General features: G+C 38.0%; 1 protein-coding gene across 3 annotated transcripts; it reads left to right on the forward strand.

The window, feature by feature from the left end:
• The first annotated feature begins 21,139 nt into the window (after positions 1 to 21,139).
• On the forward strand, positions 21,140 to 57,080 carry Ccdc80 (coiled-coil domain containing 80). 3 transcript variants are annotated; one of them, XM_071615346.1, is made up of 9 exons: positions 21,140 to 21,188; positions 21,383 to 22,095; positions 22,514 to 24,417; positions 32,005 to 32,161; positions 43,046 to 43,182; positions 44,712 to 44,860; positions 50,439 to 50,542; positions 55,363 to 55,443; positions 56,584 to 57,080. In XM_071615346.1, the coding sequence occupies exons 3-9, from the start codon at positions 22,525 to 22,527 to the stop codon at positions 56,928 to 56,930; spliced, it is 2,868 nt and encodes a 955-aa protein (XP_071471447.1). In that variant the 5' UTR covers positions 21,140 to 21,188; positions 21,383 to 22,095; positions 22,514 to 22,524; the 3' UTR covers positions 56,931 to 57,080. The 3 variants fall into 3 exon arrangements, with proteins under 3 accessions (XP_071471447.1, XP_071471448.1, XP_027791931.2); XM_071615347.1 differs by having other exon boundaries at positions 21,146 to 21,188; positions 21,383 to 21,504; XM_027936130.2 differs by having other exon boundaries at positions 21,146 to 22,095.
• The last annotated feature ends 4,677 nt before the right edge of the window (positions 57,081 to 61,757 follow it).

Genomic DNA, 61,757 nt, shown 5'->3' on the forward strand with positions numbered 1-61,757 from the left:
TATCTCTAAGAATTTCATCCCTGGGATGCAAGGCTGGTTCAATATACGGAAATCAATAAATGTTATTCACCACATCAATAGACTTAAAAATAAGAACCTTATGATCATCTCGATAGATGCGGAAAAAGCATTCGACAAAGTACAGCATCCCTTTATGTTCAAAACTCTAGAAAAACTAGGGGTAACAGGAACATACCTCAATATTGTAAAAGCAATCTATGCTAAGCCTCAGGCTAGCATCATTCTGAATGGAGAAAAACTGAAGGCATTCCCTCTAAAATCTGGAACAAGACAGGGATGCCCTCTCTCTCCACTTCTGTTCAACATAGTTCTCGAAACACTGGCCAGAGCAATTAGACAGACGAAAGAAATTAAAGGCATAAAAATAGGAAAAGAAGAACTTAAATTATCACTATTTGCAGATGATTCTATACCTAGCAGACCCAAAAGGGTCTACAAAGAAACTATTAGAGCTAATAAATGAATTCAGCAAAGTGGCAGGATATAAAATCAACATGCATAAATCAAAGGCATTCCTGTATATCAGCGACAAATCCTCTGAAATGGAAATGAGGACAACCACTCCGTTCAAAATATCTTCAAAAAAAAATAAAATACTTGGGAATCAACCTAACAAAAGAGGTGAAAGACTTATACAATGAAAACTACAGAACCCTAAAGAGAGAAATAGAAGAAGATCTTAGAAGATGGAAAAATATACCCTGTTCATGGATAGGCAGAACTAACATCATCAAAATGGCGATATTACCAAAAGTTCTCTATAGGTTTAATGCAATGCCAATCAAAATCCCAACGGCATTTCTTGTAGAAATAGAGAAAGCAATCATGAAATTCATATGGAAAAATAAACGACCCAGAATAGCAAAAACAATGCTAAGCAGGAAGTGTGAATCAGGCGGTATAGCGATACCAGACTTCAAACTATACTACAGAGCAATAGTAACAAAAACAGCATGGTACTGGTACCAAAACAGGCGGGTGGACCAATGGTACAGAATAGAGGACACAGAAACCAATCCACAAAACTACAACTATCTTATATTTGATAAAGGGGCTAAAAGCATGCAATGGAGGAAGGATAGCATCTTCAACAAATGGTGCTGGGAAAACTGGAAATCCATATGCAACAAAATGAAACTGAATTCCTTTCTCTCGCCATGCACAAAAGTTAATTCAAAATGGATCAAGGAGCTTGATATCAAATCAGAGACACGCCGTCTGATAGAAGAAAAAGTTGGCTACGATCTACATTCGGTGGGGTCGGGCTCCAAATTCCTCAATAGGACACCCATAGCACAAAAGTTAATAACTAGAATCAACAAATGGGTCTTACTCAAACTAAAAAGTTGTTTTCTCAGCTAAAGAAACAATAAGAGAGGTAAATAGAGAGCCTACATCCTGGGAACAAATCTTTACTCCTCACACTTCAGATAGAGCCCTAATATCCAGAGTATACAAAGAACTCAAAAAATTAGACAATAAGAGAACAACCAACCCAATCAACAAATGGGCCAAGGACCTGAACAGACGCTTCTCAGAGGAGGACATACAATCAATCAACAAGTACATGAAAAAATGCTCACCATCTCTAGCAGTCAGAGAAATGCAAATCAAAACCACCCTAAGATACCATCTCACTCCAGTTAGATTGGCAGCCATTATGAAGTCAAACAACAAGAAGTGCTGGCGAGGATGTGGGGAAAAGGGTACACTTGTACATTACTGGTGGGACTGCAAATTGGTGCAGCCAATTTGGAAAGCAGTATGGAGATTTCTTGGAAAGCTGGGAATGGAGCCACCATTTGACCCAGCTATTCCCCTTCTTGGTCTATTCCCTAAAGACCTAAAAAGAGCATGCTACAGGGACACTGCTACATCGATGTTCATAGCAACACAATTCACAATAGCAAGACTGTGGAACCAACCTAGATGCCCTTCAATAGATGAATGGATAAAAAAAATGTGGCATTTATACACAATGGAGTATTACTCTGCATTAAAAAGTGACAAAATCATAGAATTTACAGGGAAATGGATGGCATTAGAGCAGATTATGCTAAGTGAAGCTAGACAATCCCTAAAAAACAAATGCCAAATGTCTTCTTTGATATAAGGAGAGTAAGAACAGAGTAGGGTCGAAGAGCATGAGAAGAAGATTAACATTAAACAGGGATGAGAGGTGGGAGGGAAAGGGAGAGAGAAGGGAAATTGCATGGAAATGGAAGGAGACCCTCAGAGTTATACAAAAGTACATACAAGAGGAAGTGAGGGGAAAGGGAAAAATAATACAAGGGGGACAAATGAATGTCAGTAGAGGGGGCAGAGAGAGAAGAGGGGAGGGGAAGGGAGGGGAGGGGGGATAGTAGAGGATAGGAAAGGCAGCAGAATACAACAGACACTAGTATGGCAATATGTAAATCAATGGATGTGTAACTGATGTGATTCTGCAATCTGTATATGGGGTAAAAAGGGGAGCTCATAACCCACTTGAATCAAAGTGTGAAATATGATATATCAAGAACTATGTAATGTTTTGAACAGCCAACAATAAAAAATTAAAAAAATAAAATAAAAAATAAAGAAAGAAAAAAAACATCTTGACTACAGTCACAGTAAATACCAAAGATTCAAATTAGATAGTTGGTCATAAAGGTGGATTAAGGTAAACTTCTAAACATAATTCGTGTCTACTGCACTTATAATTCATGTGGAAACATGCTGCCTTTCAAATGAAATAGCTTTAGACTTGGTCCCCAAATGCCAGTTGAGATGAAGAAGTTAAAGAAATATATTGCCAGCATGACAAAAAGCAAAAAAAAAAAAAAAAACACATTTAATAAATAATAATAGTAGTTAATACAATGAACACTAAACTCTCACCTTTGCATCTTGTATTAACCAAACACAAAATTTCAAGCCCATTGATTTGACCACCAACCACAATGAGAAATCACTACAGAAACAGAGGCCTGAAAGTATGAAGTGAAAATTTCTACTTTTGACATAGGTAAGAACAATGTCAAAGCAGAAGAAAAATATCTTTTCCCAAGTTCACATAAAGACAAAGCAGAAGATTCGAAGAATTCAATGACAATTTTTCAGTTGAAATTTCAAAGAAATTAAAACAAAGAATGCTTAGAAATAAACGAAGGCATGTCTTCATTTTTAAAATAAAGGTGATAATAATATCTACCTCATCAGGCATCAGGTTTTCATCTCAATGAAGTCCTGGCTAATGAGGTTGCTCAGCACATTTGTTTCCTCTCTTCAAAAAGAATCCTTAAAATGTAATTGTGAATATTCTTTCAGAGCACTGAGAACAAAATAAATTGAGAGGAAATTTAATTATCATTTACTCTTAGATCAAAACAGTTCTTTCTTTTCGAGAAAAACAAACGACAGTGGAAGTAGAGATATCTTTGGAAAATCATCCCCTTCCTTCTAAGAGCGTACCCCATCAACCCGCACAACACAATACCATGGGACTTGGCAATAGTAACTAACATACCATCCACTATTCTGTAACCCTGGTGTCTGTGATGACCAGAAACAAAAACTTAAGCTGAGGGGCTGGGGATATGGCTCAGTTGGTAGAGTGCTTGCCTTGCATGCACAAGGCCCTGTGTTCAATCCCCAGCACCACAAAAAAAAAAAAAAAAAAGAAAGAAAAAAAACTTGAGTTAAGGTAACTCTTGAAATTTTCTTTTTGCTTTTTATAGCAATTGGGAGTAAAAATGACAATAAAAAGGAAGACAATTGAAAAGTGACTCAGGGGAGGCTGATGGTATAACCATGGAAACCAGGGTTTCCATTCCAGCTACACACTTAAGTAGTGTATGCTGTGAAGACTACGTTTCCTTGACTGTGCAATGAAGATCCTACTTGCTGCAAGATCAAAATAGTGCACATAGTATACTCAGCCACTGCCTGACTTGGTATTCACCCATTCCTTCACCTAACATATGTTTAATGAGTTTTTACATTACGTATAGCAGAAAAAAAAACAAAACCCTTTCACGGAGTTTAACACTATGGCACAATAATGAGGCAAGTAATAGTTTCATAAACAAAAGTTAATTCTTTGTCTTCTCCTTATTTGTAATAAAGAGAACACATGTTCTTTCTACTTCCACTTATGAGAATTAAGTGAAGTAATAAATATGGATCCACTCTGGAAATCCAAAGCTCTCTACAAATATTTATTTATGGATTTGTAACAGAAACAGGCACATGCTATTTCCAAGGCCCCAGGGAAAGTAGAAAGATTAACTAGATGGACACTGTCTGTCCTGTTTGAGGAAGGGAGGGACAACTGGACAATGTGGACTCTTCTAGGCAGAAAATACTATGGGTGTTTGAAGGTAAGGATGGGGAAAGGGATTGGATGTTTGAAGGAAAGAGATTTGATTCCATTGAGAGGGTTCAGGGAGCACTTTATAGAGCAAATGTATTAGAACTGTGTCAAAACAATCAGGGGCATTTTGACTTGAGATCATGGAACAGAATAAGCAAAAGCACCGATGCTGGCAAACAAGGGGCAGCAAAAAACAGTAGGTAGCACATTTCGGTTAGATCGAAAAAGGCATTAACGGCAGTTGTCAGCAATAAGAGTTTGGACAAGTGGTTTGGAATCAGACCATAGAGGACCTTGAGGCTGGGCTAAAGCGTGGGAGTTGTTTTTGACAGCTGTGAGTCTTGGAAGGAAATTGAGCAACACAATAACACAACTGGAACTGTGAGTCAGGAGGAGAAATCTACAACTGTGTCTGGGGTAGACTATTATGGCTAGTGATAGAATTTTGCTGAAGTCTTTGGGCCCTGTGAAATCTAAGGTTTGGAAGCTGTTAAAGTTGGAGTGACCTAGGAAACTTGAAATATTTTCATACTTGGTGGCACTGAGTCATGTAAAAAACAAATTCCCTCATATGAATAATATGGAACTCATACAATGGAACCAAAGAGCATAGTTTCTTGGTGGAAATTATGCACTCCTTGTACTACATTTGCCTCAGCACAGGTCACATTATCTATAATCTCATACTATGGAAATAAGGAAGAGAGACAGCAAGAAGTAAAAAACAATATCTCTAAAAACTAAGCTGCTATGACTCATAATCCTAAAAGGTACATACCAGACCCTCAGCCTGCTTCACACCCACTCTGGGCTGGACCTTTAGCATGCAGAAATGGCTGATCAGAGAAGCTGCCCTGGAGCTCCCAGGGGCTGTGTGCATAGAACAAACTGACCCTGACCCTTTCCCCACCCATGAGCCTCATAGAGCCAAAACAGCTGTGGGGGACAGTGGCAGCCACTCAACCAACCTACAAGCAGCTGACAGCTGACAGGCTTCATTTGTGACTCAACACAGATTGTGGAGAAAGCCAAGTTGTTCTGCCCAGCTGTGTTCAGAACTTCTAGACTAAAAGAGAATAACAGATGTCCATTAAAAAAAAAAAAAACTACAAACCTCAAATATAATTTTACTACACAAATACATGCCAGTGAATATTTGGAGAATAAGAACACTTTTTGCCAGCCCTCACAGGGCGTCTGGATGACAAACACAGAGAGGAGGAACTACATATTTCTAATCTCCATCACATTTCCATGATGTACTCCAGAGAGTGTGAGACACTGTCTTGGTATGTCCCACAGGGCACTCTTAGGGCTGGTGAGGTATTTTAGAGCCAGAGGTAAACATGGGAATAGGTTACCTATTCCCAAGGCAAGGATAATTAAGTAGGAGCAAGATAGGTAGCTAAAGACTTTTTCCTATTACCTCACATAAAGTCAGATATTAAATAAAAACATCTGGCATAAATTTACCAACATGGAGGGAAATGGTACTAAGCCACCCAGATAAGCTTTAAAAAAGTTCAAAATTAAAACTTCTAAATTCTCTTCATCCAAATAAGCAACCAACTCCTTGGGTTGGGCCCTCGGAGATTAAGAGATTTTGTAATCATGAGAGGCAGCCAGAGGTGAAGCCCTTTTCTCCCATCGATGAGCAAGTAAGTTAAAAATTTCCCACAGAGGGAATGCTACTTTGGGACCTGTCTTTTCAAAAGCTTCGCCTTGCTACCTTGGCCCAAAGGTCACTATGTTTGTGACCAAGATCTGAGTTCCTGATCTCAATAAAGGGCAGGAAAAGTGCCAGGAAAGTCTTGAAGGACTTGTCTTTGGCTCAAGTCTCACATATGGTTCTACGTTACCTGAATCTGCCTCCAAAACCTTCCGAAGCTCAATTATGAGAAAACATAACCTCTTCCTCAGTACCAGGAATTTCTTCCATCAACTCCTTCCTGGAGTATTATTCTGTGTCTGGAAGAAAACCAAATTGTCTTCCAATAAATTGGAGATTGAACACGTCTTATCCATGTGTAGGGCCCTTTTTGTGGTGGTGGGTCGGGGCTAATTCACTCTGTCTTAAAATGAGCCCTCAAGTAGAATGAGACTTACTTTAAGAAACTTAGATGATACAGCTGAGGATTGCAGAAGTAATTGAATTCATGCTCTTAGACTGATGTACTGGGTCCCAAAATGCTGGAAAGAGATCAAGAAGCCAGGGTAGAATTCAAGGAGCAGAGGTCACAAGCAGAGCTGCAACAGACCTAGATCAGAAGTAAATACCTGAGTCTAGGTGTGTTGAATCTCCTAAAAATATCATCCATAATTGCAGTCAATGACCAACACCCATGGGATACTTCCTGGTTCACTTAAACTGTTTTTGCCTAGTTTGTTAATGGTTACCTTCAATTTCTAAGAAGCTTCTGATGCAAGAGGCTCAGGCTTTACCCCTTATGGTTAGTGTACACTTGCTTTTTTCTGCTGTGGGTTTGGGTAAGGTGGAAAAGTTTAAGTAATTAACTCTTAATTGCCTCTTTCTGGTGTATTTGTTTTCAGATTGTTTTAAGGAGCTTCCTTTGAAAGTCCAAAACATTCCTGTTAATCAACAAAAATTTAATTCTGAGAGAATATTACTAAGATAAATCCATCTCAACAGGTATTAAATGTCATAGAAAACTAGGTTAAATTTTGCTTGAAACCTTATCTTGAAATCTGAGGGGAAAACATGAAATATTTATTTTATTTTACAGTCAACAAATTGAGTTGTAATTGCAAAAATACCCTAAAATCTTAGAAGGATGAAATAGTTATTCTTCATCTGAAGGAAAGTAAAAGTTTCCCAATAAAATTACTTGATAACCTGATCTAGTTCATTGCTTCTGAGTTGGACTACTGTAGCACAATCCAATGAAAATCACATTTTAGGCATGTTCAGTGCCTAAAAATTTTACTTTTATGTATAAGTAGAAAGAACCAATCAAACATAAATAATGTGCATTAAAAAGATCAATAGAGCAGAGGAAAGAGAATGCAGGGAGAAAGGAAAGGAAGAGGGGGAAACATGAACTGACATCAAATTCTATGCATGTACTAATTTGTTGAGATGAACCCAACTAGTATATATAACACCCTAATAAAAAGAAAAGGTGAGGGGATAAAAAAAATAGCAAGATGTTAAATTTAACAATATATCATTGTATACATTTCTATGTATAATCATTTTACAGAATCTTGATAATTCAGATATACTAGCTCATCGTAGATAGGTATACATGTCATATTTTTAATGACCATATATTTTGATACAACATTAAATTAAAAATGAAACAAAGCCACAATATGTTAAAAATAAAATAAATTATTTTACTCTTAAAAATAAAAATTCAAACTACAATCTTCTTCCTGCCTTTAAAAAAAAAAGCTTTATGTATAGCTAGGTTAATTTTGTTCAAGCATATTAAAAACAAATTCTTTCCATTGTATTCCAAATTTGGACTCAGGCAAACTTTGTTATATTCAAATTGTTAAAACCCTGAATGGAATTTCTACTTCTCAGTTTCCTAATCGTGCTCTTGAGCTCCTCTTTAATAGGAGGCAGAAGTTCTGGTGTCTCTATTTCCCCTTTATACTTGGGGACCATCACTGCTCAATGTGCTCCGTGAGGTGTGTGTAGCATGCTTCACAATTCCAGTAAACCTATGCAGCCCACACTCAAATCACCCAGTGGGTTTCTTCCACCTTCCATGGCATCCTGTTCATCACATTTACCTTGTGGTTAGAATTCAAAAACTTCTTTGAAGAAGGAAATCATGGAGTACCAATCTCCCTTCAGTTATTACACTGCAGACAACTCATTGCACCTTTCAACTTGTTGCAAATCCACACCATTATCAGGTTCACATTATTACATCCAGGTTCAATATTTTTCAGCTACTTATAGGCCAAGTTAAGTCTTGAGTTCTCTCCAGAGTGCTATGTTCATTTGAAGAAGCAAGGCATTTTCTTATCTAATTCTCCAGATCTTATTATTTTTTCCAATTTTTTATTGATGTGTTATAGTTGTACATAATGTGGGGATTCACTGTTTCATATTCATAAATGCACATGATACAATTTAATTTGGCCAACATCATTCCCCAATGTTTCCCCTTTCTCTCCCCTCATATCTCCCACTGGTCCCTTTCCTCTGTTCTACTGATCTCCCTTCAATTTTTATGACACAATCCCACCTCACTTTTTTTCCTTTTTCCTTTTTAGCTTATACATATGAGAGAAAATACATGACTTTTCTGAGTTTGGCTTATTTCTCTTAATGTAATGTTCTCAAGTTTTATCCATTTTTCTGCAAATGACATAATTTATTCTTCTTTATGGCTAAATAAAACTTCATCTTGTACATATACCACATTTTCTTATCCATTCATAACATTGATGGACACTTAGGCTGGTTCCATAACTTGACTATTGTGAATTGTGCTTTATAAACATGGGGGGTATGCTCATATTGTTACAGCATAATGACTTTATTTTTTTACATTAAACACCACAGAGTTGTATACATGGGTCATGTGGTTCCATGCCTAGACTTTTAAAGAACACCCATAATGATCTCCACAGTGGTTGTACTAATTTATAGTAACATTAACAGTGTAAATGTTTTTCTTTTTCTACATATCCTCTCCAGCATTTATTATTATTTGTATAATAATACAAATAATAGCCAGCCATTCTAACTGGAGTCAGATGAGATCTCAATATAGTTTTGATTTGCATTTATATGATTACTAACATTTTTCATATATCTGTTGGCTATTTGTATTTCCTTTTTTGAGAAGTATCTCTTTCATTCATTTGCCCATTAATTAACTAGATTATTTATTTTTTTGTTGCTAACTTTTTGAATTTTTATATGTTCTGTAAGTTAATCCTTGTCAGAAATGTAGCTATCAAATATTTTTTTGAATTCTGTAGGTTCTCTCTTTACATTCTTAATTGTTTCCTTTACTGTGAAGATCTTTCAATTTGTTGATGTCATCTCATTTATTAACTCTTGGCATTATTTCCTAAATGTTAGGGGTTCTATTGAGAAAGTTGTTACCTCTGCCTATATGTTGTAATGTATACCTATATTTCTTGTAGAACTTGCAGAGTTTCTGGTATAATTTATAGGTCTTTGATTGATTTTGAGTGGATTTCTGAGCAGGCTGAAAGATAGGGATCTAGTCTCACTCTTCTACGTAAGGCTAACCAATTTCCCAGCACCATTTGTTAAAAAGACTGTCTTTTCTCCAATATATATTTTTGACATTTTTGTCAAAGATCAGATGACTGTGCCCATGTGCATTGTCTCTGTGTCTCTTATTCTGTCTGTTAAACTGGTCCTTTTTTTTTTTTTTTTTTTTTTTCATGGCAGGACCACAAAGAATTTGTTGCTATACCTCTGTATTATAGTTTCAAGTTAGATATTGTGATGCCTCCAGTATTTGCATTTTTGGCATAGAATTGCTTTGGCTATTTGTGGTTTTTTATTCTTCCAAATGAACTTTAGGACTGTTTGTTCCTGTTCTGTGAAGAATGTCTTTGGTATTTTAATGGTGGTTGTGTTGAATCTGTATATTGCTTTTGGTAATATGGCCATTTTAGCAAAATTAATTCTGCTATCCATGAACATGGGCTATCTTTTCATCTTCTGTGGCTTTTACAATTTCTTTCTTCAATGTTTTATAGTTTTCATTGTAGAGGTCTTTCCCCTCCTTGGCTAGCTTTATTCCTACATATTTTATTGTGGCTATTGGAAATGTAATTGTTTCCCTGATTTCTTTCTCAGAAGATTCTTTATTGGTTTTTCAAAATGACATTCATTTTTGTATGTTGCTTTTGTAACCTGATACTTTGCTGAATTTGTTTATTAGCTCTAACATTGTTCTGGTAAAGCCTTTTGGATCTTCTAAGTATAGGATCATATCATCTGAAAACAGTGATAATTTTATGTCTTTCTTTCCTATTTTTATGCTTTTTATTTTCTTCTCTTAGCTAATAGCTCTGGTTGGAATTTTTATACTGTATTAAATAGGAGTGGTGAGAGTGGACATCCTTGTTTTGTACTAGACTTTAAGGAAAATGCTTTCAGGTTTTCCCCTTCCACTATGAACTTGGCTTTAGGTTTGATGTACATTGCCTTTATTATCTTCATGTTGTCTTTTTCTATCCCTAGTTTCTTTGGTGCTTATTGTGAATAGGCGCTGAATTTTGTCAAAGGCTTTCTCTGCATCTTGAGATAACTAGGCAATTTTTGTCCTTAATGTTATTTATATGGATAATTACACTTGTTGATTTGCATATTTTAAGCAATCTTTGCATCCCTTAGATAAAATCAACTTGTTCATAATTTATAAGCCTCTTAATATTCTGTTATATGATTTGCTAATATATTATTAAGAAATTTTGTATATAAGTTCATCAGGGATATGGGTCTTTAGTTTTCTTTCCTTTATGTGCTCTTCTCTGGTTTGGTTATGAGTGTGATATTGGCTTCATAGAATTAACTTGAAAGTTTTAAATCACTTTCTATTTCATGGAATAATTTGAAGAGCTTTGACATTAGTTTTCTTTAAACATCTGGTAGAATTCAGCTGATCCTGGACTTTTCTTCATTGGAAGCTTTTTATTACTGCTTCTATCTCATTGTTAGTTAGTGGTCTGCTTAGATTTTTTATGTCCTCTTGATTCAAAGTTGGCAAGTCATATGGGTCTAGAAGTCTATCAATTTCTTTTAGGTTTTCCAATTTATTGGAGTATAGGTTTTCAAAATAGTTTGTAATGATCCTCTGAATTTTTGTGATGATTTCTTCTTTTTAGTCTTTAATTTTATTAATTTGGGTCCTCTCTCTTTTCTTTTGGCTAGTTTGGCTAATGGTTTATCAATCTTGCTTATCGTCTCAAAGAACCAACTCTTTGTTTCATTGATCCTTTGAATTCTTTTTTTTTATTCTCTATTTCATTGATTTTGGTTCTGATATTAATTATTTCCTTTCTTCTACTAGTTTTGGAATTGGTTTGTTCTTGTTTTTCAAAGACGTCAAGATACATCATGAGGTTGTTTATTCGGAATCTTTCTGATGTTATTCTTATGTAGATATTCATAGCTATAAACTTTCCCCTTAGAACTGTCTTCATAGGGTCCCAGCAGTTCTGGTAAGTTGTATCACTCTCATTTTGGTTCTAAGAATTTTTAAGTTTCTTCCCTGATTTCTTTTATTATGTATTCATCATTCATAAATGTGTTGTTCAATCTCACTATGTTTATGTGGTTTCTGTAGGGTATTTTGGTGTTGGCTTCTAATTTTATTCTATTATGGTCAGATAAGATGCAAGGGATTATATCAATTTTGGTTTTTGTATTTGCTATGAGCTGCCTTGTGACCGAAAATACAGTCTGTTTTGGAGAAGGTTCTATAAGCGACTAAGAAGAAAGTAAATTCATCTATCGTTGAATGATATATTTTATAGATGTCTGTTAAGTCCATTTGGTTTATTATCTTCTTTTAGATCTGAGGAGTCTACTGAGTTTATTCCTGGATGGACTATCTATTGGTGAGAGAAATGTTTGAAATCATCCAGTATTATTGTGCTGGGGTCTATCTGAGTCTTTAACTTGAGTAGTGTCTGTTTTATGTAATTAGGTGCTCCAAAATTTGGGGCATAAATATTGGCTATCATTATATATACTTGAGTTTTTCCCTTTAACAGTATGATGTGACTACTTTTTATCTATTCTGATTAATTTTGACTTGAAGTCTGTTTTGTTGGGTATGAGAGTAGTAACTCCTGTTTGTTTTGGGGCTTCCTTTGCATGGTATATCAATTTCCATTCTTTCACTTTCAGCCTATGATTATCTTTGCCTATAAGGTAACCCTTTTGCAAACAACATATAGTTAGGTCTTGCTTTCTAATCCATTAGGCCAGCCTATGTCTTCTAATCGGGGAGCTAAGACAATTTACATTTAATGTTATTATATAGAAATGTTTATTAATTTCTCCCATTTTGATTGATTCCTAATGTTTCATTTGGTCCTGTTTCTCATTTGCTTAGCTACTCTTCAGATAAGATTTGTCCATTTGTGAACTCTGGTATTTGTTTTTTATTTCTTCTCTGTGGTGTATTTTTTAAAGTATTTTCTGTAGTGCCAGCTTAGAAGTCATGAATTCTTTTAGTTTCTGTTTATCTTGGAAGTTTTTTATTTCTTCTTCAATTCTAAAGGATAGCTTTGTTTGATAAAGCAATCTTGGATGACAGTTATTTTCTTTCAAGGGAACACATCATTCCAAGCCCTCCTGGATTTTACAGTTTGTGCTAAGAAATCTGAAATAATTCTGATTGACTTGCCTCTAGATGTGACCCAATGTTTTTCTCTTGAGGCTTTAAAACATTCTGTCAATGTTCTGTATGTTAGGCATTGTAACTGTAATGTGTCATGGAGAAGTTCTTTTTTGATCTAGTCTGCTTGGGGTTCTGTATACCTTCTTTATCTGAACATCTCAAGATTAGAAAATTTGTTTTTACTTTCCTGAGAGACTATCCATGCTACTAACCTTTATCTCACAATCCTTTTGGATTCCAATAATTCTTAAATTTGGTCTTTTAATTTTTTTCCAGAGTTTTTGTAGATTCTGGTTATGGGTAATTTTTTAAACTTAATACTGAGTGTTCAAGGCCAGCCACTTTACCTTCTACTTCTGATAGTCTGCATTCAGCATGGCCTATTCTTTTAGAGAATTTCTACAGAAAATGTCATTCTATTTATTGTGTCTTTCATTCCCAACATTTCAGTTTGGTTCTTTTTCAATATTTCTATCTCTTTATTGAGTTTCTCATTCATGTCTGTACTGACTTCCTTATTCATTCAGTCATTTTTCTGTGTTCTCTTAATTTATCATTTTAATAATTTTCTTTTGAAATTTTTTATCTAATATTTCATCTACTTCAATATCTTCAGAGCCTTTTTTTCATATTTCTTGTATTCCTGTGTTTGGTTTTATACATCTGTTGGAATGGATTTCTCTTCCAGTCTTATGTGTGGACTTTTTCAGGGCACAGTTTTCTCTGGTCAAAGTGTCCTAGAGTGATCTATATTAAAACCCCTTGTAGGTGTGGTATCCACAGATTCTGTGTTATTTTTCTGTTTTGGCTATAAGAATGAATGTATGTGTGTAGGACCTGAGCCCACCCCCCCTTCCCCAAGATGTTCCTACTTAGGATCTGGTCATTAGTTTGGGAGTTTTATCTCTTCTACTCTTTTTATTAAAATATCATTGTAGTTTGAGTATGGTTAATTTTTGTGTGGACCAAGGTGCACTGTCCTTTGGCTGAATTTAGTTCAGCATCAGAGTCTTTATCTTGTGAACCTGTGGTATCTCTGTATATTTCCAGAATCTCACAGAAAGGGGAAACAAACAATAGCAATAACCAAAGCAAATAATATACACCATTAAAATAGATGCATGCTGCCTAGCATAACATCTACAACACTAATTGCCACAAAACAGGAATGCTGGAGTCATCAATTGCCAAGAGCAGAAACAATAATAGCCATGAACTAGGTCTGGCATTAAAGTAAGCAGCAGGTGTCAACTATGCCAATCACAGTACTAATAACTGCAACACCACGAATGGTGAGGGCAAGAGTTATACAGACCAAATAGTTCTCAAAAGGTGATAAAATATAGCTCATTAAGAGAAAAGAAAATGTGATAAGAAAGTAAAAAAAAAAAAGTTTAGAATGATCAAAATGTAAACAGAGAGAATGCAGAAGAGATGTAGTTAGTGATGGCTATAAGGAAGGAGGAGAAAAATAAGGGGGAAATAAAGAAAAGGGAGAGAGAAAGAACAAGATCATTTGGATGTTAGCAGCAGAAGAAAGGAGAGAAAGAGAAACAAAAGAATAAAAACAAAACAAAACAAAAATATACAAAAAATTCTAACACTCAAAAGATTGGAAAAGGAAAAATAATCACCAAAAAAATGTTTGTTGAGAAGTACGATACCTGTTGCTTGAATCCTAAGTCACAGAGCAACTAAAAATGCAAACTTCCTCTAATCTGCTATCTTGAATCCCCTTCAGATTATTTTCTTGAATTCATACTGGAGACAGTAAGTAGAACAGTGGTTACCAGGAGGTTAAGGAAAGGGGGAAATAGAGTTATTGTTTTATGAGTTCAGAGTTTCAGTTTGGAATATTTATAGTTTAGATATGAGGTCTCCCCCAAAAGCTCACATGTGAGACAATGCAAGAAAGCTTAGAGGTGAAATGATTGGGTTGTAAAATCCTTAATCTAATCAGTGCATTAATCCTCTTATAAGGACTAGCTGGGTGGTGACTGTAAACTGGTAAGGTGTGGTTGGAGGAGGTGTATTATTTGGGACCATGCCTTTGGTGTATATATTTTGTCCATGGTGAGGGGAATCTCTCTCTCTTACTCTCTCTCTCTCTCTTTCTCTCTCCTTCCTGGTGCCTTGTTCCCAGTTGTTTTCCCCTACTACACCCTTCTGATATAATGTTCTGCCTCACCTCAAACCTGGAACAATGGAGCCAGGTCTTCTATGGACTGAGACCTTTGAAACCAAGAGCCTCAAATAAACTTCTCCTAATTGTTCTTGTCAGACCTTTTGGGTCACAGAAGCAAAAAATCTGCCTGAAATAGGGATGATGAAAAGTTCTAGAGATGGACAACAACAATTGCACAAAAATGCAAAAGTACTTAATGCCACTGGACTTAATGCTTAAAAATGGTTAAGTTGGTAAATTTTATGGTTATATATATATATATATATATATATATATATATATATATATATATATAATTTTATGAATTTATGACTATATACATATATATGCAATAACAACAAAATAATGAGACTTTTGAGCAAATCAATCCAGAAGCTTGTCCTACTTTGGTACATTTTAATTTTTTGAGCCAACAATTCTCTATTGTTCACTAGAGTTAGATGTGGATTTTCTGTTATTTAAACTATGAAACACTCTAATAATATCATGTTTTGCAAAACTTTAGTTCTATTGTTTATGTAAAAAAATAACCACTCACATTTTTGTAAATGAAAAAAATTGAGGTTCAAGGAGGTGGCAATTTGAACAATTCACACTAGTGAACAGCAAACCTGGGATTCCAGTTTAAAACATGCTTGGCTGACAATTTTGTGTTCTCTTTTCATATGTAGAACAAATATCATCCAATGAATGAATGTAATCTCGAAATATGGGAACTGTTCTCAAATCAGAAATTGTATTTTTCAATTTAAGCTTTTTTGCTTGTCTTTGAAGCAGTAACTGACTAAAAACATTTATTTGTACTGATTCTTGAGTTTTCTCAATAGTTAATGACATGACTTCCACCAAAGACCACCATCAAAATTATTTGTAAAGAAACCATATGCTTTTATTTTCCATACTGAACTTTTAAATAAAAGCAACATTTAAAATTTTAGAATATTAGCTGTTACATTCAGAATGGATTCTGCATTAGACTTAATTCAAAGACCATATTGTATTCTGAACTATTTGCAATATACTTTGGTTGAAAAGTTATAATTTAATGTAGTTTTTAAATAGAGTTTTATGAAATGCAATTATAAACAAATGTGACTTTTTAAAGAAAACAACAACAGAGTTCAAATTAATATTAACTTCAAAGCATTTGTTTTGGGAGACTATAGACAGTGGTGTTCAGATTATTCATTTATTTAAATATGTAGTTTTATTTAGTGAAACATTTATTCTATGCCAGAAACTCAATGCATTTTTTAAATTCCTTTTACATATTTCTCCAAAGCCAGTTAATGAATTATGCAAAAAAATTATTACTCTATAGTCCTTATAATATCTACCCCAATCAGAACTAAACTATTTGATCATGTACCTCATTCAATAGAGATTTCACACTATGACTAAAACTCAACTCCACCTTCAAAAGTTGAGGAACTGACAAAATTAAAGATATGCCAAAGATTCCTTTATATGTCAGATATAACTAATATGACAAAGCTAGCCCGTGACAATGTCTTGTACCCCATTTTAAATATCAGATTTCATCTTTCACTTACTATTACTTTTCATTGAATTGTAATTGATTTTCTGCAAAGTGCTTATCTCTATTGTCATGCATTTGTCTCTCTCATCAATAGAATGTGAGTTCCAGCATATTAGGGACTTGATCCATTTCATTTATTGCTCTATTCCCAACTGGAAAAATGTCCAATACATAAATGATTCCCCATAAGAAGTGTTTGAATGAATGAATAAAATGAAGATTTAAAGTAAGTTACATAAAATATTTGGCCTTAATTTCACAATTCCATAACTTCATGCAAGTATAAGGTTTAATTTTGATGACTGGAATTGCTATGTATTCAGTTTCCAATATTATTATTTAATATGTAGACCTAAAGATATCCCCTGGCTCAATAGCTATGTAGATTTTCTTATTCTGTTCTTTCCTTCTTTAAAGTGATCATTCATGGTTGGGCTGCCTTCTGGGGTTTTCTCATCTCTCTTTTAAACAATGCCAGGCACTGTTGTAGTTACTAGGGGTATGGCATTGAGAAGACACTTGTTCAATGAATGCTTTGCCATGTTATTGGCTCACACTTTCTGATGTAAAATGATATTCTTGAGTCCATGTGATCAAAACATGGAGTGCAAGGTCAGTACAGTGAAACAAAAAAAGAAAATCAAGGCAACCCTGCCTATAAAGACAGGAGAAGAAAGAAGAGCCAAGATGGGCCCTGGAAAATGAGAATGAAAGGACAATCAGGCAATGCAACACATCCTGCCAGACAGAATATCTATGCTTCTCATGGATCTAGTGGACTCTAAGAGCCAATGGAACATACTGAGCAAAACCATCCAGGTACTACACAGTTGTTGCTATGAGGATTCTGTGAAAAGCCTTATCCAGAAACCAAATAGGCAAAGTCTCCAACTGGAATGGACTCTGCACAACTGGCTACTTTCATATTAGCACTGAATTACATGAAAAGAAAGTTGGTAGAACTGCTGTGGTGGGTATAATATTCTCATATATTCTATGGGCTGTAAACTTCTAGGGGAAGGACTGTTTGGTTCTCTATCACTCCTGGTGTAAAGTCTGTACTTTGGGCAAACATTTTAGAAAAGGGCTAAAAACAAGAGAAAAGAAATTGGATCTTCTTCATCTTCTCAGCTATACCTAAGGACATGGAAAGAGGCACAATGAGAATATTCTCCTTCAAAACATGATTGATATAAATCTTCTCTATGGATTAAATGGTCAATGGATAAGACTTGGAAGCTTCCCCTCCCTAATCCCAGCATCAATCTCCCAAACATTAAATTTATAGCTCATAAATTTACACCTCTCACACAGAATAGCAACCAACAAAGATCTGAATTCTAAATCACTTCCCTGTAGGAAGAGTGTCTTTAAGGTCTCCCCAATAAAGCTTAAAAATACATATAAAGTTTAAAAAAATGAATGTTAGAAGTTACATCAGAGAGGATAGGAAAGGCAGCAGAACACAACAGACACTAGTATGGCAATATGTAAATCAATGGATATGTAACTGATGTGATTCTGCAATCTGTATATGGGGTAAAAATGGGAGTTCATAACCCACTTGAATCAAAGTGTGAAATATGATATATCAAGAACTATGTAATGTTTTGAACAACCAACAATAAAAAATTAAAAAAAAAAAAAGAAGTTACATCAGGTAAAACTTTGCTTTTTTGAAGAAGTATGCAAATTTTTTCAACTTAGGATTAAACACATGAGCTTGTTGACATTTCAGGGCCAATATCAAGTATTTGGATGCTACAGTAGGGTGGAGGGTTGCCTTTTTTCAGAAGTTCCCTGGGCTGCTGCAGCATACTGACTGTGTATGAGGAGGGTTTCTTTGCATTCTGAAGGACATAAATGTGGCTGAAGACTAAACATTTGATTAAGGTCTGCAAGTGAAAAGGAAAAGCATACAATACTGTCCTCTCTGTGAATACTGTTTGTGTCTCCTCCTCAAAGTTTCCATAAAATGGCTGGGTTAATTTCCCTGCTTGGGGGGTACTATAGAGCAAGAGAGGTGGTTTCCCTCCGATAACACTGAAGAGCCCACTTGTTTTTTCCTCTATTTATGTTTCATTTCCTTTTAAACAAATTATTTTTTAATAATTTTTTTTTTAATTTCAGTTCAGTAACATCCACTGTTACTTCATGCAAGAGAACCAACAGCAGGTGATGGAAACCCTGGTTTCTCTGGAATGCCTGGGACAGCCTGCTTCCAGGTCTGGGCCCCAGGTTGCTGAAGCCTTTGGTTAGTATGCCTCTAACAGCACAACCCTTTCTGGATTTCTCCTTACATTCACTCCAACTCTCCCCTCAAAACCTTCCCCAAACCTCATTTCTCTAAAGCAATTCTGGTTTGCACATCCTTTCCTTCCCTTACTCAAAATTGCTTATGCAACCAATGTTCGGTGGTTTCCTGTCAGTGAATCCCCAAGTTAGCATTTCTAAAATCTTTAAGGTTTTATCTATTTTATTCTATTTTATTATTTTTGCACCTTTCTTGGACTCAACATCAACTCAACATCAATTTCTCGATCTCCAGATCTGCTCCCGGATCAGCATTAATTGTTTGTTTCTCAAGTTGCAGAAAAAAAGAAAAGATATAAATGGAGAACTTTTTAACATAGAGTTTTTAAATCATGCACTAGAATCCTCCTCACAGGCCGTAAGAAGCTTTCTGGCTTCTTCAGTAAAGGGCATAGGTGAACCTGTTCCCCAATCGCTCTTATTTGGCCTGTGTTTCCCAGACTTCCCACTTCCCTTTACCTGAGGTCCCAGGTAAAGGTTTAGGCATTAGTCATTGACTCATTGAGATGGGAAAATCCCGTAAAAGCTGGAGAAGCCTCACTTTGCCGAGTGAGAGTGTGTGTGTGTGTGAGAGTGTGTGTGCCCTGAGATGTTGGAGTCCGTGGGCGGAGCGCTCTTTTGTCCTGTCCTGCGCATGTTTAGCGCGCCATCTAGTGACTGAAGCTTAGCAGGGACGGAAGCTCGAGGTCCCAGGAAAACAGATGCCACTCGGAGTTGTAGTGGTTTTCCCTTGGTCTGACTTCAGGTGGCCCAAAGTAAAGTAGTTGTGTCTCAGTTTAACCAGTAGGCAGGTTCAGAATGTCCTGCACATTGTCGGGAGCTTGGTGGAAATGGATGAAAGACTTTAAGGACCTATTGAGAAAGGCAAAAAGTATAGCTACAAAAAGTACAACTACCTCAGAAAGTAGGACTCTAAAAGTGTAAATGCTCTGGATGAGCAAATAAATGAGTCTTCTGTGTAACGGGGTGCACAAAAATTGTTGAAGGAAAATAGATAGAAGGTGTGGGTATAGAATGAAAGAAAGGAGGCTGAACATAATACCTTGTGGATAGTTCTAAACCCAGCTTCAGACTTCAGAGCTACTACTTACCATTGTGTGGCAACAGGTAATTTATTTATTCTCACCAAGTCTCAGTCTGTTGGCATATAAGGTGAAGATCACCCCATTATCTCCTAGAGATGCCATGGGGGTTAAAAAATATTGAAGTGCTGAACCTAGAGCTTCACATGCTCTACAAATAGTTGTTGTTGATAATAGGGAGGGAGAAGATAAAGGAAAGGGGGAAAAAAACATAAGGGAGGAGGGCCAGTAAGGGATAGTGTGGAACATATTAGAATATAATGAAAGAGGAAATAACATTTAGAATGTCCAACTAAGCACAAGGCATTTGATCACCTTCACAGGTAAATCCATGAAAGTGGTAACCATCCCTGACTCCATTACTATATTCACAAGGGTCTATGTGAGCGCCACTGTAGAACCTTCTTTTTTGCTATCCCTGACCTCAAACTATGGGTCCAGTGCTCTACACTCAGCCCTCTTATAGGCCTTCCTCAAATCCTAGCTTGGAGCTTATTATGTGAAAGGGCAAGCGTGACAGGGGGTTATGGGGCTGATCAAGGGAAGCAACTAGGAATGAGATTTTATCCACTCAGAGAAGCCATTAGCATGGCTTTCCTTAAGAGGAGGTTTCCGAGGACCAGGGTCACCAATGTTGGTGGCAATTAATGCTGACTTGGAGAGACTGGAAGAAATATCCACATAACCCGAGTCAACTTCCTCCCCACTTAAAGTAGAATCCTTTGGAAGACCAGGAGGTAGAAGTACCAAAGTGCCTGAGGATGTCCTTTGGAACCTCACTGGATGATTTCCATACCTAAAACCTCTGGAGAGCAAAACATGTAATAGGCTCCTGCCTATTGTCCACTGATTCATGTCTTCCAGGGAAGCTGTTCCTCATCTACCATCTAAAGCTGGAACTCTGAAACTGGAGATCAGAATACCCATTCCCCAGTGTAACAAGCAACCATAGTCTCAGGGGACAGTAGTCATTGCCTGCATTTCTACCCTTTTACCAGCTTCCATCCATGCCAAGGAAAAGTTAGGACCAAGAACACAGTAATATAATTCCTAATTAGCATAATATAAAAACAACCTAGTCATGTTTTCCATGGGCTTTTCCAACCTCAAACTAAAAGCATGAAGTAGAGACAAAGAGATAAAAATATTCACTGGTACTATAAATAGATATATACTGCCTATGTGTACACAGCCAAGCACCCTGACCCAAATGAGTGTCTGCCTCTGGGAAAACCAAACAGCCAGATTTTTCCTTTTCCAAAGTTCAAAGTGAGAACAGACAGGAACAGACGGGCTGGGAAGGCATCCTGATTACTTGGTATGGAAGGGGTTAAGTCCTCAGTCATCCTATTCTAAAGTGATTTATGATGATGTGTAGAGTTTCAAAATTTTCCCCAGCCCGAAGTACAGCCCTCTCCCTTCTCACTGAGTCCACTCTGGATGTGCCGCAATGAAAAGGCGGCGTGTTTTGCTGATCTGTTAAATTCTTAGTGAAGTTTCCTTGATTTCCAGTGGCGGCTGTTGTTTGAGTTCGGTTTGGAGCGAAACTGAGGTAGTCCTGACACTTCCGGGACTGAAGCCAGACAAGAGGAAGAAGAAAGAGAAGGAGAAGGAAAAGAGGAGAAGAAAAAAAGGTGGGGAGAAATAAAGGGAGGAGAGAAGTATAGGAAAAGGGGGTGGGGGAGTCCTTTTCAACATTGCATTCCTGTGTTTTCCCTCAGCCTGGAAAACATATTAATCCCAGTGCTTTTACGCCTGGAAACAAAGGGACTGAGCCAGACTGTGGGGGAAAGGGTGATAAGAAGGATCCCGGAACTCTAAAGAGGGATAGAGTGAGATTCAGAGATCACTAAGACTCCACTTTAAGGGACGTCCTGTGTCGCCACAAGAGACGGGCACTCGCAGAAACACAGGACCAAGGAGAAACTGCGGGCAAATGGAGATACAAAGACTTACAAGGACAGCTCCTTTCTCCTCATCCCACTTGTCCAGAAGGTAAAAAGACGCAGCCAGAAAGGAAAGGAGTCAGACCAGGAGGAAGACAGGCTGCGATCCGTGGTGATACTTTGCAGGCTGGAACGGCAGCACACCCCTTTTGTATTGCTCACCCTCGACAAGCCGAGAGAGGGTGGGGAGGAAAAGTATTTCATCTAGGAAACTGTCCTGGGGACCAAACTTCAGCTTTCCTTTGAAATCCTCTGCATTCCATCTCTATGAGCCACGATGTAAGTGTGTGATCTTTTCTGTTTTTGGTGTGTTTGTTTGTTACTTTGTTGCTTATTTGAAGAAAGGAATTGTGAATGTTGTCATAATTAATATGTTCAGTTTGCATTTTTTTTTTTCTGGAGCATCCAGTTAGTGGAAACACAGCAAGCACACTAACCGGGGAACTAAGTTGGATTTCCTGCTTAATGGAACTGTTTCTATTAAGCACTGACAAATTTCAGGGACTTAAAAGCAACAGAATCTCATCCTATCTTCCATTCTCTGACCTCCCTCCTTTTTCTTCTCCAACTACCCCTCCCCCATCCCCTTGACCAAGATAGAGAAAGAGATAATGACCTGCTCTGTTTGCAATTAAATGATTTTCTTTCTTTTTCCTCCCCTCCCCTTTCTGTCTCATGACCCCTCTGCAACCCAAAGTGGATGACACAATGACGTGGAGACTGGGACCCTGTTTCACCATGCTGTTGGCAATGTGGCTGGTGTGTGGATCAGAACCCCACCTCCCTGCCACGAATAGAGGGACCCATGGAGGGCGGAAGGTGCCTTTGCTTTCCTCAGTCAATAGCAGGCCAGCTCGGTTTCTGAGGCACACAGGGAGGTCTCGTGGAACAGAGAGATCTACCCTTGAAGAACCAAACCTTCAGCCTCTCCAAAGAAGAAGGAGTGTGCCAGTGTTGAGACTAGCTCGCCCGACGGTGCTGCCAGCCCCCGTGGGCATCAAAGGGGCCCCTGTGAAACCTGAGCTGAGACCCAAGGCCAGGGGCTCCCCTGGTGAGATGGTCCGAGATGAGGGGTCCTCTGCTCGGTCAAGAATGCTGCGCTTCCCCTCTGGGTCCAGCTCTCCCAACATCCTCGCCAGCTTTGCTGGGAAGAACAGGGTGTGGGTCATCTCGGCCCCCCATGCCTCAGAAGGCTACTACCGCCTTATGATGAGTCTCCTGAAGGATGACGTGTACTGTGAGCTGGCCGAGAGGCACATCCAACAGATTGTGCTGTTCCACCAGGCAGGCGAGGAAGGGGGCAAGGTGCGAAGGATCACCAGTGAGGGCCAGATCCTGGAGCAGCCCTTGGACCCCAGCCTCATCCCCAAGCTGATGAGCTTCCTCAAGTTAGAGAAGGGCAAGTTTGGCATGGTGCTCCTGAAGAAGACACTGCAGGTGGAGGAGCGCTACCCTTATCCAGTCAGGCTGGAGGCCATGTACGAGGTCATTGACCAAGGTCCCATCAGAAAGATAGAGAAGATCAGACAGAAGGGTTTTGTCCAAAAGTGTAAAGCCTCTGGTATAGAGGGCCAGGTGGTAGAGGAGGGGAACAATGGTGGTGGAGGAGCAGGAAGGCCAAACCTGGGCACTGAGAAGAAGAGAGAGGACTCAAGGAGAGTACAAGTCCCCCCAACCAGAGACACTCGGGTGAAGGTGATGAGAAAGCCGGCCACTACCACGATGGCTCCTCCCCCACCACCTCCAACCCCAAGGGCCACCACTCTTCCTCCTGCTCCACTCACAACAGCCACACGGGCCACACCCCGAGTGGTAACAGTAGCCACGAGACCTACGACCACCACTGCTTTTCCAACCACCCAGAGGCCTTGGACACCCAGGGTGCACCCCTCCTCAACCTCCCCCAGACTCTCAGGCTCAGTTGAGTTGACCACAGCCCGGGGCTCCTCAGTCTCAGAGAATCTCTACCCTCCACCCAGGAAGGAGCAGCAGAGGGAGAGGCTACAGACCACCAGGAGGCCCAGCAAGGCCACCAGCTTCGAGAGCTTCACTGCCAGCCCTCCCACCACCATCTCAGAGCCCAGCACCAGGGCTGCAGGCCTGGGCCGTTTCCGAGACAACCACACAGACAGGCGAGAACATGGCCATCGGGACCCAAATGTGGTGCCAGGTCCTCACAAGACAGTCAAGACAAAGTCGCCTAAAAAGAAGACCCAGGACAAAATTCTTAGCAATGAGTATGAGGATAAATATGACCTCGGCCGGCCCACTGCCTCACAGCTGGAGGAGGAGCTGCAGGTGGGAAATATTCCCTCCCAGAGCTCAAAGGAGTCTAGAAAACATGAAAAGCTTGAGAAACCTGAGAAGGAGAAGAAAAAGAAGGTGAAGAATGAGAAACCAGACAAGTTACTCAAGAATGAAAAGCAAATGAAGAAGACTGAGAAAAAGAGCAAACAGGAGAAAGAGAAGAGCAAGAAGAAGAAAGCAGGTAAAACAGAGCAGGATGGCTATCAGAAACCCACCTCGAAACATCCCCCGCAGAGCCCCAAGAAGTCAGTGGCTGACCTGCTGGGGTCCTTCGAAGGCAAACGAAGGCTCCTTGTAAGTAACATCTTTGGCATTATTTTGTGGGCTGAGGCAGGGCACATTCATGTTTGTCATATTAGTTTTGTAAAGTCACATTGCTAAGTGCCAGACTGTGACTGAACCCCTAGGATGTCAGGAAGCTCAGGCAAGAAAGAACAGCCAGGCAGTAGTAGCTCCCTTTGGTTCAGATGCTCTGTGAACCTCTATCCACACAGCACACACTCCTATAATACAGACTCCATGGATGGAGGACCCTAGACTTGAATCCAGGAAAGCACTGTAGCACTGTAGTCAGCTTCTTCCAAACAGGAAGGAGCAGCAGAGGGAGAGGCCACCATCCTTCCTGCTCTCTTTCAAAGTACCCCCCCATCCTTCCTGCTCTCTTTCAAACCCTGTTTCTGGACCATCTCTCTTTTATGGAGTTCAAAGAAGGATGAAGGAGTTCCCCAAGTGGAATGCTTTGACTCTAGTCACAACTCAGGAAAGGCATTTCTCTCTGCTAGAACCTAGGAACTAGAAGCATAGGTAACATTCCTCCCTAATTAGGTCTGTAGCAATATTGGAAGTCTCCAAGGGGGGGAGGGGAGGGTAAGGCAGCCTGTGTGGAGAGTGGGTTTGATTGGGAATAAGGGTCCTGGTTGTTAGGATCCTCACCCATGCTTTTATAACTAGCTAGCAGAAATCTTCTACCCATAAAGGCTTCATGCTCCATCACTGCCTGAATGACTCTCAGAGCAACAGGGATGGAATGTGGGGAACTGGGTTAATTGCTCCACTCTGTAGTACATTAGAGATGCATCTGAATTTGAAATACAGATGAAGTACAGATGAATTTGAAGTTAAGCTGTATAAAGTGTGCACCCACGCACGCATGTGTGTGTGTGTGAACACCCAGGTGTGTGAACTTGTGTGCAAAAGAGAGACTATCAGTTTCCTACTTCTCCTTTGCCTGTGATTCTGTCACTAGTGTGGAGTGAGCCACAGATTCATCTCAGTAACCCTGTCTTTTGGCCATTACTTGTCACTACTATCCAGAGGATGAAAACAGAATTCAGTTAGATCAAAGGAATGCTTTTACAGGAGTAAATCCATCCTGAAAATAAGGGCAGGTCTCACCTGCAATGTGAAAATGGCTCCTTCTCTTCTTCATGTCTCCTCCCAAGATTTCTACCCTGGGCTTCTTAATGCCATTGTTTACGTTACAATTAATTCAGAGTAAAAGATAAATGAACTGATGTTGGGTAGTGTGGGTCAGGGATGCTTTTCTCAGATACCTGGTGAGGGAGGCATCTTATGCCATCGTGATAGTGCCCATTCTACTATACTCCACTCACTACATTCACACTGCAAAGTGATAAGCACTCTTTTTCCAAGGTGTTTCTTGAAGAGGCATCTTTTAATTTTTCCAGTCTGGCCTAAATTTAGATTAATGATCTGGGAAGAGGGACTCTGATGCTCATTTATCTTAAGTGGTTTCAAAAAGCTTAAATTCACATTTGAAATGTTATTCAGAGCAGAAGTTCTTGTGGTGCTTATCCTGAGTAGAACATGTCCCCCATTCCCTTGCCTGTTCCATTGACAGTGGAACTATGGATTAGAACAAAGCCTAAGCTCTGATTCATTCTAAAGGGTGTGGGTAGCGGGCTGGCTGTGGATGTGTTTATGTCTTATTATGTACTTTTTATGTTACTACATTTTTTAAACAGAGCTTTACAGTGACAAACAAATGTAGGTTATTAGACAATAGACTATCTGTTAGAGAGTTTAACACGTGCTTGAATAATCCCAGAGTCTATATAAACTCAAATGGGAATTTTTCAGTTAGAATCACTGACTTCAGATTAGAACTCTATCTGGTACTTGGATGTTTATTAGGGGACCATGGGGGCAAGCTGCTCCCTGGACCGTGGGAAAGTATTAGTGGTGTGCTCCATGGTCTCCTCCCGAGTACCTGGGACTTTGTCCAGCCCATAAAGCACATCACCCAACTCTGTCCATTGAGCCAACAAGGAGGCAAAGTGTTCTCATAGTCAGGTTTTAACCAACAAAAAGTAATCATGGGTAAAATGTCAGGATTGTTATTGTGCACCCATCTGGCAAATACTTCCATTGCCTCTAGGTTGTGAGTCAAAAGAAAGGGGTTTTCATACTGTATTCCTGATCCTAGTCATGCTCTTGATTTCTCCCTCCTTTCCTTCACTCCCTCAGTCAGAGATCTGAAAGCCCAGCTGGGTATTTTCTGCTTTTAACAGTATCCTTGGTCATAAATTTCTAGCAAATGAAACTCAAAGGACAGCTTCTGCTGATGTCATGTGAGGCAGAACAGAAACCAGCTGGAATTGCTCCTGGCAGCACTGGCTCTTTGGAACTAGCAAGAGAATCCGATTTGTTATTAGAAAGAAAATACCAACAGGAGGCATTTTAGTCTTTCAACTCTGTGTATGCTCAGCTGATAATCATATCACAAATGTACTTTTTGAAAGGCTAATGATGTATGAAGTAAGAGTGAATTAGAAAAGGCCAGATGAAATTAACATGATAAAAAAAAAAAAAAGAAGAAGAAGAAGAAGAGTTTCACCAGACAGGGAGGAGACCAGTGTTTCTGGATGAAACATCATTAATAGTACCATTAATCCTTTTTCCACTCATTTTTTCCACCAAACTCTGCTGATGTTATTCAGGAAGCTTGGTGATTCAATTAATATTCATTAAGGCTTAGCACTCTCAAGCAGTTCAAGTACAGCTGAGAACATTTATGTCTAACTGGCCTCAACTTAACCTAGTGTGCTCAAACAGAAAGCAGGTCTGCATTCCAAGAAATAGCTCAGGCCTCTCCCCTCATCTTTTCCACTTTTTAGTAATTTGATGCCTAACTATAATTTATTGTGAAAACCTAGTGCTTTGTATTCTTTTATACCATTCTTCAGATGTGAAAACACCACGTAACTCTTCCTTACTAATTACTTAGAAAAACACTGGCAGTGACAGTGTAGGTCATGGTTGGGCAATGGCATCCCAGAGGCCTTTAAGGGCATTGAGGGTGGAGCCAGAAGTCCCATGCTTAGGCCATAAGTTAGCCCTTCAAACCTTCTGCTTCTCAGTCTGTCAGCAGAGAAGGGTGTGTCCTGCGGGATGCTTTGTAATTTAATTCTGTGTAGTTTAATTCTCCTAGCAATCCCACGAGGAACTATGTATCAGTCCCATTTTATAGATAGGAATATAGAAGCTGAGAGAGGTTGAGAGGTTACCCAAGGTGGATAGCGAATGTGTAGCAAAGCCCAAATTATATTTGCTTGATTTTAAAGTTCAAGCTCCAATCATGCCCATTCAGTTTGAGCTTCTCATAGCAGATAGAAGGGGAAACCAAAGAATGATGCTGTTTGCTAATAAATATGAACATTTAAAGCTTAATTTTGACACTTGAGTTACCCAGATAAGTGGTAAGGTGTAGAAATGGTTGACATTTTGTGCCAAGCACAAATGCAGAGTTTCTGTCCTTAATACCCAGATACTTCTCTGTATCTCACCACTGGCTTTCCAGCAGTCAATCAAGAACAGTAGAATTCTAGTTGATCTAATCCTTCAGACTGTTTGGGATCAAGTATAGTGAGAGTGTAGGTTAACTGTTTATCACTAAGACAGTGGACTTAGATAGAGGACAGCTGACAAGCCATCATTGAATACTCTCAGATCTACATACTTATCAGTTAAACAAAGGGCCTCAATATGCTTAACTGCATAAATTCAAATGCATACTTAAGCTTTCTTTGGCAACCGAGTCTCCTGTAACTCAAGTGAGTTAATATTTTCAACCTTACTTCAGAGATCCAAATATTGGAATGACAACCTGCTTATTTAGTTTAATATTAGAAAAGAATTTAAGGCTCTGCTTTAAAAGAGACTACTAGCTTGCAAGTTATTTTTCATAATCCTGTAAAACTTTAGTGTTTCGAGTCTAACGATATTTAGAATATTCTGAGACTTAAAATATCTTCCCCTGGCATCTTCCCATTCCTGTTTGTTGCCTTTACATACACAAACAAGCTTCCTTCTCGCCCAAGGCTCTTGGAGCCAACATTACCAGTTGGAATAGAAACATGAATAAGAACCACATCACAATTTTGAATTCATGATATATGCCCTGATTTATTGCTACCAAACAGGAAAGAGGCCAAGTGACAGATAATAATGTTTACTGAGGAGTTCTAGGATGCTCTTTTTAGGAAGGAGAGACTGGAAATGGTTTTCATTACAAATACTGTTTGAAATACTGCCAAACTAGAAAATGAATGTAATGGAGATGTTAATACATAGGGGGAAAGTCCTTGAAATGTGTCAGATGATCTGTCTCTATTTGCCCTGGGCAAGTTGGAGGAGCACATTAAATGTAAGGAAGAAGGTCTTTCCAATTGGTTTGTGGGCAGCATCTAGATATTCATAACCAGGAACCCCTATGTTCCTGAGTCCCTCCCTTCTCTAACCAGAGTCATCTCTGTAGCCTGAGGAACATGGGCCAGTGTTTACTTCTCCATCTGAAGGACAGGAACAGGTCTGAGGTTCAGCACCTGAGGAACTTAATATCAACATAGAAGATAACAGTAAATAAAAGAAGTGGAAAAAATTCCATGAGAACTGTACAGACAACCAGAAGAGTAATTATGAGGAGAAAGTGACTGAGATAAGGTACTGGGGGTAGGCCTACATGGTGGGAGAGGTGACAAGGGGCAAAGAGAGGAAGGAATGTGGGTGAATATGAGAGGCCATAGACAAGCCTATATTGCCCAATTTTTACAACTTATGAGGTTGGCACAGATGTGGTTCCATTATAAAGATGACAAAGCTGAGGTTTATAAGATTAAGTGGCCTTGTTGAGGCTACAGGCAACTTGCGGTGGGGATGGGGCGCATTGAACCAGGATAAAAACACCAGCCCTCCAACTTTTATTGCACTTTCTCTGCGCCACTCTGCCCAAGGCTCCTTTCATTTCTTAGTTTAGACTGGTCTGTCTCTGGAGGGGAAAAAGGTCATGTCAGGGAGCAATTGGAGGAGGATTAACAAGACAGAGCCCAGGGCCAAATCCTGGAGGGCTGGAAACCAGAAACTGAGTCGTGCAAAATGAATGTCACCTGACAGGAAGGTGAAAGCATGTTTGAGCAAAGGTTTGAGATACAAATAAGCCTCAGGGAGTTCTATGTATTTGAGATTCCCACTGGATATCTAAGGCTTGACGCTACTGTGTGCAGAGCACTGTGGGAGAAGCTGTAACACAGGGGAGGAGGAGGTTCTCTATGATTACATATCATCTGAAATTCTTAATTATACACACCCAGTGGTAGGCGAGGACTAGAGGAGGCTTCAAGAACTCTTAAACTCCTGTCATCTCAAGGTCTGTCTGTGGGTTACAAGGATCCATGGTGAAGTTTGAGAAAATAAAATGAAGTCTGTATGTGGATTTGAAGTTAAAAAGGCAAGTAATCATCAGTCACCTAGCATCTGGGCAGCTGTGCTTAGGAACTCCTCTAACATATTCTAAGTATGGGCTTATCAAGTTAAGGATAGGGGATCCAAAATCATTAACAGAAATCTCTTTCTCTTACCTTTGAATTCATTGTTTGATGTTTTTACTTAACCATTCATTCTCTTCACTTCAAAATAGTGTATTGAATGGGCAATGAGGCAGAAAGGAAAACTTGAAATATGTCAAGTTAAAATAGAACTCCAATCTTTAGGCTGTCATCTCAAATCTCACGTAGTTAATTAAAAACCAACCAACCAAAAATACCAGCACCACATCTTTTTAGAGCTACCCTAAATCCTTTTGTTGTTGTTGTTTGTTTGTTTTCTTTTCTTTTTGGCTGAGTGCGAATTAATGAATAATTTGGAGAAAATTTTATTATTTTTCCCCCTTGGGATATTACCTTCCTAAGACAAATATTTCTTAGCTATCATGTCCATCTGAACAGGCATATAATCACAAAATCAAACATGAACATCATCATGTCAATGTAAAATAAATAACAATCTGAGAAAGAAAAAAGTCAAAAAACTTCATCCCAGGAAACCTTTGTTAATGTTCCACTCAAAGGCCATTAAACACATTTTAATTTCCTTGAGCGAGAATATTTTTGTCAGGCATAAAGAACTCATACCAGAGAAAGCTTGCAGACAGCAATAAACACATCTGACAGAGAAAACTAAACAGCAAGATCAAGTTGGGACCAAGTTTATTGACCACTTTTGATAAAATATTTGGAGAGGTTAACAACATAGTGACTTCTCCTGGGAAAAATGCAAAGCAAATAGCCACAAACTTCAGAAATAGTTTGTAAGGTTAGGTGGGTAAATAGAAAAGTGGGTGATAAATTTGAATGTGGTCAAATGCAAGAAATTGTTTACAGAAATAAAATTATTGAGGCTTACCTCTGAGCTAGGTGATGAGTCAACAAAGAGTGAATAAATGGTGTTCACTGCAGATATTAGCCTGATGAGCTATTTGGGGTCAAGAAGATCCACAAGGACTTGGTCATCATCAGAATAAAATTTCACATCCTTTCCCCTCCAGGGGAACAGCATCATGCCTGCCCATTGAGGGAGTGTGGAAAATGGTTCTGGTTTCTGCTCAGGAAAACCTGGTAAAACTGGAGAATGCTCAGAGAAGGCAATTAAAATAAGGAAGTAGAGAAGCTTTTATGTTAAGTTAGATAAAAACATTGAGACTTTCTTAGAGAGTTCAAGAGGACCTTTAAAAAAAATAGAGGTATCCTCATTTGAACCAAAATAATGAAGTACAGTTTCTCAGATTGCTGGTGACTATAGTGTCTCTTTTGATGGCTCTTTCTTTCTAATTTTCTCCCTAAAGAAGGCAGGGACCACAAAGAGGGAATGAAAGGGGGCTAGGTGAAAAAAAAATTCCCAGTTCTCAATGGTAGGGAGGGCTAAATTAAAAGAGTTAAAGCCCTGCTATCGGGGAACTCCAATATCAAAAGAAATTCACCATGAGTTCTGTGCAGGCCAAAGATGACAATAAATATGATGTCTGTGACAAAATATAGGCCAAAAGATCATCATCAAAACATTCTACAAGGTTGCCTAATAAAAAATTTTTAACCATAGAAAGGCCTGGCTATCAAACTCTCTCATTTCTGTGGAATGTGAAAACACATAAACACTGAAATAACCCATGTCTGATTAGCCAATTAGGATAATAAGGATCAAAATAAGGGAAGGGAGATAACACTGGTCGAACAAGTATTGCATGCCAAATGTTTTACATATTATCCAACAGCCTTGCAAAATAAGTATTTCTGTGCAGAGTTCACAAATGAGAAAACAGAGGCACAAAGAGTAATGAAAGAAACTAACTGAAGTGTGTAGAAAACTCTAAGCTGTCTGGAGTCATTAAAAAATAGAAAAGAGAGAGAGAGAGAGAGCCCTACTCAGTGGCCTCCTTTGGCTTTAATTATGCTAAGTGTCCAACACAATAGTCTGTAGTTTTGGTGTTAGTTATTATCTGCCAGCTATTCCAAATCGTCTCTAAAGATTTTGCCGCAGTTTGAGCCTGACACTATGAATCACTGTGTACTTCTCCTCACCCACCTCCAGCTGATCACTGCTCCCAAGGCTGAGAACAACATGTATGTGCAGCAGCGTGATGAATACCTGGAGAGTTTCTGCAAGATGGCCACCAGGAAGATCTCCGTCATTACCATCTTCGGCCCCATCAACAACAGCACCATGAAAATTGACCATTTCCAGCTAGGTTGTCTTAAACATTTTCATTGTATAATTGTTTTTCTTGTATTTAAGGTGGGACAAACATTGTGGGAGAGGTCCTTGGGGATCAAAATGAACATTTAGATGTCTGGAGGGCCCTTTGATTATGGTAACAGGTCTGTCCACATAGCCCTTCCAGGAGGGTCTGGTGTAAGTTTTCAGTGCTTTAAAATGAAAAACATGCAAGCACTCTATCATTCTCTGACTGTCAGTAAGGTGGAGGAAAATGAGAAAAGCAGTGCAGTGTGGAGAGGATAGAGAGATACTCAGCCCCATCCCCTGCATTCTGAGACTTCTTGCCCATGAGCAGCACCATCTGATCTGATCTGCCTGCAAGCTTTATGCTGTGGGTGACTCATCACAGATGGGGACCTGCCAGACCCCTGGAAGTACTTGACTCTGGCAAGCCTGAGGATGGAATTAACCAGAGTCGAGAGAAGCTATTAAGCTAAATGAAAAGTCACCAAAAATATGGACTGAACTGTGCCCAAGTCCTTTTGGAGACCAGAAGAATTTGGCTGAATTTAGAGTTTTCACAATTTTTCATATTAATGATACATGTGAGACTTGGGAGGTGTACAGCTCAGCTTTGGGCAGCTCAGAACTAACTCTCTGCAGTTCTCATGGGGATGTTGCAAGACTGACTATGATTAGGTAAGCCTCACAGCCAGAAGTTCAAACTCTAACCCACCCAATTTCTCTAACAATTACTGTATCTCTAAAACTTTTTTTAAAAAGACTGTTTTTTACATTTATTTTCTACTTTTGCTGTTATTGTTGTTTGACTATAATGGAAATCCTCATATTACATAATCCTTCATACTACTCACTTACATATTCTGCATAGTTTTCATAAAATATGTCATCTGAAATATAAAAATATTTTCCCTATTAACATTTAAATTTAGTACATATAACACATTATCTCACAGATTATTCTGACATGTGATCTTAGTACAAATGGACATGTCAGTTATAATTATGTCAAGATAATTCCAATTTGATTTGATTATGGTCTAGTTTTCAAAATTACATATTTTTATTGTGGTAAGAACACTTCACATATCTACTCCCTTGACAAGCTTTTAAGTTCAAAATATTGTATTGTTCTCTACAGGCATAATCTTGTACAGTGGATCTCTAGAACTTATATAGGCATTAATTTTCAATTATTAATTCTCTACTTTGATTACCTAACTTCCCCAGAGATGACTCAAGAACAAATAGCATCTTTTCCAATGTTCCATAATAAATCGTGGTGCCTTAGTGATTTGTGGATATTTATCCCTGTTCAGTGCATATGTTTCAGAAGAGAAACCAAAATGAGAATTAAAAAAGATTGGCCTTAATCAAAACAACAGTAACAACAATTATCATAAAAACAAAAGATGCAAAAGAAGGAGTTCTAAAGGCAAACAAAATCAAATTCAGAGTTACAACTTATTTGTTGTGTGACCTCTGGCAAGTTACTTCTTGTCTTAGCTAAGAAGACAATCATATCTACTTCCAGGCTATGGTGAGTACTAAATAGGATAATGTACACAAAACCTGTCCAGTAATAATCACCATGATGTGGTCATCATCATCACCACCATTGATCTATCAGTTAGCTAGAGACTAGTGAGCAGTCACAGTTGTCACGGATGCACCTATAATTGCAAAATAATTGTAATTGCTTACTACTAATTATAGAGTGTTGACACATGAATCCTCACAACTTCTCTTTAGGGTCAGACATCATTAGTACTCTTGGTGATAAAAGTGAAGCCCAAGAGACTAATACTGTAAAGCTACATATTTAGTGGCTAACAGGGATTCAACCATTTGTTTCCTGGAGTTCACAAAGTAGCATGAGCCAGTGGACTTAGTTATACTCCAGATGTCTAGAGAGGAAGTCAGTATTCCATCTAGTACAGAGCCTGGTGCTGGCTGCTGATGAAAGCCTTTCTCCAACCAGGTGTTCCCAGTGTCAAATGTGCTACCCACCAAGTCTGTGACAAAGTGTTCCCATCCCTTATTTCAGAGTTTGGAAAAGTAATTATATCTTCCACTTCAGCAGCTGTATGGTCTTTATATAAGCACCTGGTGCTGCCTTGGCAAATTTTTAGCATAATCCTGCTGTTTTCTAGACATCTGGATTGAATACAAATTGCAGGAGGGCTAAGGTTTTCTTTTCTGACTTATTGGAATGCAGGTGTTGTGACTTGGGTATTTGCCTCACTAAATGGCAGCCTGGACCTGATCTGGAGTGGGCAGGGGCTTTATTTTGTTCTTCATCTAATTCCTGGAAGGCCTTTCTCTCCTCATGTTGTGTCCCAGGTTACCCTTATGGGAAAGTCAGCAGCACTTTCAGCCAAGACTGGGAGTCAGCCATGGGAAAATAAGAACTGGCATGAGCCCTGGTCTCTGTGTACCGAACCCCAGCCTTGTCCGACTTTTAGCTGGAAATCTATCCAGTGGCCTTACTTCTCCTTGAAAATAAATCAAGCACTCCCTACTTTTCCATACTTTTACTGAGCCTTTTAAGCAGACGCCTACATCCAATTGCAGTGTAGGCTGTACTCACCAGCTGGTCTGTCTTGCTAAACGTATTCTTACTATCTATACTGGACCTACAAACGTCAGGAAACTTACCTTAAGATTTCAAGCTTTCCTCTAAAGAAAGCTATTTATGCTTTATCAAATTCCAATGCCCATCTGGTTTTACCAGCATGGAGTATATTATACATGAGAGCTTAAAATGGCCTAACACATAAAGGTATTCTTTATCATTAGTGGTATTTAAAATGTCAGTCTAGGGTAAGAATATCAGAGTGTATGTTACATGGGTGGATCATAAATAAACTACAGATAGAAAAAAGGTGCTGGTTAAAAGTACTTTATTGAAGAATTTAAGTGGGCAGCAGGGATACAGCAAGTAGGGGTTTTATTTTATTTTTGTTCCCCTAGCAAAATATAGAGAAAAAAAAATATTTGGACATTGGTATTTAATCACCAAATTTTAAAGATTGTAATACAAGACATTTTGCAGGAAAAAGGAAATTTTTGATCGCTTCTTCTGAAGAAAGGAGAGTTTGAGGGTAATTGATAAAAAAAAATGAGGTGGAAAGTTGATGGGGGTGGAATATAACAAGAAGGGCTGAAGTATTGATTCCTTACTTATATGAGCAAGGAATTTGTAGATAAATTTTTTAAAAATTATAAATAAGAATGGTAGAATGCATTTCAGACTAAAATACCCTTTTGTCTTTGATCCTGTTGGAAAGAATTATTCTTTATGGAGCAGCTTCATAGTTAGCAGGATTCACAACAATCCACAAATACTGCTTTCCCTCTGAGGAAGTCCTGAAAGACTGATGCTTGGCCTCAACTCCACCTTTCATCAGTGATGACAGAGCCTGGCAGCTGCCTTCTTTAGCCCCATCACCCTGAGGTGGGAGGAAAGGCTGATGCGTGCTCAGATTTCCATACACAGGCTGGTGTCTGCCATTGTGTTTATTCAGTCTTTGATTATCAATCACTCTGGGCCCCAGGGTTGAAAGCCTTTCTCCTAACCTGTTCAGTTATCTGTTTTGAACCCAGACCAGGGCCCTTTCTGCCTCTGACAATCGAGGGAGGGAAGTGCCTAAGTCAAACACACAAAACAAGTGTTTGAAGACTGTGCTGGAGGGTGCAGGTCTTTGATTGCAGTCATCAGAGAAGATTTTACAAATGTCAGAGAATTTTGAACAGTGGGTTGATTTAATGCAGGAACCTTGAAAAATGTATAGGTCTTTTGAATAGATGATGATTCTATCAGGGTATTTTTGCTTTTTGCTTAACTTTTTTTAAAAAAAGATACATTTTCTGGATTCCAAAGTCAAAAATATATGAAAGGTATATACAAGCCAGATGTAGAGGCACACACTTGTAATTCCAGTGACTCAGGAAGCTGAGGCAGGAGGATATTAAGTTTGAAGCTAGCCTCAGCAAGTCCCTAAGTAACTTAGACCCTGTCTCAAAAAACAGAAAGGACTGGGCATGTAACTCTTTATTGATAAAAATGGGGAGGGAGGGGGTGGTTAAATTCAGTGATAAAGATCCCCTGAATTCAATCCCCTCCATCCAAAAAAAAAGGTATACACAGACAAGGTATATACAGACAAGTCTTAAATCTACTCCTGATCCCTTTGCCCTGTTATTTACTGCCCCCTATAGGGAATCATATTTGTGATTCCTTGTTTATTCATTTAGTGCTTCTTTATTCAAATACAAGTAAGTAACCAGGGGCCTCACATGTGCTAAGCAAGCACTCTACTACTGAGCCACAACCCCAGCCACTATTGATGTATTTTTATAATAGAATCTAAGAAATAGAATTATTGAACCAAACAGCAGTTATATCTAGTTTTGGTGGTACTTCTAGATTTTTCTCCATACAAGTAGTATTATTTTGCAGTCCCACCAGCAATGCATAGGAGCACCTATTTCCCAAACCACTCCAATTAAGTGTGTGTTCAAATTTTTGGATATTTTGAGCAATGTGCTATGTGGAAAATTGTATCAGTTGAGGAAAGAGTTTGAATTTTCTTTTTATGAGTATGTTTGCAAATTGTTTCATGTGTTTAAGAAGCATTTGTCGTCGTCGTCGTCGTCCTCCTCCTCCTCCTCCTCCTCCTCCTCCTCCCCCTCCTCCTCCTTCTGTCTTTGCCCATTTTTTTCAGTTTAGGGATGGGGCCCAGGCATCTATATTTTTGAAATGTTGTTCAGGTGACTCTGATTTGTACCTAGGTTTGATCTAGAGCATAATGTTAGATGTAGGAGGGGAGAAGAACCAAGAACTAGAAATGTGGTTTGGCATCCAATCTCAGCAGATTTCAAATACCAGGACAAAGGATTCAAGCTTTATTTGGCACATCATGTGAAAACTCTAAAGATTTCTGATTATATTTTTCAAATAAATTTTAAATAACTCTTCAGGTTTTAGTGGAGTTAGACTGCAAGACAGAAAAACTCCTGGGTAGGAGGATAAGTTTTTCATTGAGAGGAGAAGTTGCTCTTTCTCGAGACCAAGTAAAAGTAGTTTGATCAGGAATGGACAGGTTAATCCCACCTATCAATTCTATGTATTTATTCATCCCACAGTGGATATAGGTGGAAAAATGACCCACTCATAGAGCACAGCAAGCAAATCAACTGCCATTTAAATTTATATGTTTTCAATCAAAAGGAAGTAAATTCTGTAGCTAAAGGACAAGTTTGTTTTAAATAAAATATCATTCTACAGACTGCTCAGACATCTTGGAAATAGTCTTGAGATTAAAACCATTTAAGCTTGATGAAATTATATTATGTGTATGAATATGGTATAATGAATCCTAATATTATGTATAATTATAATGAACCAATATAAGTGCATAAATAGATTTTTAAAAAAGCAAGTAAGTGGCTGGAGTCTGCCTCTAGATTTATCCAGAGCACAACCAAGAGTTTTTTTGTCCCCATTGACTTATTCAATATGTTAGCTACATTTTAAATTTCTTACAGACATATCTTATTTAAAATATCAACTACATGAAAATTTAGAAGATAAATATATATGCATGTAATTTCTTAAATCAGACTAGCTGTGCTGCAGGCTCACAAGATCAAAGGAAAACGTATGGGTTCTGTGGTGGGTTTTCGACACAGACCTGAGGTTGCGCACCTTCTTTATCCTCTTTTTTTCATATGATATTTTTCTTAGAAGGGAGTTTTCTTAATTGCCAAATATTTACTCAATGTTTATTATATTCCAGGAACTGTGTCAAGCTAAAAGAATATAAAAGATGACCAAAAAGTCCCTATTGTCAAGTTGTTCATATCTAGAAGGAAGATAGACATATAAACAGTTTGTTGCCCATGCTCGGTGATAAGCGTTATTACAAAAGATTGTGAAAATGTTGAAAGTGCACAGGGAAGGTACAGAGAAGTTGTGCAGGTAATTAGGTCTGCCATGTGGACAAGAGTTAGGCTTGCATCCCAGGAAGAGAGGACATGATACTAGTAATGCAAATTGAGAGCTGGAACCCAAGATACAAAGGAAGGAAGGGTTAATAGATAAGTTAGTTAATACTGGTTGAGTTCATAGGACTAATGGCCTTTTGTGCTATAACAATAATTTGGATTTTTATCCTGTGAGACAGTAACTCTGTCCTCAGAGTACATTGCAGTCAGTCAGGAACCTTATTGAAATGCAGATTCTTGGGTCTCTCTACTAATGATTCTAATTCATTTGGTCTGAATTCCAAGTACTGTGATTTTAACAAGTTCTCCAGATGGTTGTGGTGAAGGTAGACAGTGGATCACACTTTGAAAAACTGCCAGGTGAGATATGGCACTAATAAGGCAAAAGAAGGAGCTGATGTGGTCTAGGCACTGGGGGAATGGCTTGAACTTAGGGAAAACAGGGTGAGGGAGGAGAAACCATGGATATCACAGAGAAGAAGCAGTCCCAGGTAGAAGCTCTGAACATAATATCTGATGCCCACTTGTTCAATAGCTTATAATTGAACCTAAATTTTCTACAGTGTCATTTCTGTCTATAATCAGTCATGGAAGAGAAAATACATGAAGAAATTTACTACCACCTGAATTTTTCCACTATCCTTTGGGGTTGAGGCTCTTAAATCAAGAGGAAACATCCGACTTCAATTGCCACTCCTTGCCAGCACATGACAGAGTTCACCCTCCCTGCTCACCGTTCTCCTCAATGATCTCAAATCCAAATCCCACTAAATATGCTTGGATCTGTGAATAATTCTAGCTGGATTAAAAGCATGTGGACACTTTATAAGACATTTCCTAGAGAATTTTTGCTTCTAAGTCCTCTAACACCTAACAGGAACTAGAGCACTTAGGCAGAATTTGAATAAACTTCACAAGAAGTTGCCAAGTCTATGTTCCTTTTCCAGATGGAAAAGAGCCTCTTGTTTTCCTATCCCTGATTTACACAGAATGCAGAACATGACAGAGACCTGCGACCCGAACAGGCAGCAGGAGACAGGAGCTGGCCTCATATGCACCTTCCTCCAAAGTGACCTGGAATAGATTCTGTCCCGCTTTTGAGTTGCCCCATCCTAGTTGGATCCAATGTCAGTTGAAGCTTTCATTGTTTTTCTCTGGCAGATTCTCTTACTTGGCACAACATGTAGATACTTTAGTAGACTCAGAGTGCAAAATGTTTTATTTCTAATGTTTGATGGAAATATTTCAGGGAACATTTTGATTGGAAGGAGAAACCAGACTGTGGAATCAGTTTTTTTTTTTTTTTGCCATACACTAGTAGAGCAAAGTTTTGCTTAAATCTTGCTCTTGAGTTCTCTATGGGTATAGTAGGAAGAGCCCTGGGTTGGGGTGAGTCATGTTACCTGAGTGCTAATCTTCACTCTATTATTAACTAACAATGTGAGCTTGAGCAAGTCACTCTTCAGAATCTGTGATAAATTGGGCTTTCTGAGAAACAGCTTTGAGACTCTAAGTTTTGTGTGCATGAGGTTAAGGGGGTATATTCTCAATATCTATGAGGAATGAAGGATGAAATATTGGACAGAGGATGAATTGGGGCTGCAATGTCATTGGCCCTTCAGGCTTGTTTACTCTGAGGCTAGAGGGACAGCTTTCATATCTATCCCTTCTACCCACTGCATCAACCATTGAATTTGAGTTATACCTGGATAAGGATGTGACTGGGGAAAGGCAGAGCTCTTCTAAGGAGCACAGTTTTCAAGGAGGGATCCAATTAGGACTATTTCTAGAAAATTCTGTTCTGAAGGGAGGGAGATATGATCAGTACACCACAGTTTCCACTGTCATTCCTTAGTTTCCACATTCATCCTCAGTAATGTGATTGAATGGGCTAGATAATACCTGTGTCAGTTACCTGTTGACACAATAAAGGTATATAGAAAAGACTCATAGCCTTTATAATAATAACAAACATTCATTTAGTTACAGATCTGAAGGGTGTAGCTGATCTAGATTGGGCTAGGTTGGGTTTGCTTACACATCTGCTGCCGGCTATAGGTTGGCTAGGTGAGTCTGCTGATATTTGCTGGGCTTATGTATGTTGGGAGTCACCTAGCTGTCAGCTCTGAATTGCCTTGGCTGAGACGAGATGAAGGCAAATCAGCTTGATTTATCCTCTAGCAGGCATGGCAGTGGCAGAGGCAAGAACCATCCAAATATGCAGACCTCATTTCTATCTTCTACAGTGTCAGCTGTGCTGACGTTCCATTGGCCCAAATAACTGGCAGGTGAACTCACAGTCAAGACATCTCAACCCATTCACTATAACAGGAAGTGCAATTACTGGGCAAGGATACAGGTTACGGGAGAGGTGAAAAATTGGTGCTATATTAAAAATCTACTACAATCTAATTTGGGTTCTAATTAGGAACTTGAATTCTCTCCAGGTTACTAATCTCTGAATCTAGCACCTAACCCAGAACCAATTCAAAATGCTAGTGATGAGTAGTAAGTTGAATGAATAAAAGCAAAAAAGAATGTGTTCGGAATTTAAGATTGTAATTTTAAATGTAAGATAAAATCGGCGTTGTAAAGTCTTAGAATATCAGTTGTTAAGGGAATTTTAAAGAATCAGCCTTTTAATGATTTTCTTTATTATTATTATTCACAAAGAAAAACATGCACTTTCCACTTCATCTCTCCCATTTCACTTCCACTATTACCTGCTATGTGTCTGTCTGGACCTCTTGCTGTGTATATTCCCATTCGACTGTATTTTCTTTTGACTGTATTTTCTTTTGCTTTACTTCTTTTTAACCCAAAACAGTCACATCCTGTTTTTATTCTGAAACTCGCTTTTTATACTGAACAAGACATACTAAAAATAAACAAGTGTGTTTTTATATAACATGAATCTGACAATTTTTAAAGATTAATTTATATTTAGTTAATGATGACAAAAATGTACAACTGGAAAATAGTTTACTTGGCTGAGACATGCCATTTTTTATGTTTCAGTCAGCACCGGGTGGTGTTGGTATGGGCTCTCAGTTCCTGTGCCTGTGGACTCCCTCCAGGAAGCAATGTTGTAACTGTGGGGAGGAAAACAGATTCTTTTCCCCCTCATTGTGATATTTTCTTAGAGAAATCCAGGTCCTTATTTATATTTTTTCAATTTTTCTAATCAAACAAACCAAAGTATTAGTCAAATTATAATTGTCTCCTTTTTATCAGAAAAAGTAATATATAATGTACTGTTTAGTACAATAAGAAATAAGCTTCCATACAGTTGACACAACCTCCTATCTGCTACATTGTGGTTGTTTCTACTGTAATACTGTTCAGTGGATATTGATGTTGGTAACAGACTCTCTTTGTTAATATTCTCGTTATCACATATTTGCTAATTTTTTTTCACATTCACTTTTAATACAGAGAATTATTTTTATGATAAAAAGGTGAAAAAAATGTTTTATGAAACACTATGACTTGTTTGAGAGCGAATAAGTAAATACAGATGCTTTTCACCTTATGATGGAGTTATGTCCTGATACACCCATTATAAGTCGAAAATAGGATCTGAGTCAAAAATGCATTTTACAGCCAGGCTCGGGGATCCACGCCTATAATCCCAGTGGCTGGGGAGGGGGAGGCAGGAGGATCGCAATTTCAAAGCCAGCCTAAGCTAGCCTCAGCAATGGCGAGGCGCTAAGCAACTCAGTGAGACCCCATCTCTGAATAGAATACAAAATAGGGCTGGGGATGTGGCTCAGTGGTTGAATGCCCTGAGTTCAATCCCTGGTGGTATCTGCCTCCCCCAAGCCTCTGCAATCTATTTTATAAATATAACTACCAAAAATCTAAGCTATGGCGTGTAGCTCAACAACATAGTATGCGGCAGTGTCTGTTGTTTGGCCTCATAATTGCATGGCTGACTGGGAGCTGTTGCTTGCTTCTGATGCCCAGTATCATGAAATGAATACCAGGAAAAAGATTAAAATTCAAACTTCAAAATATGGTTTCTACTGAATACATTCCCCTTTAACAGCATCATAAAGTTGAAAAGTCTTTAAGTCAAATCATTGTAAATTAAGCCTGTTTGTAAAGTTGCCCTGTACTTGGAAATGTTAAAATGCCTTTCAGACAAAGAAGTTCCGTGTAAAGGGGCAGCTACCCTGATTGTCATGCTTTCCATTAGCCCAGTGACACCTTCAGGATCCATTCTGAATTATGATGATTTATTTATCCTAGGGTTTGATGATTGAGAAAATACATAATGATTAAAGACTTAATAAATTCAGTCATATTTTGCTTACAATCGTATTAACTTACACAACTTGTATTATGAATAGCTTGACTTCTTTTGGGAGTTAAGACAAACCTGTGACTAAGTTTGAAAATAGCCTTTTTAATTTTTCTCTATAGTTATAATTTGTTTACTGAGTACCAGAGTTAATTTTGTACTAAAAAAAGAGGAACATGCACACAGGTTTCAGACTCAGAATTATGTTTAATGGAAATAAAACTTAACAAAAGTGGGTGAATCTAGTTCCCTGGTGATCCAGGGTGAAAACTTATTCCCTAGGGGAGGTGACTCAGTGGCTTCACTCTTGCTTTCCCCTTCTGAGTGTCTATGAACAGGATGGACAGAGATGGGGCTTTATCCTCTTAGAAGAGTGGCTTTCAAAACTAGCTTATTTACTCATGTGTTTTTTTTTATATGTTTATTATTTCACCCTGGAACCTACATTCACACACAAAGTGAGTTGAAGATCTAAAATAAACCAAGAGTGGTCTGATGAGAGCTGGATGGAGTCTAGAGCCTCCACCTATTCCCTTCCTGTCTCACCACACCCACATTTATTCACATTTCATTTGCCTTAAGATAATGAGAAACCCATGCGTGTGGTGGATGATGAAGACCTGGTAGACCAGCATCTCATCAGCGAGCTAAGGAGAGAATATGGAATGACCTACAATGACTTCTTCATGGTACTGACAGATGTGGATCTGAGAGTCAAGGTACAGATTCTTGTTGTGTTTGATGTGGTTCCATTCCTTAAATAACAAGGATGATTTTTTTTCTTTCTTTTTTTTTTTTTTTTTTTTGGTCAATGAGTCCATTCGATGTATGAGTAAGCACAAATTATTTCTTAGATGGAAAAGTTTTGAAATGGCCCAAATATTTTCAGTTGCCCCATGAATTTGCATTCAGAAATGTTCCCTCCGGAAAGTCTGGGTTGGAGTGACCTCCAATGGCCCAGCTATTTGACTCAGACTAAATTCTTCTCTAACATCAATGTTGTGCATTCATCAGACACTTGTTGAATAGCTGTGGTGTTTGTTCCAAGCCCTGGGGATAAAAGGTGAAAAGTGGTTTCTGCCTTCAACAAATCCATGTTTAACATAGGCCTCTTTTGGAAGGATCTGGAAGTTTACCTCTTGATCCAACTTGGACAAGACTTTAGGATTTCACACCTACTTTCTTTCTGAGCTGAGGGACAAAGTTTCTGAATCATGAAAACCTGTGCTATGTAGCAATAATAATAATAATAAAATTGCTAACTTTATCGAGTACAGTTCTTATGGTAACACTAGGCTCAATCTTTTGCAATCCTCATCTCAAACGTCTAAGATAAATACTAGCATTATTTTTGTTTCATAGAGAAACAAACAGGCCAGAATGGATAAATAACTTGCCCAATTGTACTCAGTGATGGGCCTGATACCAGAGACTGGCTCCAGAGCCCAATGTCTTAATCATTCTAGTAGATTGACAGAGAAAAATTGTTGTCTGGACTATCAGAATAACTGACTAGATTTGCAGTGTTTGTCTGAATTTAGGGAGAAATCACTTCAACAATTCATTCTGTATATGTGTTGCCCCATATCTAAAATGAGAGTTTGGATGATATGATCTTCATGGTGAATTCCCTTGGGGGTGTGGCTCCATGCCACATCCAGACTGCTCTCCAGTTTATGCCGGTGATGCTCATCCAGCTCCTGAATCTATCTCAGGTTGCTTTTGTATGTCCAGACTGCTGTGATCCAGGAAACTGAATTTCATGTCTTTACATTGGATCCCAACTTGTTTCTGAGAATACATAAGCACACATGGCCTAATATTAAGTGTTGCTCCATCAATAAAACAATCCCTGGGACCACAAGGCAGGCCATGGTGGGAACAAGTTCACATATTCTCAACACGTCATTCCATTTGGTTTCCTGTGTTATGTGCAGTGCTTCTCACTTTCCTGATTGTATATTGAATAACCAACTTAATCCCAGGAGCAGGAAAGCAAACCCAGGATTTGGGGAGGGAGGGATGCAGTCAAGAAAGTAAGTGTGGCAGTTGCTTCATAGACTCTGAGCCTCAGAAACATCAGCAGAGGGTACACTGCAGGAGAGTGTTTATAGATCAATGAGCCCTCCAGGTCTAACTGAAAGGATTTCCCTAGAACTCCCCTGAATACTCCAATTCTCTGTGCATTGAACAGAGTGAAAAAAAAAAGCACCTATACAGTCCATGCACTCTGTTTTTTCTTAAACAGCAATACTATGAGGTGCCGATTGCAATGAAGTCTGTGTTCGATCTCATCGATACTTTCCAGTCCCGAATCAGAGATTTGGAGAAGCAGAAGAAGGAGGGCATTGTTTGCAAGGAAGACAAGAAGCAGTCCCTGGAGAATTTCCTATCCAGGTAAATCACCTTCGCAGTCCTGGAAGAGGCAGGTACAGATTTGTTCTAAATGAACTAATGAAAATGCCAAAGAAACACAGGGCCACTCATGTTTCCAGAGTGACCCTCCCTGGAGAGAGGCCGTCTGTCCTACAGTGGGCTGGCTGCTAGGCTTAGTCTTCCTGTTGAAAGTAGCTGGCTGGGTTCAGCTCCAAGAGTGAACATTGATTTTATGGTTTTGGATAGATCTTTACTCTCTTTTTTCTGTTCCTCTTTGGTACAGAATATGGAATTCTGAACTGTGAAGATTAATTTTATTCAGCAGTTAATTTAGAGAGCTCTGTTATAGCATTTTAATTTTACATATTTATTTGTTAGGCCCCTTCTGGTTCTAAACAGCACACTGTCCTTGATTTTCTCCTTCTTACAATGCCAGCAACCAACAAAAGCCCCACAAGACCTCAAAAGGAGAAATCTTCTTGACCCAGATCCCTGACTCTCCAGGGAACGTCGTTTATGAAAAACTTTTTACCGCAACCCCCATATAACTGGGGAAGGAACATACCCAGATTAAAGTGTTTAAAAAAATCTAATTTCCTCTCTTCTCCGTTTCTCCCCAATGCTTAAAAATTCTATAGGGACGTTAGGCCCTAGAAAGTGTAAAACTGCCCAAATCCACCACCAACAAACAAGTTCCCAGAGAACTCAGTATAAACACCACCCAACTGTAATGTGTGGCCAAGGGGTTCCAGAAATGAAGTTAGCTTTGCCAGGAGGCTCAGTGTTGAATGTATATCACTTAGGCGGAAGCACATTTTCCACACCCTATCAAGAATTAGATGATTAATAGATAATCTAAATTCCTATAGGTTCAGGAGGTTTGGGTGTCTTAGGACTTAACATCATGATATATAGAGAACATAGGATTTATCATTCATCCAAGTTTTGGGTCTATAACTTATTAGCTATGTTGACTCTGTGCTTCTCAATAAACCTGCTTTTATAAACTCTGATTCATAAGATGAAATAATGGTAGCCATAGCTCTGTTGCTCTGATCATTTTTTTCTTCCACATTTTTTATTGGTGCATTGTAGCTGTACATAATGGTGGGATTTATTGTTATATATTTCTACATGCACACAATGTAACGATATAATTTGGCCAGTATCATTCCCCAGCATTTCTCCCTGTGCTCATTTTTTGGGTGCTCATCTCTGTGCCAAGCATTTCACTTTCATTCCCTAATTTAATCTTCAGTATAATCCCATGATCCATAACAATCGTTACATTACAACTGAAGCTAATGAAGATAAACAACTTTCTCTAATCTCAGAGCTAGAGTTAATTACAGGAGTCAGTGGCTCCAGGACAATCTGATTTCCAATATCTACCTTTTTATCTTATGCTCCTTTTGAAAATATAATGTGAATTATTTTTAGTTCTGAATATAGAGGTCCAGAGTTTGAAGTGAAGGAAGACACTCTTAAAATCACAGGATTTCAGAACTGAAAGGAACCTGAGACTTCCTTAATCCAGATTCTCAGTCCAGTGCAAATATCCCAGATAGAAATGGAAGGGGGTACCTTCATTAATACTTAAGCCCAACCCAGCCTTCAGCCACTCTAGGCTGAGAAAGGGCTCAGGGTTCCACTGAACAGATGACTTTTCTTCAAGTTCTGGGGCACTGAGACATAACAATCAATGTTAAATATATTCATGTTATAACTTGAAGACCTCAGTTCTCTCTTTAACTTTTAAGTTAAAATTTATTTTTTTATTTATAACCCAGCACATGTTGGCTACCACATTTAAGAGGACTTTGCTATTGCTTACAAATCCAGTACAGCTTCATCATTTCACAGACCCATTATACATTTATTTCTTTTAATTATTTGAAATACACAACCCAAGCCTCTGAGTATTTAAATGATATTTAACTTTAATAAGTTAACTTATAGATACAGGGAATCTAAAGTTTTCTTAGATGTTCTGAAACTGTGTACAGTTAGTAAGATCTCAACTTAAATTACACTTCCTAACCAATTATTCAGATACACATTGTAATTTGAATTTTAAGGTTGTCATTTTATTAGACCAAATGTTTTTAAGCTATACAAGAACATAAATTGTAAGTATAAAAAAGAATCCTTTTAAAATATATGATAAAGTGTATCCACATTTATAAATACATATTCTTAAATATATATCATATAAATATATAATTATTATGATTTTGATTCTTTGGCAACTTTTTCTTTTTAATTTTGAAATTAAATCTTTTCACTCCTAGGAGTGAAAGATGCAAACCTATTGAAATACAAATCTCCAGGTAAACTCAGTTGCCCACTCTCTGAAGCAGATACCTATCATCTAATTCATTGATGTTACTTAAAACCAAAGATTTGGGGCAGTTTTGAGACCTGCAGCTACAGGCATCTTATGGGATTCTTTCACCCTCTCCAGGGAGAGTATTTTTTTTTTAATAATCATTATGTCAAGGATTTCAAAATTTTAAAGGAAAGGTGACATTACCTTGATTTTGTTCATTCACAAAAGCTTACAATATTACCCAGATTGGTCATTGGCTTGAATTTGGCATTTCTTTGATTTTTATGACATGTACAAATATTTTGCATCTACAGTCTTTTAACATAGATGGGGTCCTAAAATATGCCAAGGTATTTTCCATCTAATTTAAGAGCCTTAAAAACTCCTCCAGTCATTACTGTTTCAGGAACATTTGCCTACTATGGATATTCAAGATGGCATTTGATTTTAACTTAATTGTCCCATGGTGGCCACAACTCACGATATTATTCTGCTGATAATTATCATTGATCTTAAAAATTAAAATGGAATAGCATATTACTAACGGAGTGACCAAGACATCCCTGAGTTGGAATCTTGGTTTTCAACTCACTGTGTGTGACCTTGGGTGAATTAAATACTCTGGGCTTTTGCAAAATAATAAGTGTGTCTATTCTTAAGATTGTTGTGATGGATAAATTCAATATTAAAGGTAATGATGGCCTAGGACCTAGCACAAAGTAAGTATTCAGTAAGTGCTAGCTAATAGTGGTACTAGGGTCAGTTAATTCAGCTCCTATTAGAGAATTTTGTCATTAAAGGAGAAGTGAGAGAGATTCGGTAAATACTTGAGAATTGAAACAAGGCCAAGAGAAATGAAATAAACAAAGTGGTTCTGTGAATACCAGTATCCAAATGGGAATTTTCCTTCAAATATGCTGAGTTGTTGGTGAGTCTGCACAGTCTGGTTTCAGCTGACCAGACCCTGAAGCCAGTCTGGTCTTTAGCAATCCTCATTTGGTTCGGGCTATAATTACCTTTTCCTGAGACAGAAGCCCCAAAGAGTGGGCATATGCACACTAAATTGGGAATGCCAGCTAAGAGAAACGAATATATGCCTAGCTTGTAGGATTTTTATTTACCGAAAAGCTAAAGTGACAGAAAAACAATTTTTCCAAAATAAGGATCTGGGTCCAGTTCACATCTCTCAGTTGCATGTGTTGAAGTTATTTCCTTCAGTGTCGCGTATTGGGGCCTTGTATCCTCATGTGAAGGTCTGTGGGAAGAATGATGATCATTACCTGGGGGAAATGACTTCTGTCAGTTGTGTCTGGGACAAGGAATCTCAGCTCCCATCCCTCTCCCATCAGGACTACACTCAGTGGTGCACACAGGTAAACAAGCCAAAATAGACTTCACCCAAAATAGCTCCCTCCAGGACACCCTACTGCACTGCGTGAGGCCAGGAAGGCTGGCCTGGTTGGGATCCTGGCTGGGGACCAGTGCTGGTCTGGCATGCCTCCTAAGGAAGCAGGGAAGTATAGGAGACCGTGTTTGTGACCCGACAGCCTTCACTGTTCCTTTTCCCAGGAAACTTCGGACAGTCTCAGATACTCTTTACCTTTCCTCTGTGCCAAAAACATTCATCTCTTTATCCTCAGTGGAGATTTGAGTTTTTCTTTCCCTTTGAAGAAAAACAAGCAGAGGAAGCAAATGTAATGTCACAGCAAGCAATTCTTGGCAAGCCTTGCGACAGCCATCCATTCAGAGGTTGTATTTTGTCAGACTATCATTTTCTCTCATTCTCCCAAACCACCATTCCCCCAAGAGGCCATTTTCTTCAGAGTTGAAAATTCTCATGTTCACTCTGAAACTAGAAGGGGCAGGGAAGAAGCTGTGAATAAAATCATCTGGCTGCCAGCTTGGAGAAGTGCCTAACGCCCTGTGGTCATTTGCACTGAAGGCAGAAGACACTCTCCATCTTTCATACCTCATTGGGGACCCTGAGAGTGCTAGCTAAGCATCACCTCGGTGGGTGGCAGACTAGGGAAACCACTAGACCAGGCGGCATAGAAGTCTATATTTTGGTACCACCTGAGATTTACCAGTTGGGAAAGTTACTTCTTTAAGTGTCATTTTGTCCTCTGTGAAATGGAGGAAATACAGTATGCTCTTTTTGACCCTGGTGAGGAACTTATTGTGTGGTGAAAGTGAGCTATAAAATGCTTTACAGTCATAAGAATTGAATAGGTTTTCATATGGCATTGCAATAGATAATGTCTAAGGTCTGTCAGTGGATAAAATTCTATCATCAGGAGCCTGCAAATTATGATATGCTCTTCTACACCCATGTTATTGTGTGGATAAGTCACACTGGTAGGTTTTAGAGTTTAATTCTTGTAACATTCCTTTGAAATAGACACTGATATTTTCAGTTCTAGACTAGGGAAAAATGGAGACCTAGTGAATTGTGTGACATACTAAGGATACCCCCCAAAATAGTAGTGAGAAACTTGAACTCAGGTTTCCCAGCTTCAAGACAAGAGCTCTTTCTACTATCCTACCATGTCAGAGCTGTAAGAGCATAAGTCAAGTTTACTATTATATATCCTAAAATCCTCTGGCGCAGGGTTTAACACCTTTCCATGTCATGGGAGTACTCTGTGTTGACTCTTATTAATGATAAGAAGGTAAATTTTAGACCTGCATTTGCTCTGGAAGAACCACTGGCTCCTGAGGAGGGTATATGGTGTTTTGCTTTTTAAGGAACCCTCTTTGACCCTTTGAGCAGCTTTTCCATTTCCCTACTTTCTGTCACTATCATCTACTTAAAATTCAGTTGTCATTCTCTCCTCTGTTTCTTGTCCACATATTTATTTTTTAACCCCTTATAAGCCTTTGAAGGAACTGAGCCAGGACTTGAGTTCTCTTCATTTTTCTTCTGTGTTCCTTACTTCTGATGCTACCGTTCAACATCCAGTTTTAGCCAGTTTTCATTACATTTGAGAGCTTTGTTCTCTGCAAGTGACCTCATCAGGCAAGTGACCTCATCACCATTGACTCATATGTGACCCATCATACAAACACTGAAGTAGGCAGACTGTGAAGATACAACAGAAAAAGTTCAAGAATGTGGTAATGCAGCTTAATTTGAGAATTCCCAGGACAGTTTTGTGGGTCAGTGATTTTTATTCTGGGCATGGAAAAAACTGACAGCTAGCGTTATGTTGCAATCTTATACTGGCATCTATTGTTTGAAGCAGTGGCCCTAGCCTTGTGCTTCTGTTCCAGGTTCCGATGGAGGAGGCGTTTGCTGGTGATCTCTGCTCCCAATGATGAAGACTGGGCTTATTCACAGCAGCTCTCTGCCCTCAGTGGTCAGGCATGCAATTTTGGTGAGTGGGGAGTCACCTCATTTCTGCTTTCCATACCACTCTTTTTCTGGTCAATTCTGAAAAATAACACAGACACTTAGATCATCCAAATATTCCCCAGTCCAGTCTGCAGATTCCCAGACACATGCTCCATTATATTGAATATAAAGTTGCCTTCAGACTGGAGCTTTAGTCAATTATAGAATTTTTTCTTTTAATGTTCCTCATTAAGGTATTTGAAAATATCTAAATATCTACTTCTTTACTTTTGAGGATCTTTACTGTTTGTTGTCTGATTATGTTTTTTAATAAACATATCTAGATGGTAAATCCTAGATATCATTATTTATTTGGGTATTTACTTAGGTACCATTACTGGATTCTTCTTCACAGATTAAATATCTTCTGTAAACTAGGAATAGCTTTGTGAATGTATATATTAATTGAAGCAGACTATACTCTTACCTTTCCCTTAAAAAGGATTTTGATCTATACCTGGACACTAAAAAGACAGAAAGATCTGTTAAACAGAACCTTGTTTTAAATCCAAACAGGTCACAAAGAAACACAGTTTACTGTTCATTTGTAGTGAATTGCTCAGTATTTTGAAAACAAAGAGATAACATTATTTACCAAACATTATTATACTAGTGGGCTGAGTATGGACATATAGACAGTACAAAGCACAATACATACAATTTAGTACTAAGTTCAGTGGTGAACTTAGAAGATGATAGCAATTTCAAAAATGGAAGTCACATATGTGCTATGCATCTGCACAGGGGAAATTAGGAGTTACTAGGGACATAGGGGAAAAGAGGAAGTAGTTAAAGGTCACAGATTAAAAAGTTCATAAATAGAACATAGATGAATCAGCATTATTTTGATACTCTATTTTTTTGCGGTACTGGGGATCAAATCCAGGGCCTTGTGGATGCCAGGCGAGTACTCTGCCACTAAGTCACACCCTCAGCCCTTCTAAGTTTTATTTTGAGACAGGGTTTCTTGCTAAATTGCTGAAACTGACCTCAAAATTAACAATCCTCCGCCTCAAACTCCCCAGTAGCCACCATTCTTGGCTTTATTTTAATACATCTATTAGGATGAAGAATCATTAGTTAATTATAAAACTACTTAATTTAAAAAAGGGTGTGTTTACTGGCCAGAGCAATTAGACAAAAGAAATTAAAGGGATACATATAGGAAAAGAAGAACTCAAATTAGCACTATTTGCTGATGACATGATTCTATACTAGAAGACCCTAAAAGTTCTACTAAAAAACTTCTAGAACTAGTAAATGAATTCAGCAAAGTAGCAGGATATAAAATCAACACCCATAAATCAAAGGCATTTCTGTATATCAGTGACAAATGCTCTGAGAAGGAAATGGGGACAACTACCCCATTTACAATAGCCTCAAAAAATAAAATAAAATATTTGGGAATCAACTTAATGAAAGAGGTGAAAGATCTATATAATGAAAATAAGAGAACCCTAAAGAAAGAAGTCAAAGAAGACTTAGAAGATGGGAAGATCTACCTTGCTCTTGGACAGGCAGAATTAATATTATCAAAATGACCATACTTCCAAAAGCACTATACAGATTTAATGCAATTCCAGTCAAAATCCCAATGACATACCTCATATCAATAGAAAAAGCAGTCATGAAATTCATTTGGAAAAATAAGAGACCCAGAATAGTTAAAGCAATCCTTAGCAGGAAGAGTAAAGCATGTGGCATCACTATACAAGACCTTAAACTATACTACAGAGCAATAGTAACAAAAACAGCATGGTATTGACACCAAAAACAGACTGCTAGACCAATGGTACAGAATAGAGGACACCGAAACTAACCCACAAAATTACATTTATCTTATATTAGATAAAGGTGCCAAAAACATGCATTGGAGAAAAGAAAGCCTCTTCAACAAATGGTGCTGGGAAAACTGGAAATCCATATGCAACAAAATGAAATTAAACCCCTATCTCTCACCATGCACAAAACTCAACTCAAAATGGATCAAGGACTTAGGAATAAAACCAGAGATCCTGTGTCTAATAGAAGAAAAAGTAGGCCCTAATCTCCATCATGTGGGATTAGGCCCCAACTTCCTTAATAAGACTCCTGTGGCACAAAACTTAAAATCAAGAATCAATATATGGGATGGACTCAAACTAAAAAGTTTCTTCTCAGCAAAATAAACAATCAATGAGGTGAATAGAGAGAGTACATCTTGGGAGCAAATCTTTACTCCTCAGACATCAGATAGAGCACTAATCTCTAGGGCATATAAAGAAATAAAAAAGCCAAGCACCAAAAAAATAAATAACCCAATCAATAAATAGGCCAAGGACCTGAACAGACACTTCTCAGAAGAGGATACACAATCAATCAACAAATATATGGAAAATGTTCAACATCTCTAGCAATTAGAGAAATGCAAATCAAAACCACTCTAAGATTTCATCTCACTCCAGTCAGAATGGCAGCTATTATGAAGACAAACAACAATAAATGTTAGCAAGGATGTGGGGGAAAAGGTACACTCATATGCTGCTGGTGGGACTGCAAATTGGTGTAGCCAATATGGAAAGCAACATGGAGATTTCTTGGAAAATTGGGAATGGAACTACCATTGACCTACCTATCCTTCTCCTTGGTCTGTACCCAAAGGACTTAAAAAAGCATACTACAGGGACACAGCCACATCAATGTTTATAGCAGCACAATTCACAATAGCTAAACTGTGGACTCAACCTAGATGCCCTTCAATAGATGAATGGATAAAAAAATGTGGCATATATACACAATGGAATATTATTCAGCAATAAGAGAATAAAATCATGGCATTTGCAGGTAGATGGATGGAGTTAGAGAAGATAATGCTAAGTGAAGTTAACCAATCCCAGAAAACCAAATGCCGAATGTTTTCTTTGATATAAGGAGGCTGATTCATAGTGGGATAGGGAGAGGGAGCATGGGAGGAATACACAAACTCTAGATAGGGCAGAGGAGTGGGAGGGAAAGGGAGGGGACATGGGGTCATTATTATCCAAAGTACATGTATGAAGACACAAATTGGTGTGAATATAGTTTGTATACAACCAGAGATATGAAAAAAATGTGTTCTATATGTGTAATAAGAATTGTAATGCATTCTGCTTTCATATATAAATAAAAAATAAATGAAATAAAAAAATGTATATTTAAGTTTTGTGGAGCATTATCAGGACCTGGTTCCTTGGTATAAATTTGTACCTGTAAAATTATAAGTACTTTTCAATTTTAAGATGTCAATTAACTCAAAAGAAAACAAAAAACTAGCTCAAAATGGTAAGAAAAATTCATGGATTTTTACTCACGGTCCTATTATCCAGGTTCATAATTTTAGACTTTGTATCAGCATATAGAAAATTCAGTTGTGCTAGTATTCTTAAGCATATTTAAAATTATAGTCCTCAATGGTGCAAGGTAAGACAGAAGTTCTTAGAACAGTTAATTACTTACCACAGTAAGCATATAAATAAAATCATGGTTTGCTAACTTTTTAAAGATGCCTTTGCAGTAACTACTAGGTGGTGCTTTATTTTTAATCTCTGTGCACAAAGCTGGTCCCACATCAAACCCTTTTGTAATATCCAGGAAATGTGAACAAGTTATATTTTCCAGGAATGATTAAATTCATGATATTTCCTTTTGAAATATGACTCACAATATTTAGACTAGAATGCTTCACCTCTCTGGGAAAAGGGTAAAGGCAAAAAGAAAAACATAAAATTGTGAATAATAACATTTCATCTTGATTTTGGCTCTTTAACAAAAGCCTTCCCAAGGCAGCTTTTAATTTTCGCCCCTGAACAATAAATACCATTAATAATCTTATTATTAGCTCCAAGTTATTACTCTGAGAATTTGTCTAAATTCTTGACATGAGGATTTGACAACCTCTTTGTCTTCACAGTTTCCCTCCCTCCCTCCCTCCCTCCCTCCCTCCCTCCCTCCCTTCCTTCCTTCCTTCCTTCCTTCCTTCCTTCCTTCCTTCCTTCCTTCCCTCCCTCCCCTAGGGCTCTTATGTTGAGACAAGGGCTCCTAAGTTGCTCAAGGCCTTAAGTCACTGAGGCTGATTTTGAACTTTCTATTCATCTGTCTTAGCCTCCAAAGCCACTGGGATTACAGGCGTGCACCACCGTACCCAACTCATTTTCCAATTTTCTTTCTTCTGAATCTCTTCACATGCATTTCATCTTCAAAAATATTTCAACAAGCTAATAAGGCCTGACCATCTATCTCTCCATCCCTGAAACTTTCGCTGAGGATGTGAAGGCTCCCTTGCATCTTCCAAATAAGTGATAAAAACTTGCAAGTTAAACTAACAAACTATTTCAGGATTAAGCAGGGCTAGTTCTTTAACCATCCTGATAGATGGAACCTGCAGTCTTTTCTCAAATAAAAATATCTAATAAAAGCTATTATCACTTTAGGTTCAACTTTTTTCAGAAAACTAATCAGCTTAGATTGCAGACTTCAGATATTTTAATGTTTCAATGTTCATTTTCTTCATTTAATAGTAAGAATGACAGTTATAGAACAGATTCTTCCATTTCAATCTATAACCCCCAATCTGATTCTTGTTACTCCTAAAATCAGCAATTGGTCCCTTTTCAAGGTTTTAAAAGTACTCCTTTCTTATGGATAAAATTAAAATAGATTAATTCTGCTTGGTTGTATTTTTATATTCTTTTTAAGAGATTTTGAATTGTTAGCTATCAGGTCCTTGGCAGTAAAAGATATCTTAGAATTCTTTCCTCTAACTTGTGTCTTTCTTTTTTCTCTCAGGTCTGCGCCACATAACTATTCTAAAGCTTCTGGGCATTGGAGAGGAAGTTGGCGGAGTTTTAGAACTATTCCCGATTAATGGTAACATGAGATTTTAAAATAATATGAATGAGTGTTAAGTTCAGTTAAATCATATTAAGTTAAATGCAAGCAGTAGATATACCTCAAAGATGAACAAAGTTTCCTCTGTGTGTGTTGTGTGCATGTGTGCAAGCACAGGTGTGTGCGCAGGATGCGTGTAGGGGAAGGGGGTGGAATGCAAGGACAAATATTGTTTCTAATATAAAATCCTTCAAAGTAAAAGTAAAAACACCCATTTTCTCAACTAAAATAGCAGGTTTTTTTTTTTGTTTTGTTTTGTTTTGTTTTTTGTCTGCGTAAGGCTTTATGGTTTAGACAGCATTTTCTTTTTGGGTTATTTCTCAAAATAGTTTTATGACATAGGTCATATTTCCTTGCTTCCCTTTCAACAGATAAGGAAATAAAAAGGCTTAGAGAAGCTGAGAGAAAATGACTATTGACTGAAGGTTTCAGAAAGCAAATCCAATCCTTCTAATTCTTCTTTCCAAGACCAACAAATCTTTAAATGAGATATGTGTAAACACCTGGCACAGTGCCCCACAGAGCAGATCCCTAGAAAATATTAGTCCTTTTTCTCTTCTTTCTTTTTTTGTCCACTCACCATAATACTTTAATTAAATTCATCCAGATCATAACATAATTAGTATTTTTCAAAGAAGTAAGGTATTTGTTATAAAGATGAGCATCAAAAGAAAAATTGTAATTGCAAAGAAGTCACTAAGCTGATTGGAAGTAGACTTAGAAACATGAATAATATCTTTGTTAGTGACAAATTTTAAAGAAGTTGATCTTGGGAAGACAATGTGTACCAGTTGCCTGAGGTGCACAGATATAAATTCAGGTCGATGGGCTTTGCTGTCAAATTTTTAAATTAAGGGATTGGTTTGATATTTTTAAACATTCCTACAAAAGAGGTGTTATGTGCCCCAAAGTTTGACATTAATAATGTTGCAGAACACTAGGAATACTTAATTTCTAGCAGGAAAAAAACCCAGATGAAACTTCTTTAATTGGATTTTGAGCTAAAGGGAAGAGGCTCTTGGACCTTCTCTCTATTTTCAGAGTGATTTCCTCTAACTTTGATGTTTTTATGAGCTCTGACTCTTTACTTCACTAACAACTATTCCAATGCTGTTCTAGGGAGCTCTGTTGTTGAGCGAGAGGACGTTCCTGCCCATTTGGTGAAAGACATACGTAACTATTTTCAAGTGAGCCCAGAGTACTTCTCCATGCTTCTAGTTGGAAAAGACGGAAATGTCAAATCCTGGTACCCTTCTCCAATGTGGTCTATGGTCATCGTGTATGATTTAATTGATTCGATGCAACTTCGGAGACAAGAGATGGCCATTCAGCAGTCATTGGGGATGCGGTGTCCAGAAGATGAGTACGCAGGCTATGGTTACCATAATTACCACCAAGGGTACCAGGATGGTTATCAGGATGACTACCGTCATCATGAGAGTTACCACCATGGATACCCTTACTAAATGGAAATATGTAACGTTATCCCCAGATTCCCCTGAAGTTGACAAGCCACACATGGCTAGCTACATAAGGAGTTCTTCCACACTGTCACATTCCCTGCCTATTTCTTTCAGTGTTCTTCCAAGACTAAATAAAAAGCAAACTTTCACCTACTCATGAGTTGTTACTGAAACTTCATTAATAGAAAAATTTGGAATAATTGTTTATCTAACTGGAGGGTATGTGGTGCTAAATAATGCAAATGGATATTATTTCCCATTTCTTACATAATGGAAATTACTTGCTATGCAAAATTCTATAAAATAAATATTTATACCTTCCCTCCTTTTTTTCACAGTTGAGTGAAAACTGTGATTATTAAAGACAATTAAACATCTCAGCACAAATGTCTTCAGGAAACATTTGGACAGAATAGAGAATATATAACATTTTTTGAAATGTCAGCCTAAAAATATATAAGATAGATTAGACTGTGTATGAGTTTCATTAAGCTTGATACCAAAGGCTAGAGAAAAACCAAACCTACCTTTGCTATAGACACTTCCTGCCTTGTTTCTGATATTTTTTTGTGTCTGATTCAGAGAAAGAGAGATCAGGGGAGAGGGGAATCCTCACCGGAATCTGGCCAAAGATGATACTCGTTCTTACCAGAGCATGGAATATCTAGGCCCCTTGTACTTAACTTGCTAAATGGGTCTATTGCCATACTGGATCTTAAAAAAAAAAAAAAAAACTTGAAAGGAAGGATATTGTGTCCCAGGGTTCTTTTATTTTTAAAAGGAAATATTATCAAGTTATAGTGGATAAAAATGCAGCTGGACTGCAAAAGGGTATAATTCTTGTCTTTGAAAAAGAACATTAATTTTTTTACATATAGCATGCCAAAGCAATTTTTTTCTCCTTCTCTCTTTTCCTTCTTTCCTTGCTTTTTTTCTGCTTTTCTTTTATTTATTTCAATAAATATTTACCAAGTAATATTAGGCAATATTTATGAGATTACTTGCAGTCAGGCAGTCAGGCATCTAGCATCCGGAAGGCACCATCCTCTGTTAATTATGAGGAAGCTTATTGTTTGGCACTGTGGTTAAGAACTAATTTGCCAAATCACCTGGTATTGGTTTTTCCCTATAATGAGCACATATACTAATAGATGTGTTCAAGCCCCATGTAAATGTTTGCTATTAGCTCATATGTGCCAATTTATCTTTATATCATCTGTACTTTGTTATGAATAAATGATAGTAAAAGTGGAATTTGTTGCTCAATGAACTTCAGAAATTACTTGTTCTATTCCTCATTATCCATAAAGACCATTAATTCTGACTTGTTTTACAGGCAGTCAAGGTCCAGAGAGTTCAAGTGACATAAGAAACACAGTACTTTCAGTGTGTAAACTATGCTCTCACCTCACACCTCTCCCATGGTGGACAGCTTTCCTGTTCTTTCTAGACAATCTGTACCAGTTGCCTCAGGTGCACAGGTGGAAATTCAGGTCGATAGGCTTTGCTGTCAAATTTTTGTCAAGGTGAAACACAGTTTAAAATTGCCAATAAAATGGATTTCTTTGCCATTTCTTCTGAAATTGTAAGGACTAAGTAAGGCATCCAAATACTCTGAATTTCAGGAAACATAATAATGATGAAGTTTCATCTCCCAAGGAAATGAATTAGATAGGAATATTTAAAAATTTACTTACAAACTAATATTGAAAAAAATTCTAGTTCCTTTAACTAAAGAAAGACACCACTCTTTCATAACCTGAGATTCCTTTTTTAAAAAAGAATTCTCTGGTTTCACTAGGAAGCAATGAATTTAAACTTTCCCTTCTTCTAAATGAACGGGTTGAAAACTCATGAGTCATCATTTGAAGTGCTGTAGAATAAGCCACAGCTTAGCAGAGGGACCAGAACACAGAGGAAGATGCTGTTGTTGACCAATGTCCTTAAATTATATAATCTGGAAAATACAAAGTATATTTCAGAAAATGGGAAGATTGAAGAACTCGGTAACCTGTATCTTTGTCTTCTGGTGATACAAACTAGATAGTTTAAAATCTAGATATTAGTTTTATATAAAAGCATTACCTTCTAACAGGAAAAAAAGAAAACTAAGAAAAAACAAAATACAGGTTTTAAGAAAGATTGTGGAATTAATAGAATTGGGAAAGTCTGGAAGGCTTCTTTTTTTAAAAAAAACTGCTTTTTTACCAGAGATCTGCTAGAGATCTGAGTTGAATACTAATTTAGGTCCTTGAGGGAGTGAGAATAGATATTTGGGTTGTGGTTTCTTTGATACTTGTGAATCTTTTTTGGCAGTTAGGGTGTACAGTGCTAAATTCAGAGACTTCCAATGATTGAATCTACACTGAGTTCTCAGAAAAGCCAGACTTGATAGCTCAGAATCGACTTCTAATTTTATATATTTATATATTTATTTATTTATTTATTTATGGGAATGGAGAAAGATATTAAATGACTTCACTGAATTCTTTCCAACATAATATACTACCCAGTGGGGTCACCACCTCTACTCCCCATAGCCAGACATGAGATTCTAAGGCATTCATGTTAGTAAGGACTGTGAGCATCCTGAACATTCAGAGGCACTCTAATAAGGCACATACTTGTTCTTCAACAATTTCCTAATTTGGTGACCATATGTGCATTACACTTCTGACATCCTAAAGCTTAGACAACTGCACAGCCTGCTGAACAGACTGCAGAGAACTTAACTAGTAGCACTTCTACAAAGTAAACAAAGAGTCTTCTACCCCCAAGTGCATGGGGCCAAGGGAGCCAGGCAAAGGAATGGGGTGATTTTAGATAAGTAAGACTGAAATCTCTTTGGCTTTACTCCTCCCTTCTTCCTCTCTCTCTTTGGCTTATTTTTCTATTTCCATGATTCATCTGGTTCTGATATCTACAATTGATTTGATGTAACTAATATTCTAAAGGTGTCACCTTTCCAAGGCTATCCATAATATGAAAGGAGATTCATAAAGAGGAGGAGGTAAGGAATAACTTGGCAAATAATTTCTGGAAGATTGCCCATCCCTGATGGAAGCAAGTCTGACTTTCTTCTCCCTCTCCCCAAAATATTAGAGAAAGGGTAAGTTTCTCTTATAAGCTTTTCCACTATTCAATTTGTCTCCTTTAATCCTCATTTTAATCTTTGGCTTGCTTCTTCTCACAAATTGTCCCTTGAGAAGCAAATTAGAACAAGGATAGGCCCTGTTCTAGAAATATGCTCAAATTTGGGAAGACCTAGTTAGGAATAGGTAGGAGCCTTGATATATGCAAATACCTGATACACACAGGCATATAAGACCATATGTGTGTTCAATGGTGAGTCTCTGTGTGGAGTAGAGGAAGGTAGGAGGAAGAGACCAGGGAGAATGATGAGTCATGATAGTTCTACAATCGTTTGGAGACTAGAATTATTACATTGCTCTTTCCTCAGGCTCCCCATGATTTGAGCAATGACCTCATATTAGCTACACTGTCATAATGGCTTTTGGATACTCAGAGTGCAGACACAGCTTCTCCTAGGAATTTATTACCTCTCTCAAAAAGCTATCTGGGTGTCCATGAAAGATGCTGGCACTAGTATTAATTCTTTTTTAAAAAACTACCTTCTCCTTGAAGTAAACCAAAATGGATAAAAATCAATGAATTCATAGAAAAGAAAATTCATTAAGATTGAGGGAATATTTAAAATCTCATAGCATAAGCTGTGAGAAATATATGCCTATTCACCATCCCCAACATGGAGAAATTGCACAGTTGGAAAGATAATTAACACACTTGTAGTTCATTGCCTGTAACATAGGGTCAATTGTGGCTGACAGGCCTAAGATAGGAAATATAGCTATGCCAACTCATTTTTTTTCCCCTTTCTGTTCCACCCAGCTTCCTAACAGGAGAAAGGAGGTGTGAGGAGGGTACAGGGAGGTTCATGGCTAGAGTGATAAAGCTCTATCTTTATCTTTGGGGATATATCAGTATGTTCAGCTTTTGATTCTTGGCCAAGATAAGTGCAATGAGATTTATGATGTGTTGTTTAATGTCTGACACTACCCTGGTGATCCCCAGGGTCAGTTTCTTTAATGATGGTTTCCAACTGGCATAACAGATTAAGTAAGCCTGGCTGATGACACAGCCTAAAAGGCATTAAAACCTCTGCTCAGAAATTTTACTTTGAGGTCATCCAAAGTCAGGATTTTTTACACAGAGCTTGTTGGTTTAAGTTGGAGACAGTGGACACAGTGTGGTCTATGCATACAAATCAAGACCCTGGAGAGCTTAGGCACATGATACCTTTTGGATTCTCAGTGTCTGTATTTTCTTTTGTTTGATGTGCTATATCTTGTGACTTTAAATAAAAGTTTTATGTGAGTATATTCTGTGGAGTCTGGTCAGCCATTTCAAACTTATGAATTTGCTGGTCTGGGGATGTGGCTCGGTGGTGGAGTGCTTTGACTAGCATGCCTAAGGCCCTGGGCTTGAACCCAAGCACCAGAAACAAACAAATAAAAACAAATATATGAACTTGGGAAATCTTTGCATATGGGAAATCTCTACATAACATATAACTTCACATATAAAGATACAAAATATAAAAATACTTTATATGCTCTATTAAATGTATACACATAATACAAAAATATATACAATATTACATAAGTACAAAATATTAAAAATTCTAGTAGACAATTTCTAAAGAAAACTTATGTGCTGCTTTCAAGGTTCTTCAGTTTAAGCTGAGTTAACACCAAAGCTGGGAGCTTAATACTAAACCAGGGAACAAAGTAAAATTCAAGTGATAACCCC

The sequence above is a fragment of the Marmota flaviventris genome, chromosome 8 (assembly GCF_047511675.1).
Source record: "Marmota flaviventris isolate mMarFla1 chromosome 8, mMarFla1.hap1, whole genome shotgun sequence".
Classification (NCBI taxonomy): domain Eukaryota; kingdom Metazoa; phylum Chordata; class Mammalia; order Rodentia; family Sciuridae; genus Marmota; species Marmota flaviventris.

Excerpts from the sequence above, each read along its gene's own strand:
- Ccdc80 (XM_071615346.1), top strand. The coding sequence starts at position 22,525 with ATGACGTGGAGACTGGGACCCTGTTTCACCATGCTGTTGGCAATGTGG. Across the intron at positions 24,418-32,004 it reads AAGGCAAACGAAGGCTCCTT|CTGATCACTGCTCCCAAGGC; the intron begins GTAAGTAACATC and ends ACCCACCTCCAG. Across the intron at positions 32,162-43,045 it reads AATTGACCATTTCCAGCTAG|ATAATGAGAAACCCATGCGT; the intron begins GTTGTCTTAAAC and ends ATTTGCCTTAAG.